This window comes from Suricata suricatta, chromosome 14 (genome assembly GCF_006229205.1).
Source record: "Suricata suricatta isolate VVHF042 chromosome 14, meerkat_22Aug2017_6uvM2_HiC, whole genome shotgun sequence".
NCBI lineage: Eukaryota > Metazoa > Chordata > Mammalia > Carnivora > Herpestidae > Suricata > Suricata suricatta.
The window spans coordinates 51884296-51956384 of record NC_043713.1 but is presented as its reverse complement, the minus strand read 5'-3'; the positions used below and the strand labels follow the sequence as shown (position 1 = coordinate 51956384).

Genomic DNA, 72089 nt, shown 5'->3' with positions numbered 1-72089 from the left:
GCGGCTCCAGGCTCTGAGCTGTCAGCACAGAGCCCAACACAGGGCTCAAACTCAGAGCTGTGAGATCATGACCTGAGCCAAAGTCCGGTGCTTAACTGACTGAGCCACCCAGGTGCCCCATGAACCTTACTTTATACACAAAAATACAGATTTACCCCCCACCCCTGTAAAGGTAAATTAGAATGTTTTATGAAGTGGACTTGAACTTCTCTGAAAATGCCAAAGTCTACACAGTATTTCCTCCCCCATCCCTCTTTATGTAACAAATATGGAAATTAAGCAGCTAAACCACTTTTTCTGGTTTTTGTACATAAGCAAGACCTTTACCAATTACCAAAATTTAACATGATTCTGAAAACTGTTTCAGAAGAGGATCGATCAAGTGGCTCAGCCCCTGTAAGGCTGCAAAGATCTCGTGATCATGCATCTTGGGTTCATGCACGGATTATTCCTGTAGTGGGAACCACAGTTATACTTTTTGCCTTTTACTAAATTAATTCTTATATTTCACTGGGGCTTCTTAAATATTTCGGCCAATCCCAACACAAAGGGAGTTTGATTTTCCATGTAAAAATTAAATTTCAGTGAAGCAAATTTCAATTTCCCATGTTACAGGGTCCACTTCCCGCCGAAAATGTAATTTTGCTTTTTATAGAAATTGAACAAAATTGTTTGCTCTGAACATGAATTTTTTTCTCATATCTTTGAAAGCCACCCCGTGAAAACACAAATCAAGTTTGGTTTAAATAAATGGCATTTAAAAATCATAATGTCTGAATGTGTTCATTCTCAAATGTCAGTGATACTAAAGGGTCTGAAATTTACCTCAAGTTTGCTCAATAGGCTTTTGGACTTTTAGCCACTAAACCAAGATCAGATCAACTCCTTTCGCAAACAGATAATTGGTGACCCTGGCTGAAAACCCTCTCTGGGTCCTAACTCATTCACTGTAAGTTTACAGACTAGGTCTTAAATTCCTCTGTAAGTCACTCATTATCTCCCCTAAGGCTGGGAGAGGAGAAAATAGCACGCCGCCGTGTCCTGGTCCATATGCTTCCTGTGGGCTTACTGCGGGCCTAGGGAGGCATCACCAGACAAGCCCAGGAATGTGTGAAACCCCAAGACCAGTGATTCCTGATTCCTGAGTCTCCACGTAGCCTGCCAATGGCCTATTTCAGTATGTTTCTATGTAAATGAGCACAAGCCTAAATTTATAGAAAATGGCTGAAATCAGGAAAGCGTTCTGATAAACACCAAAAGTCTGTCTCTGCCATGTGGCTCCTGGAACTGTTGCTATTCCTTGCACCAAATATTTTCACTAGTACTTGTGAAGATTGCTGTTCTTTCCTCCTCACACTTATAGTCTTCCTTCTGGGAAGAGGAAGACTACTTGATAAGTAAATCATTGTCATGAGGGGCTTCCATAGAGATCACAAGGAGATTTTTCCATAGAAAAATTCACCTTTTCACTTTGGAAAGAGGGAAAGGGAAGCAAATAGTCTTAGTTTTCTCTTCTGTTACAAAGGGGAAGATGACCTCTCCCTACCGACACTAAAGAAAGTGGTAGACAACTATTACAGGTTTTGTGGTCTTAAATCCTGGTGCGTTCACTGCTTCTGAAGGTCAGTGATCCTGCATAGTTAGCCTTCTGAGATTTGCCCACAAAATCATCAGTTGATGAGTCCTTCCTTCTTCTTAGGGCTTTCAAGTCCAATGTCTGCAAACAATTTTTATTATGAAAAATGAGAAGAAGCATCTAGGAAGTTAGATAATACCATTTGGGGATGGCCCCATAAAGTGGGTTGGAAGAAACATCTCTCCAGATTAAGATACAAACATTTTACTAACTATAAAAGAGGCTCCACTTGAAAGGATTTTGGGTCCTAGGGAATAACCTCTTGCTATCAAAAATGTTTACTCCTGTAAATTAAAAAAAAAGTTTTTTTAAGTAATCTCTACACCCAACATGGGACTCAAACTCACAACCCCAAGATCAAGAGTCTCATGCCCCTCCATCCGAGCCAGCCAGGTGCCCTGTGAATTACGTTTTAAAAATACCAGCTTTATCCCATTGTTTCCTTTCTAGAATAAGTCCTAATGTACTTTGCAACGTTGACCAATACAATGTCTATAATTCCCAAGTGTGAGAAGAAGCAGACCTTAAAGTCGGAAGGTAAACAAAGATAAGCAGGGAGAGGTTAAATAATTGACTCTTAGATTCCTTTCCAGCTTGATTCAGTTTCACACATTGATCAAGAGCCTCCCCTCTCCCCAGCATGCTCAATGAAGGGATTTTCTCTCCCTGCTGAGGGGCCTCTGGGCAGAGCAGTACCTGGGAGGTCTTAGTGAGCCCAGCACGTCCAATGTTGACCTTGTCAAGCATGAAAGAGCAACTCAGGGGCTCCTGAACTGCTTCTTACATTAGTCAAGCAAGGCAATGAGTCTGGAATGATTAAAGGACAACCCTTGCAAAAGACTTGTGTCTTTGTGTCTAAGCTTGAGTTGATACACCAAGGATCCCTTGGCTAGCAGACTGTTCAAAATGAAATCTTACAGAGAATGGAAAAAACTGATCAATAGTATGGAAAATTAGAACAGTAGAGATATGCTAGCACAGGAAAATGGGAGTTTGTCAACTGAGTGTGAGTGAGTGTTAAAGCACTATAAAAATAGAGGTGAAGCGAGGAATCCTTACTCAGATAATTGTGAGTAAATCCAGAGACAAAGAAAACAAATGTGAGCCTAAGATGTTTCAGGTTAGAATATTCAGGATCTGTCATCAGTGGTTGAATTCATCATGTAATTGTTCTCAAGGGCACTTCGTTTTAAGATGGGTTAAGAGAAGGCCAAGCACTAGTCATACTTCCGGCAAAGGCAGCACATTAGAATTGGGTTAAATATTCAACTGAGAGAACTTGGGTTAAGTATTAAGGAAATGCTTACCTGAAGAAGTACGATGTCTTAACTACTCTGAGAAAAGTGGGGTATCTTCCTGTGAGAGATCATTCTGCCAATGGCGTTCGCTGAGTGATCCTCAGGAAACAGGACGAGTGCCCCCATGGTTCTTAGTATTTAGATTTATTAGATAGTAAATGCAGAGAAGAGAGGTCTCTCACCCCCTTCATATCCCATAATCCCTATTGGCTTCAGCCCAAGGTAATAATTTCTGAGCAGGGTTTCTGTCAGTGACTCCAGATTCACAAGCAGAGAGGATCCACCTGGGGTCCCCACACACTCCAGGCAAAAGACCCATGTGACATTTTGATTGTAATATTCTGACTTGGAGCTGGGTAGGAAAACTCTGTCATATGCTTACAAGTATTTCCAGCATTTCTCTTAGAAACTGGACGGACTCTCTCATTCACTTCAAAATTGTGCCAAGAGTGGCCAGTCTGTCCAACAGACATAGGGCCATTCTGCAAGTGGGAAAGAGCTCAGGGTATGGCCAGGTCACCTGTGTTTGCATCCCTTGCTCTACTCTTTACTAGGTGTGTGTTTGGGGGCACGTTATGTAATTTCTCTGCACCTCAGTTTCCCCATCTGTACAATTAGAATGAAACTAGTAGTTACCTCATAAGGTTGTTCTAAGGATTAAATAAATCGACACATGGAAAGCTCTTAATACAACACTTTAAAAATAGTGAGCACTCAGTAAATGTTCACTCTCATTATCACCATCATCACCATTTTTTAAAAATACTTATTTATTTTTGAAAGAGATAGTGAGCAGGGGAGGGACAGACAAAGGATCCCAAGAGGGCTCTGCACTGAGAGCAAAAAGCCCAATGTGGGGCTCAAACTCACAAACCGTGAGATCATGACCTGAGTCGAAGTCAGACACTTAACCAACTGAGCCACCCAGGCGCCCCATCATCATCATTATTATGATGCATTTACATTTACTGGGAAAGTGCTTTGTGTCCTGGCTGTACTATTTTATATGCAGTTGTTACTTAATCTTCATAGTAACCTTATGAGATAGTCGCTACAAGAAAATTAGAGAGATTAGGGAGCATCCCAAGGTCCCTGGTGATAACAAAGTTCATGTCTCAATCCAATGTAAGTCTAGATTCTTTGTGCAAGCAAAGCTGTTCTCTTTCAGTGTTTCACTGGTGGAAAAGGTACACATATAAAAATTTCAACAAAGAGCAAAGGGGTATACATTGAAAATAATTCTACTTTTTGCTCCAGTTCTTTCCTGCAACATTCAACATCTTTGAGCCATTTTTCTATGTATCCTTTTGAAATCTATCTATGCATACTCAAGCCTATCTATTTTTATTTTCCCACAAACATGGAGCACACTATACACATTATTTTATTGTGCATTCTATTTAATGGGTGAACCATGATACACTATCCAGTCCCTCAGATGATGGACATGTAGGCCATGTCCACAGCTCACTATGACAAACAAAATCATCAATGAAAATCGTTTCACAATGCATCTTCCATATGTGTGGATGTGTATCTACAGGTCATATGCCTAGAAAACTGGGCACGTTTTGTTTTTAAATATTGCTAATTGACTTTCCAAAAAGGCTACCTTCATTTTCAGTTCACCAAACATGTGTGAGATTTAGCACCTACCATTGCAAACAAGGAAACAAATCCTTCAAAAAGTAAATTCAGAGGAATGCTTAAAACAACAACAACAACCAAGCAAGAATTTCCAAGGGGCTTTCAACAAGGAAGGAGAAAAAGTCTCTGGAAATGTGGAGGTGGTTCCAGTGCAATCTTTTATGTAACTTGCAGAACAAACTGTGCCAGAACTGAGGGGGAAAGTAAGCATGGCGTCAGCCCTGGGGTATGAACCCATCCGGGAACTGGGTCTATTTGCATACACCTTAGAGAACTGCCTAAGAACCCAACAGCCTCAGGCAGCCTGGTCTAATCTCACAATAGGTCTATGTCTACTCCGAGGCAGAGAACTTAAACGATTAAGTAAGTTTATACCCCAGAATATCAACTACTACCCATGATGTTTTTTCCTCCTTAGTTTTTTTAAAAGTGAAACTCCTCTAAAAAGGCTTTAAGAAGATTTACAGAAACAAAACCTAAAACTCCAAACAATGAAAGAAAGAAAGGAAAATTTGGTAGATGATTTCACCAGGATCCTGAGTAGCCTCAAACGAATACTGAATTTCCTTCGGGGCTTGCTGATAGGCCCAGCAAAGTGGTCAGCATTTTAAAGTTTGTGTTCATTCAGTCTGGAGACTTCAAAACTTTAAAAGCTCCTTCTATGCTCAAAGAGCGACCCAAATGATTTTGCATATGTTGCAATCTAGTGTGTGAACACAAGTGCCTTGCTAATCACTCACGGCCCAGACAAACAGCCCCATAGAAGGAAGTTCAACCACTGTGTCTTTAAAATCAGCCCTCTTTTACTTAACTGGTTTGAGTGACTTCTGGTTCTTGGCAAACAAATAGTCCCATAATAAGACAGAGTCAGTCCTGACATCCTTGTTGAGACCGACATCCTTTAGAGTTCAATCCAAGAATATGTCCTTCCTTCTAGGAAGTAAGCAATATTTCAGTGGGTATTTTTTTTTTTCCTTTCTTTTCTTTCCAAGCAGACCTCCTGACAAATAAGAAGTCCTCTTTTTCCTGTTCAGACGGGCCCATATCAGAACGTGTGACTTTCAGGACCTATTTGTCTGTGAGCAGGATCTCTTCGCTTCCCAAAAGCATCCCTTTGTCTCACTAAAGGTTGCAACCCTTTCTTCCCAGCAGTCTCGGCAGCTGTTGCTGGGCGGAAGTCGCTGATGTCCCTCGGGGCTGTCACCACCTGACACCGGTGGTGTTCACGCTGTGACCTGGGGGGGGGGCAGTTTCAGCTGCATTAAGCTATCAACCCTGTGCCTTTTAACACACATGAGTACAGGGGACTCTTCATCAGTGTGGGAAAGCCACAGAGGACTTCCCAGGTAGCTAGGGTTCTAAGGTCTGGTTAATATTTCAGTCTCCATCCTGGGAAGACTATGCTTTGACACTGAATTTAAACAGTCATTTCTTTAGTAAATGTAACATACTGGGCTGAGCTGTCCCTCCCCTCTGGTAGCACATTCTATCATTTCATTTGGGGGTGGAGGAAGAAGGGAAGAGAAAAAGACACAAACTGCAGATGCAGAACACCTAACAATAGCCTGAAGATAGACCAAAGCCTTCTGCCTTTTGAAAATACAAGTGATTAACTGTAGGGAAGGAGGCAAAGATTTATGGAAGGTGGGGCTTGGCTTGCAGCTTTTTAACAGTCCCCAGAACAATGGTTCTCCAACTTCAATATGCCTAAGAATCACTTAGGGATCACTTAGCCACGCCAACCCTCGAAGCAGATCGTGATGCTGGAGGTCTGCTCTGAGAGCCAGTTCGGCATTTCTAACAAATTCTCCTGTAAGTCTAATGCCAGAGTTCATGCGCCCCCCCCTCGGAGAAACTCTTGTCCAAGTGTGGTCTTCAACCTGGGAAGCTTTAAGAAATCTTCACAGGAGATTAATTACATCAGAATGGGGCAGGGGCCAAGGAAGAACCAAAGCATCCATATCTGGGTGAAGCCAAGGTTGAGAACCCCTACTGCAAAGGCATTTGAAGCAAAAAGAACTGGTTGAGCAAAGGCATGGAGGAGGGTCAGTCAGAGCAGTGAATGTCTAAGGAATCAACCACAGATAATTAGGTATGGCTAGAATGGCAGGTGCATAATGGGGGCCGACTTTTAACTCATATGTCAGGGCAAGGACAAACAAGAACTAGTGTACTTTGCACAAGAGGAAAAAAAATCTATCCTTACCAGAAGCATTACTAGGAATTTTATGACCCGCTTACTAGTGGAACACAATGTCTCCATTTGTATCTGTGGGGAGTTTGTCTGGAGCATAAGGATATCAGTTCAGTGCAAGGCTTTCCACTGAGGTTAAGTATCTTTGCCAGTCTGGCTTTTCAGCACTCATTCTGAGAATTAGAACACAGAGGGCAGGAAGTTCAACATCATATAGCATACTCCCATGAATTGATTTGCTCGCATCAGTTAACTTTCAAAAACATACTTTACAAGAAAATGTGAAGCAATTACTACACATCTGAGACTTTTCTGCATAGTCATGGAGCAGAATCAGTCTTAGAATCACCTAGGGGCTCCTGGTTGGCTTAGTCCATAGAGCATGTGATTCTTGATATCGGGGTTGTAAATGTGAGCCCTCTGTTGGGTGTAGAGTATTAAAAAAATTTTTTTAATCTAAAAAAAACCCCACTAGAATCTTCTAAAAGGATGGTTTTCTCATTTACCATTGTCTTAGCCTATCTAGGCTTCTAGAACAAAATACCATAGAGTATCCACTTTATGGTTTGAGTCAAACAACAAACACTTCTCACAGTTCTGGAGGGTGAAGAGATCAAGATCAAGGCACCACCAGTAGGTTCAGCGTCTGGTGAAAGTCCAGTGTTTCCGTACAAGGCAAAAAGTGTGAAGGAGCTCTCTGGGGTCTGTTTTATTTCTCTTTCAGCCATCTTACCTCCATGGAAAACTGTGGACGAACTTCCCTGCGCCCTCTGTACCCCTTCTCACTATCTATCCTACAACAGACAATCAACAAGATGCGTAAATAAAATACGTCTGCTTTCTTTGTCCCAACTAGAATGTAAACCCCAGGACAATAGAGACTTTTTCTGTCTGTTTTATTCCTTTCTAATATTTCCAATCAGTCAAACAATGCCTGTCATACAGAAGGCACTCAATAAATATAAGTTGAATGGGTGGCATTTGAGGTTATTTCTTGCCTATTCTGTGATAATATATAATACATTACTCTGTAATATTTATTATAAATTATCTTCATCTTTTCTGTAAAAAGTTGTTGCTGTTGTCAGTTGCGTTGTGTTTTCCTGCTAGTTTAGATAAAGAGGAATGAAATTCCAAAGGCATGAGATGACCTGGGATGGGGAGAGGGCACACTATAAGAGGCAGGCATTTTGGCAAAATCAGTAACTCAGAGAAAAGATGACAATGAGTATGTAAACCCCTGGCTCTTCTTTCCTGAAAATCTGAGAAATATCAGCTAGAGCAAATACAAATACCTCCATCAGATGAGATAGGACTATAGTACTTTTTAAAATTATTTTATTTTTATTTTCATTTTCAGTAGGCTCCATGCCCGACATGGGGCTTGAACTCATGACCCTGAGATCAAGAGTCACATGATCTACTGACTGAGCCAGCCAGCAAGTGGTTATAGTACTTTTAAAAAGCATTTTTTGGGGCGCCTGGGTAGCTCAGTCAGTTAAGCGTCCGACTTCGGCTCAGGTCATGATCTCACGGTTCGTGAGTTCGAGCCCCGCATCGGGCTCTGTGCTGACAGCTAGCTTAGAGCCTGGAGCCTGTCTTCAGATTCTGTGTGTGTGTGTCTCTCTCTCTGACCCTCCCCTGTTCATGCTATCTCTCTCTCTCTCACTAAAATAAATAAAAATAGTAAAAAAAATTTTTTTTAAGGGGCGCCTGGTGGCTCAGTCGGTTAAGCCTTTGACTTCAGCTCAGGTCAGTTCTCACGTTCGTGGGTTTGAGCCCGGCGTCAGGATCTGTGCTGACAGCTAGCTCAGAGCCTGGAGCCTGCTTCCTGTTCTGTGTCTCCTTCTCTCTCTGCCCCTCCCCCTCTCATGCTCTGTCTCTCTCTGTATCAAAAATAAATAAAACATTTAAAAAATACATTTTTTTAACCTTTCCTTAAAAAAAAATAAAAATAAAAAGCATTTTTTTTAAAAAAATGGTGACTGGGGTGTCTGGGTGGCTCAGTCAGTTAAGTGTCCGACTTTGGCTCAGGTCATAATCTCATGGTCGGTGGGTTCGAGCCCCACTTAGGGCTCTGTGCTGACAGCTCAGAGCCTGGAGCCTGCTTTGGATTCTGTGTCCACCTCGCTCTCTGCCCCTCCCCCACGTGTGCTCTGCCTTGCTCTATCTCTCAAAAATAAATAAATGTAAAAAAATAAATCAAAAATTAAAAAGGATGACTAAACACAGGAGACAAGATGACTTGCAATTTGAGGTTGTGCAAAAAGGAGGACACACTCCAATAACCCAGAGTACTGAGAATTCACAAGATAATAGAACTATCACAAGCCTGAAAGAAAATTTTCCCACATATCTGAAATGTTACTATGTGCTCCAAGGAGAAATTTGCATAAAATTGAATTTGTGCGGAAGTTTTATAATCCAGTAAAAGCCTATGTATTAATATATATATATATATATATATATATATTTGCTAACACTTTAGAAATTATACAGCATTCCCCCACATGTTGATCTTACTTTTTTAAGATTTCATTTTTACCCAACATGAAGCTCAAACTCACAACCCTGAAGTCAGAGTGAGCCAGGCATTTATTTATAAGGTACATCACAAGCATTGGTTTTACCATTAATCAGTCCCGTCCTAGTTCAGGAGCTGAGGGATTTGCTCCTCTACCACCCCCCGAACCTGCCCTGTTTGGGAGTGCATGAGTTGGGATGTCCACGCAGGGCCCAGTTTGTTTGGAGTTTTATATGCAGGGGAGGCCATGGGCAGGATGGACTGGCACCTGAAGGAATGGCGGTCTTGTGCCTCAATAGCACAGGAGGGTGATTTTCTCCACAACTCAGACCAAGATCAGGTGTCAAATGGTAACTTGCCTGGCCTTGGCTTGGAGATTTCCAACTGCCTGACCCTTTCTCTTCTCCCTCCTTATCAGCACCTTTCCTCACTGGAGCCCACCGACTTCAAGGCCACCGGGCCCTTCTCCCTTCCCCTCCCCACAGCAGCCATGATGACATGTCACCTCACTGCCTCATCTTACCCCACCCACCAGGCTCCTACTGCTCTTCAACTGTTGTTAGGCATAAACCCTACGTCTCCCTGTTCCTCTCTTTCTTTTGATTTTCAAAAGTGTACCTTGGGAGTGAAACCAATAAACAAAAGGTATGTGTTTTTTCTTTGCACTTTGCCCATCACACACCTCATGGTCCTCAAGCCCTGTGGATACTCCAGGCTAAATGCAGAAGAAGCCACACCAAAAAAGTGTGAAAGAAAAAAACACATAAAGTCTTATTCTTTTTTTTTTTACACAGGTAAGTTTTGTTGCCTCCATTTACATATGAATGCACGGATATGCAGAATTGTGACTTATGCAAGATCACAGCCAAATCATTCTGTGCAGTTGAACTAGGAACAGGGCTCCCAACCCTCACACATGTGGGCAGCGAGTTAGTCCTGCAGGTGTCTGCTCTGAAACATGTTAATATATTCCATGTGTATAACCTTAATTTTCCTATCTACTTTATGGCAAAATGTCAATAAGATTGAAGCAGCAGATGATTCAGGACAAAATATTGGTCAAGAGCAGCCGGAGAGGGGCCCCTGCATGGCTCAGTCAGTTGAGCGTCCGATTTCGGCTCAGGTCATGTTCTCATGGTCTGTGGCTTTGAGCCCTTCGTCGGACTCTGTGCTGACAGCTCAGAGCCTGGAGCCTGCTTCAGATTCTGTGTCTTCCTCTCTCTCTGCCCTTCCCCTGCTTGCTTTCAGTCTCTCTCTCAAAATAAAGACATTAAAAAAAAAAAAAAAAGAGCAGCCCAGAAGACCATTCAGCCCAGAATTCAAATCCCAGTTCAGTTACCAACTCCATGATGTTGAGTAGCTCATTTCTTAGCTTCCTAAGCCTCAGTTTCCTTATCTGTCAAAAAGAGATAGTAATCTTATTTATTTATTTAATTTTATTTTGGAAAGAAAGAGCACACATGTAAGTGGCAGAAGGGGAGAGAGAGAATCTTAAGCAGGTTCCTCACTCAGCACAGAGCCCAACATGGAGCTCAATCCCACAACTCCAGGATCATGACCTGAGCCAAAACAAGAGTCGGACACTTAACTGACTGATCCACCCAGGCCCCCAACTAATACCTATTTTAATTATTTCAGAGATTGTTATGAGGCTTTAACTAGATGACATGTTTCATTAAAAAAAAACTTTTAACAGAGCAAGAAACAAGTGTTGGCAAGGATGTAGAGGAAAAAAGAACCTTTGTGCACTGTTGGTGGAAATGCAAAATGGTGCAGCCACTTGGAAAACAGTGTAGAGGTTCCTAAAAAGTTAAAAATAGAATTATTCCACAATCCATTAATTGCACTACTGGGTACGTACCCAAAGAATAAAAGAAACACTAATTTGAAGGGATATATGCACCCCTATATTTATAGCAGCCTTATTTGCAGTAGCTAAATTATGGAGGAAACCCAAGTTGTACATTGGAGATCAGTTCATCCTACTCCCTTTTTTCTACAGATGTGGAAGTTGAGTCAACACATGCACCTCTAGAAATGACATCAGCTTTGCGAGTGGTGACCTCCAAGCAAAACACATAGCCATGTTTTAAGATTTTCTCCATGTCATTTTTTAAAAATTGTCTTTGTTTCTGGGGCACCTAGGTGGCTCAGTCAGTTAAACACCCAACTTTGGCTCAGGTCGTGATCTCACAGTTTGTGGGTTTGAGCCCCACTTCACGCTCTGGAGCCTGCTTCAGATTCTGTCTCCCTCTCTCTGCCCCACCCCTGCTCATGCTCTGTCTCTGTCTCTCTCCAAAATAAATAAACTTTAAGATAAATAAATAATAGTCTTTGTTTTTTTTCTTTTATACATTTTACTTTTTTAGAGCAGTTTTAGGTTTACAACAAAACTGTAAGGAAACTACAGAGATTTCCCATATGCCCCTAGCTCCCATACATGCATAGCCTTCTCTATTATCAATATCACTCACCAGAATGATACATTTTTTTCTTTACCAAGGATAAACCTACATTGACAAATCATAATCACCCAAAGTCCTTAGTGTACCTTAGGGTGGGTTCCTCTTGGTGTTGTGCATTCTGTGGGTTTAGGAAAATGTGTAATGACCTATATCCATTGCTATAATATCATACAGAGTATTCTCACTGGCCTAAAAACTCCCCATGCTCTGCCTCTTCATCTCTCCTACTAACCCTGACCCTGGAAACCACTGATCTTTTTTACTATCTCCATAGCTTTGCCTTTTCAGAATGTCATATAGTTGGAATCACACTAAGTAGACTTTTCAGATTGGCTTCTTTCCCCTACTAATACGCATTTAAGTTTCTTCCATGTCTTTCCATGGCTTGACAGCTCATTTCTTTTTATCGCTGAGTAATATTCTATCCTATGGATGTGCCACAGTTTATTTTCCCATTCACCTTTTGAAGGACATCTTTGCTTCCCAGTTTGGGGAACAATGACTAAAGCTGCTAGAAAATCCATGTGCAGTTGTTTGCATAGACATAAATTTTCAACTCTTAGGTCAATGCCAAGGAGCACAATCACTGGATCATATGGTAAGAGTATGTTTAGTTTTGTAAGGAACTGCCAAACTGCCTTCCAAAGCAGCCGTATCATCTTGCATTTCCACCAACAATGAATAAGAGTTCTGTTGCCCCACGTCCTTGTCAGCACTAGATGATATCACTGGTCCAACTTCTGCCATTCTAACAGGTAGGTAGTGTGATTTCATATTTGTTTTAATTTGCATCATTTGGTTTTTTGAAGTCCATCTTGGATACTTCTAGGTGGTGTCATGGACTGAATTGTGTCTCCCCAAAAACATGTATGTTGAACTCCTGACCTCCAGTGTGATGGTGTTTAAACATGGGACCTTTGGCAGGTAATTGGCATTAGAAGAGGACATTCATGATCAAATCAGTGCCCTTATAAGAAGAGACACGAGAAACTGTGTGGGTTCTCTTTCCCAGCTGAAGACACAGTAAAAAGGTGGCCATCGGCAAGCTGGGAAGAGAGGTCTCACCAGAACTTGACTATGCTGGCCTCCAGATTTTGGACCTCTCAGCCTCCAGAACTGTAAGAAATAAATGTCTTTGATTTAAGACAGTATCTATGCTTTTTTGTTATAGCAGCCTGAGCTAAGACCAATGTATTGTAAATATATTGAAACAATTGGTTCATCTTTTGATTGGCTGTAAACTAATGCCTTGCAGAAAAGACTAATGTAACCTCAGTTGGTTGGAAATACATTAGACAAAAATGATGAATTGAAAAAAATTATAAATGAAAAATTCCATGTTTTTCAAATCATGTATCTGAGAGGTTAATATCCAGTATTATAAATAACTTCCACAACTTAATCACAACCAAAAAAATGAATAACCTAATTAAAAATGAGCAAAGGCCTTGAATAGACATTTGCGTATCTGGCCAATAAGTGCAAATGGCCAATAAGTGCCCAAAAAGGAGCTCATCATCAATAATCGTTGGAAAAAGCAAGTCAAAACCACAAAGAGACACCACTTGTGCCCATTAGGAATCATACTATCAGAAAACAGAAACTAACAAATGCTGATTGGCGGGAAGGGGAGGGGGGGGCAACTGGAACACTTGTGCATTGTAGATGGGAATGTAGAATGCTGTAGCCACTATGGAAAACAGTATGGTAGACCTTCAAAAAAGTTAAAAATAGAATTAGCATATGATACAACAACTTCTCTTTTGGGTATATACCCAAAGAATGGAAAACGGGGTCTCACCCATGTTCAAAGAAGCATTTCTCAGAATAACGAACAGGTAGAAGCAACCCCATGTCCATCAACACACAAATGAATAATCAAAATGTGGCAGATACATACAGTGGAATATCATTCAACCTTTAAAAAAAAAAAGGAAGGAAGTTCTGACACAGGCTACAATGTGAAAGAACCTTGAAGACATTATACTAAGTGAAATAGGTCAGCCACAATACGGTCAGTCCTGTATGATCCCACTTAAATGAGAAACTTAGCATAGTCCAACTTGTGGAGACAGAATGTAGAAATGCTGGTTAACCAGGGCTGGAGGCAGGGGGAATGGAAAGTTATTGCTTAATAGGTACAGAATGTCAGATTTGCAAGATAAGTTCTGGAGATGGATGATGGTGATGGTTAAGCAACAGCATGGAGGTGCTTACTGCCACAGAACTGTACAGGTAAAAATGGTTAAGGTGGTACACTTTATGTTATACGTATCTTACTACAATTCCCAAAAGAATAAAATATTATCACATAATAAGTGAGTACTCTAAGAAAGAATTACTCTTTGGTAAATGTCTACAGGTCTTTTAAAAATGTTCTACCCATAATCTACTGCGTTTGTACAATGTTTATGGTTTAGGAAGCCCATCAGCATTTACTACCTCATTTATCCTTACAAAATCTCTATGAGGCAGTGAAGGTATATGTTATTCTTATCTTAGAAGAAATTGAAGCTCAGATAAGGTTATGGAGTTAGGAAAGTGCACAGTCAGCAATGAGTCTTCTATCTCAAAAACGGAACCCAATCCACTCTTAGAAGCACATGGCTGCTTCTAGAATCTTAGTGGTCAGCCACCCCCCTGGGGCTGGTGGTGTGTCACAGTACAGGTGGTTTTAATTCAGTTGGTTCATAAGCCTCATCAACCGGCCAGTGTCAGAGGCTTCTTTTTCTGTATAGCCTGGTTCACTTTACTGAACCTCATGGTCAAAGACAGTGGGTCTAACTCTGGCCAACAGGATACTCTGTTTTGGGGGCACTGGAGTGGCTCGGTCGGTTAAGTGTCTGACTTCAGCTCAAGTCATGATCTCACAGTTTGTGGGTTCAAGCCCTGTGTCGGGCTCTGTGCTGACAGCTCAGAGCCTGAAGCCTGCTTCAAATTCTGTGTCTCCCTCTCTCTCTGCCCCTCCCCCACTCATGCTCTATTTCTCTCTGTATCAATAATAACCATTTTTTAAAAAAGGATTCTCTCTTCCCCCCCCCCAAGAAACAGACTTTTTAAAGAAATTTATTTATTTTTGAGAGAGAAAGTGCAAGTGAGCAAGAGGCAGAGAGCAAGAGAGTCCCACCCAGGCTCACACTGTCAGCACAGTGGGGCTCGAGCTCACCCAAAGTGGAACTTGAGCTCACCTGATGCGGGGCTCGAACTCACGAACCCATGAGATCATGACCTGACCTGAAGTCATATGCTTAATGGACTGAGCCACCCAGGTGCCCCTCAAGTGGGTACTTTTAGCAACAATTCTATATGGGTGAAAATTTTGGGTAGATACTTCCTTGCTACTACTGGGAACTCCAAGTGCCTGCTGGAGATGCATTAGTGTCAGATGTGCAAGAGAATCTGAGCCTGGGACAATGCAGCCAGTTACAGTTAAGAGGCAAGGTAACTAGACCTGGTTTAAACAATAAAATAATTTCAAAGTTTCCCATAAATGCAAGTTTAAAAACCATATAAGCCCCAGGTTTGGAATTCTCTAGAGGTTTCTGGTAGAATCAGGGCCCCTGACCTCCATTCACTTGCTGGGCCCTCTTTCAAGCATTGGCCACCCCTGCCTGCCATGATGGCTCAGTGGACACAGCCGTGGTCTCACCTCCACACGCACGGTGTCTAAGAGAAGAGACTGGCTTTGTCCCAGCATGCCATGCATGACTTTCATTCTGATCGGACCGGTAAAGTGCCATGCCACAGCCAGTCATTGTGGTCAGGTAACAAGTTCACCAAGAGACTTAGCTCAAGTCCTGTGCTTGCCTCAACAGGCCAGGGATAGTCACTTTTCCACTCATCAGATGAAAATGAAAAATGTACGCCTTTAGAAAGGAGAAAGGGGAAATAGCTCTCGGAGAGGAACCAACAAGTGTCTCCCACAGCAGAGCTTCCCAGGCAGTGTGCTTGGGCCCGGAGAGTGACCATGTAAGGTACACTGAGTGCTCAGCAGGGCTCAGAGCCCCCGGCAAGGCTTGGGGCAGCTGGTGTTCCCAGGTTGGCTCTCCAGCCTCGAGCTGAGCATAGCTGTATATACTACACAATGTGACTGCTTCCTATGTCTGCCATGGTAAGAAAGGATTGAGAAATACTGTGGAGTGTCTGGGTGGCTCAGTGAGTTGAGCATCCAACTTCGGCTCAGGTCATGATTTCACTGTCCCTGAGTTCGAGCCCCATGTTGGGCTATGTGCTGACAGCTGAGAACCTGGAGCCTGCTTCGGATTCTATGTCTCCCTTTGTCCCTGGCCCTCCCTGCCTCTCTCTTTCTCTCTCTCTCTCTCTCTCTCTCTCTCTCAAAAATAAATAAACATAAAAAATAATTTAAGAAATATTGTACTACCAATTCATTTTGATGGTTCTCAAGCCACAAAAGCAATTTATCAACCATGTTAATAGACTTAAGCAAGCTTCTCCTGAAAGTATTATTTTTGTAAACCACAATCTTCCTATCGTCAATTTCCATTTCCAGAAAAGGTTGTGCAAAAACTAGTTTGGATACCACCTAATCTAGATTTGAGTCTGAGGCAAGGTAAAGTAGGGATGCCTGGATGGCTCAGTCCGTTGAGTGTCCGACTTCAGCTCAGGTCATGAGCTCGAGGTTCGGGAGTTTGAGCCACGCATCAGGCTCTAAGCTGTCATCACAGAACTTGCTTTGGATCCTCTGTCTCCCTCTCTCTTTACCTTTCCCTCACTCATGCTCTCTGTCTCTGTCTCTGTCTCAAAAATAAACACTAAGAAAAAAAGAAGTGTGAACATAGGGTAAAATACACATTAGCTTTGATAGCAAGAACCAAGTGTTCTTCACCAACACCCCCCATATGTGGGGTTTAGGATTGATCCAGTTAGATTTGATTGTTAAGTGATAGTGGACCTAAACCAGGATCTCCTATTTTGGGGGGTATTAGGTAAACCCCTGACCTTAGGCTGGCTTCTGTCATGCTCCCTTGACTTCCAAATGCTGAAGGCAAAATGCAGGCTGGGAGGAAGGAGAGGCACACACGGTCTTGTCTCTCACCAGGTCTTAGCATTACAAAATGTTGGCACCCATTTGGGGTTTCTCCAGTGCTGGCCTGTGGCTTAGTTGGGAAAGTAAATCTTGCCATTTAATTGTAACTGGCTGCATTGTCCCAGGCTCAGATTCTCTTGCACAGCTGACACTGATGCATCTCCGACAGTCACTTAGAGTTCCCAGGGCTGAGCCCACTGTCAACATACACTGACAGCGACATGAAGAAGGAAGGGGAAAGAAAGGGCAACCTGGAGTTCCCCTTCCTCTGTCTCTTTAGCAGCGATGATGAAGCCTGGCCCTTTTTCACTTCCCTCACTTGCCTTCATTTCAGAAGCCCTGGCCAAAGAATCCAGGTAATTTACTAGTTAGTAATAAAGTCTAGGGTGGGGAATATGGAAGTCGAGCCCGGGCTATTCATGGGCATGCCATGTGCTGTCACATGCGGCCCCATGCAGGAGGGCCGTGTGCTTGGTTTGATGCTCTTTATAACCGTCTTGAAATTAGGGGCGCCTGGGCGGCTCAGTCGGTTAAGTACGCAGCTTTTGATTTCGGCTCAGGTCTTGCTCCCACGGTTCATGGATTCGAGCCCTGTGTGAGGCTCCTCACTGAGAGCACAGAGCCTGCTTGGGATTATTTCTCTCTTTCTTGCTCTCTGCCTCTCCCTTGCTCATGTGCTCACTCTTTCTCTCAATAAATAAATAAATAACCTTAAAAATTACTTTAACCATCTTAAAATTCTTAATAATTGTATACCTCTGAATTTGTGTTTTGAAAGTCCAGTGGGGCAGCAGCGGCTGTTCGTGAGCAAGGGGCTAGGGGTCACGTGTGTCCCTGCCGGCCCACTCTCATGTGGCCAGCAGTCCGTGTGCCCCGGGAGCACAGGATTCCAGTGACTCACTGGAGACCCCGCTGGAGATAGCAGGAGGTCAGTGAGACTCAAAGTGCGTGCAGGTAAAGGTCTCAGGTTTGCAGCAAAGTAGCTGGAGGGGCTCACGGCCCCAAGGAGCCATGCTTTTCATTCGATTGAGAGAAAGAAAGCAGTGGCATTTGAGGAGGCATGAATGAATATGAAGGCTGTCAGGTTCTTTCCTGCTCTTGAGACTTCCCCGTAGTAGCCAACCTCTTCCTCTGAAGATAGTGACTTGAAAGGAAAGGGAAAGGACTGATGACCCATAGTTCCTTCTCTTTCAGGCCTTCCTTGTTCAGTAAGCCAAAGGTAGAGAATGTTGGGAGGATGTGGGCACATTAAGAAGTGATAAAAAAAAAGAAACAGATAAACAACAGATTAGCTACTTTTACACAGCATTTCCACTCTTCCAGTTACAACAGAACGTATGTGTAAAACTATGACACAAAAACAGCATCATTTGGGTGATCCCATATACATTGTACGCTCTTCTATTTCCACTGATAGCTGGCACTATACCATATAAAGAAGAACAGCACAACTTCATGCTAATAATTTAAAATTGTAGTTTTTCTTTGCTTAAAACAACGTTAAATGGCAAATGGAAAACACCATGACAGGACAACAGAAAGGAAAAGCATTAGATTTCAGTAGATTTAATGGTAGTTTTTTCTTGTTCTTTGAAGGGGCCCCACACGTGTGTTTTGCACTTGGCCCTGTGAGTTACGGCGCTGGTCCTGGCCGGAGCCCAAGAGCTGTATTTGAGAGCCTCCCTCCCACCAGGAGATTCCACTCACAGCCAGACTAGAGAACCTTCGGTCCCTTTCCCCGGCTTGCCAGAGCTCTGTTGCAGCCAGCCCACACCCCCACCCCCGGGCCTCTCCCAACCCCTTGCCCCTCCACCTTTGCCGCATAGAGCCCTGAACGCGAAGTAAACGTTCTCTGTGCACACAACTGTCAGACCTGCATAGCTGAGGTTCCCTTTCCCCCAGGTAACACCTACACTGTGCTTCAAACATCCTTAATGTGGAAGCATACAGTTGGCCCGGCTGCTCTGAAGAGGCAGCTCAGTTTTAAAAGCCCTGCATCCTGGGGCACCTGGGTGGCCGACTTCGGCTCAGGCCATGATCTCACAGTTTGCGAGTTCGAGTCCCATGTCAGGCTCTCTGCGGACAGCTCGGAGCCTGGAGCCTGCTTTGGATTCTGTGTCTTCCCTTCTCTCTACCCGCCCATAATCATGCTGTCTCTTACTGCCATCTCAATGATAAATAATATTTAAAAATATTTAATAAAAAAAAATAAAAGCCCTACATCCTGGGGCGCCTGGGTGGCTCAGTCCCTTAAATGTCCAACTCTTGGTTTCAGATCAGGTTATGATCTCATGGTTTATGAATTCGAGCCCCATATGGGGCTTTATTCTGACAGCATAGAGACTGCTTGGGATTCTGTCTCCCTCTGTCTCTGCCCCTCACCTGCCCATTCTCTACCTCTCTCTCTCAGAAATAAATAACTAAACATTCCTTTTTTTTTTAATATTCTAAAAAATAAAAATAAAACAAAAGCCTTACATCTTAGTTTGCAAGACTTCACCTTTTTATTACCTGGAGCCATAAGGTTCTTTCCTATCTGGTTTTCAAGTGCCCCTCTGGATCCTCAGTAAGTTTATAATTACAGTCATTTTCTTAATCAACTATAGGTTTTCCTGGAGCTCTGTCGTCATCAGGAAAGTCTTGAGATCCTCCCGGCTCTGTCTCCACTAAGAGCGGACATGACCATTGGTCTCTCGCAGGGCAGGCCTGGCACTCTGCACCCCTCTTCTCCCCTCCACCATCCTCGTAGTGCACCCCCTCCTGTGCCCGCCTCCCCTCCCCACCATGCTGCATCACTTCTGCTAAAGCAAAACACTTGGTCTCTCCAGTTTAATAGTTTCACGTAGGCTTTTCTCCTCCCTGGATGGAAACATCATCCCTAAAGTTTACAATCCCTCTCTTGATAGTTTTGCCCAAAGAAAGGAGATGTTTCATCATTTTGAGACCCAACAGTAAACAGTTATTTGTTTATTTATCTTTGCGAGAGAAACAGTGCAAGTAAACAAGGGACAGAGAAAGAGGGGGAGAGAGAGAATCCCACGAGGGGTAGAGAGAGAGAGAAGTGGGGCACAGACTTACGAGATGCGAGCCCTGAACTCACATACCAGTGAGCTCATGATCTGAGCCAAAGTTAGATGCTTAACCAACTGAGCCACCCAGGTGCCTCCCACAAGAGTAAACCTTTTATTTGCCTTCTATCACACAGGAAATCCTTTACTTATGATCAATATCTTGTGGACCCTTTATTGATTTCAAATAAACTACACTGTTATCAGATCTATATGTATTATTGTTTATATCTTTAGAAGGTTAGTGCTTTCAGAGGCTGAGAAGATCCTCTGCATAACGCTACGCTCTGCTTTACTGGTGAGAAAACCAGCTTCGAGAAGCTAGTGTCATGCCGGCCTAGTACCACATAGTTCCTCTGAAGTAAAGCTCAGTACTCTTCCACCGGCATCAGGGGCAGCTTCGGTTATGTGTCAAAGTCACAAAAGGCAAGAAGCCTGCGGGTTGGTAAAGGCACGGAATCCGGTGGGGTGGTGCCTGGCAGGTCCAAGGGGATGGAAACTCCTGGCTCTGGACTCTTTTGGACCTCACTCAATGTACCCCTTCATCTGGCTATTCATCTGTTTCCTTAATATTGTCCTTTATAGTAAGCTGACAAAGGGGCGCCTGGGTGGCTCAGTAGGTTAAGCCTCCAACTTTAGCTCAGATCATGATCTCACAGTTCATGAGTTCAAGCGCCACACTGGGCTCTGTGCTGATAGCTCAGAGCCTGGAGCCTGCTTCAGATTCTGTCTCCTCTCTGCCCCTCCCCCACTCATCCTCTCTCTCTCTCTCTCTCTCTCTCTCTCTCTCTCTCTCTCTCTCTCTCTCTCAAAAATAAATAAACATTAAAAATTTCATAATAAGCTGACAAACAAATTTAAAAGGGGGGATAAAGAAAGAGAAAAGGAGAACAGAGCAAAGCAAGAATGGAAGGAGAGACATTGTCCTCGCGTAACTGGGGAATGAAGCAAAAGCAAGACATCCAAGAATAGACAAATGAGGTTCTATTTGACCAGTTATTGTTTCTGGTAAAAGACCAACTGTTGTATATTAAGAATATTCTCTGGAGGATAAACAAGGAGATGAGGGGCCTCAGTTTTGGAGAAGTCACATAACTTGAGCAGGTTAACAGACTACCCCAGACCACCAGTTTTCTCGTTGACCCCATTACTCTCCTCTTATCTCAATGATCCCAAAAACTCCTTCTAGCTCCAAGAAGACGATGAAAAAGTCTGCCTCTGTTTCTGTCCCACAGTCATCATAATTTTAGCATCGTTCACCAGAACAACAACAAAAATCTTAGAAGGCAAAATGAGATCTCTTTAGAGTACTTCTCTAAGTGAACCTAAGGGAGGAGAAAGCAAACCTCTCTGGATGGTCAGCCCCTTAGTAAGGAAGCACTGGTGTGATTTTGAACTTTTCAGAAATGATGCCTGTTGGTAGAAATTCAAAAGGTTTGTCTGAGAGAGAGAGAGAGAGAGAGAGAGAGAGAATGAATACTTTCTTCAGCAGGGTCACCACTCTCTCTAGCCTAGAACCTGTTTCTGAAGCTTTCACACCACTTTCCTGTAGAACAAGAGAAAAGGAAGGAAGACGGCACTAAGAGTGGGGGAAGGAAACTGAACGGTGGTTATTGTAAGAAAGCAGCCAGGAGATGGGAAGAACAGGAAGGGTGGAGCTGGCCGGCCCAGATCAAAGGCTGCCGCTGGAATCGGCGTTCACCGGCCAGCAGGCAATGAGGAAGCCTGGACTCCTGACTCACTCGGAACCGGCCCAGGTAATGGTGGGTGTGGAGAGGCAGGTTCCTTCTAGCCAACATGCACTGACAACATGCATTTGTAGGTCAATCTGCTTTGCTCTAAAACTTTTAAGGGGTATTTATTTTGACCAGATGTAGAGGTTTTGCGCGATGCCAAGTAACTTGCTTGAGACTTTGTAAGTTTGATTTCTCTTTCACCCACACCCCCACTTGTTCTAAAATACCTCCCTATGCAATGTCAAAAATAGAGCATTTCTTAAAAATCCAAATGCAGGGTCACAAAATCTTGGAGACCACAACTGTATGGGCTTTGAAAGGGAAATGAAGCCCAAGGGTAAGTCTTGTCTTGCTTGGAGTTGAGTGTCAATAAGCAGAGAGATCAGTTTAAAAAAAGACCAGGAGTGCCTGGGTGGCTCAGTCAATCATCTGACTCTTGATTTTGGCTAAAGTCAGGATCTTGCGGGTTCATGGATTTAAGAAACTTCTCGAGGTCATACAGGACAAAATGGCGAAATGCCCAAGCCAGGAAAACTCCCCTCTCCACTTCCCCTCTCTTACTTCCGCATAGAGAGAGTCCCAAGTCACCCTCCCGCAACACATCCTATCAGCATTAAACGCCTCTGCCCAGAAAGGGTGGGCTTCTTTAACTACATAAGCGTACTACAACCTCCGTTCGGGGCTCAGTCTTCTGGAACAATCCCACAGAGCCCGCCGACTGACAAAGCTGTGTTCTCCGTGTTCTCCCCGGTCTCCGCGTGCCGCTTGAGTTTTCTCCTGCCCGGTCTATTTTTTTCGGCAACAGCGTCGGGCTCTGCGCTAGCTGACTGGAGCCTGCTTGGGGTTCTCTCTCCCTGCATCAGCTCTTCCCCACTCGCACTGTCTCTGTCTCTCTCAAAATAAATAAAAAGGTAAAAAAATACGTAGATAAAAATTTAAAAAGAAGACTAGTTGGGGCGCCTGGGTGGCTCAGTTGGTTAGGCCTCTGACTTCAGCTCAGGTCATGATATCACGGCTTACGAGTTCAAGACCCGTGTGGGGCTCTGTGCTGACAGTTCAGAGCCTGGACCCGGCTTGGGGTTCTGTGTCTCCCTCTCTGTCTGCCCCTCCTCTGTTCGCACTCTGTCTTTCTCTCTCAAAAATAAATAATGAAAAATTATTTTTTATTTAAATAAAAGTTAAATAAAATTTTATTTTATTGTTTGTATAATAAAAATAAATAAAAAGAAGACTGGGTGTTATCAGACCATTCACTCTTGAGGTGGTGAGATGCCCTTGACATATAAATATGTCTTGGGATCCCTTGGTAAGAGACATCACCATATTTGTGATTCAAAACCCCCAATCCCCAGTCAGAGGCCCAGTTACTATCCAGACCTACTGTCTGCGTGTCAGCTTCATGGACAGAATCTGTTGCACTTCCTAGCTGCTTTCCTGAGAACAGAGTTCCCCTAAACTGAAGTGTTACTTCCAGCAGCAGGCAGGCCAGCAGGCATTGATTTACATAATCACGTAAGTGTCCTTGCAAATGAGCCCCAGAACCCATTTGAAGAGATTGAGTTACAAAAAGGAGGAACTTCTGTACCTGGATGCGGGTTTAGCAGTAGGGCAGTATAATCGTGGAAAACACCCTTCAAGGAAAACATGCTGTTATGTGAACTCAGTGGGCAGACGTAGAAACAGGAAGGCTGAGATTAGAGTCTGCTTTACAGTTCTTTTGAAGTTTCCGGAGCCAAGCCGGGCAGCCTGAGCGGCTCTCCCGGAGCTGATCAAAGGTATCTCTGCAGGTTCAAGTGAATCCGGGCACCTGCCTGCGAATAGCAACACGTTTCACCAAATAAAGTCAACCTTTTAGTCGAGCTTGGAAGTGGAAGTTCATTGGAAAACTTGCACAGACTAAGTTTTTTCCTGCTGTATCTTAGGTTCTCTGAAAGGGAAATAATGTTCTGCTTTGTTTTCTTTGCCTGGAGGTATTTATTTTAAAGCTGACCTTTGCCCCCTGGTGTGTACCATTTAAGACCTCTGGCTCTAATCAGCTTACATGGCCTGGTTTCAAAAAAAGGTGATGTTTTTGGGTTGCAGGAGAGAAGAGTGGAAAGGCACTGTCATAAATCTTCACTTTCCTTTTAAAAGGAGTGTTTGTTATTTCTTGAAGCCATGACTTCATCCCAGAGAAGTCCCTCATCTCTATTTGAGAAAATACAGCTTAAAAGACTTAATTTTTGTACAGAGGAAATTGAAAGGAGCAGCACAGAGACACTAGGATAAGTCTAAAGTTTCTCTTAGTAAAAAAACAAAAAACAAAAAACAAAAAACAAAAAAACATTAAAAACACCAAACAGACATGTACTGAAAAAAAACTAGTAGCCCTGAGGTTGCAGGCTCAGAAAGCTGATACTTAGAAAGGGAAATGAAATGCACTGAATCAGAGATTAGGTGTTAAGACTTACGCAGAGAAGCTACAAAACAGATTTCTTGGCATTGGAGAGTTCATTATTTCAGGCTCTGGCTAGTCACAGGATTTAGGAAATCAAGAGGATGTGTCAGATCCTGTAAGTCTCACTGAGAAGCTAGAATGCCAACGGATAAAGCAATCCGGGATGGCAGGGAATTTGATAGATAGCAGAAAAAGAAATTGAGGTACTTAAGAAAATAAAACCTGCATGTGATCATCAGCCAAAGCAACCATCCGATCTTTATTAAACAATAGTACGGTGAAAATGGGACAGTTCCAAGTTCTTCCGTTTTAGGCACAGTGTGTGGAAAGAGGGAGAGCTTTGCAGAATCACCTAGTGAGTGTGGGCTTTATTAGCCAGTAACCACAGAGAAATTGAATCGGGAGGGGTCCCAGTTTCCTTAGCTGCACCGTGGGAATAACATCTCCCATCAGGGTTGTAAGGACTAAATGAGATATGCATATAAACTGTCCAATAAGTATTACAATACTAATAAGATAAATAATATAAAGTGTTCAAGAAATACTGTTTCCTTTCTTAATTAATCTCACATTTTTCACTGCAATATATTGAGTTTACAGATGATACATTTATAGAAAACATTACAACTAGAAGGACTGTTGATTAGAGAATTTTAAATAAGTAATGTTCTAGAGTGTACATATAAGTTGGAGGGGAATGTTAACTAATGTAATATACATTGGCTTTTCATGGAGTCACTTGAGTAAATCAAATCTCAAAACAAAAATCATTGTCAAGAAGTTTAAGCAACGAAACATCAATGATCAGAGTAACAAGTCAAAAGGTAGCAAGACAGGTTTTTTTTTTAAAGCATATGTGACAAGTTAAATGACTATCTTTTGCTTATCTATTTATAGTCTGTGCCAGCCCTAGCCTCACATTAAAATTATAAAAATTAATGCATAACACTATATTAAAAATATATGCAATACTTTGAAATAAGGTAGAAAAGCTGAATTTGTCCTTAGACGGTAAAATTGAATGATCCAATCAAATGTGAATATTCAGTTGCAGTAATTTTATTTATAAAGACAATATTTTGAAATACTAAAAAACAGGGGTGCCTGGGTGACTCAGTCAGTTAAGCATCTGGCTTCAGCTCAGGTCATGATCTCATGGTTCGTGGGTTTGAGCCCCGCATCAGGCTCTGTGCTGACAGCTGGCTCAGAGCCTGGAGCCTGCTTCACATTCTGTATCTCCCTCTTTCTCTGACCCTCCCCTGCTTGCGCTGTCTCTCTCTGTCTCTCAAAAATTAAAAACATAAATTAAAAAATAAATTTTAAAAAAAGATATTAAAAAAACAACAATCCCAAGCTGGCAAAACTTTCTAAGGTAACAATTTTCTTCTGAAACCCCTCTATGATTTCATTTTCCTTACCTGTATGCTATTAGTTCAATGTCTGTAAGTAGGTTCCCAGTGCTCAGGGTGCTTTTAGGTGGCTAAGTCAGTTAAATGTCTGACTTTGGCTCAGGTCATGATCTCACAGTCCATTGGGTTCCAGCCCTGCGTTGAGCTCTGTGCTGACAGCTTGGAGCCTGGCGTCTGCTTCAGATTCTGTGTCTCCCTCTCTCCCTGCCCCTCCCCCGCTTACTCGCTGTCTCTCAAAACTGAATTACATTAAAAAAAATTTTTTTGATGAATTTATAAATATGTTCTCACCATGAAGTTTGATTTCTTTTGCAAGTCAACCACACAGTGCTTCAAAGGTGGGATGTTCTATTAATGTCTATAAAACATTTCATTAAGAAACCATTTCCATCACATTTGATAAAATCGTTGTAGTACCTATTGCTGTATTCATCACTTTATCATGCTTCCTTTATGGCTGTTCTTTTGTGACCATCAACCATAAATTACAGCTATTTCTTTGACCACAAAGTATCTGTTGAATATTTTTTCAGTCTCTGAGTCATAAAAATCATCTCAGATGACAGTCTGGTTTTAGTTAGGGGTCAAGATTCAATACACCCTTCTCTTAATGAATTTAATGAGACCTAAAACCTGATTTCTGAACATTGCTTTTTACTCTCTGGCCAATTTTCTAAAGACAAACTTTATTATTTTCATTTGATACAAATGCATGTTTATCTTCCTGCAGTATTAGGATTCTTTGTTAGTGGCTTAATTTTACATGTTGCATGGACTATATGTATACTATAGTATGACCCCAGTGTCAAATACCAAGTTTACATTAAGCTCGGATTGGCCAAATTGACCTAGATGATAATTCTTCATCAAATTACATTTTTTTACAAAAATGGTCTAATATTTCAACAAAAGAAAAAAATAATTCTCTTAAGGTATGAAGAGAGATTGAATTATCAACTCCCTAATGTTCTACTACTTATGTAGAAAAACAATGGCCAATAATCCAAGCCACGGGTTTTTGTTTGTTGGCTTGCTTTTTAAGCTTTCTAGGTGATTCCAATGTGCAGATAAATTTGAGAACTCTTAAAAGTAACTGAAGTACAATTCTAGTTTCTAGTAATAATGGAGTTATTTCTTTTCTTTTCAGATTAACTTCCTTGCAGGTAATGATAACAAAATGTAAACAAAAAATTAAACAGAAAGCTAATGGGAGGCCTGGAGAGTGACCAAAAGCAGGAAAAGTAGAAACTGGAGGGTTGTTTACCCTTACAAGAAGGGAACTTCAAGGGATCAGACATTCAAACTGTGGCTTGCTGCCTCAGGGCTCCCTTCCTCCTTCAAAAGGCTAGAAGGCGGCAGAAAGCTGCAGCCTCAGTGGCCTGAGACATTAAGGACAGAGTTGGGAGTTGGCAGAGCAGATAGAAAGTTAGGAAAGGAATCCTAGAAAAGAGGGAGAAGAAGGAACAAACCTCAAACTCTGAATCTAAACTCTGTCCAAATCCTTGGTCAACTTGTGCAGGGAGATCCCAGTGCACTTACTGAAAGGCATTGGCTGGAAGCTGGAAGAATTGACCAAACATTTGAGCTTCTATTTACTACAGGCAAGACGGATTTTGAAGTTTCAGTCCAGCCAAATGAACTGCCTGCCAGAACAAAAATAACACTCTTCAGAGAAATGTAGCAGAATCCAGATTCCTTATTAATGCATCATCTACAATGTCCAACATACAGTAAAAAGAAAAAACCACCAGACTGGCAAAAAAGTAATGTGACCCTTTCTGAAGCAATGGCCAGTCAAACAGACTCTGATTATGACATGTTAATTAACAAATACTTAAAGCACCTATTATAAATGGTTTATAAGAAAATATACTTGTGGGGCGCCCGGGTGGCTCAGTCGGTTGAACATCTGACTTCAGCTCAGGTCATGATCTCACGGTTTGTGAGTTTGAGCCCCGCATCGGGCTCTGTGCTGACAGCTAGCTCAGAGCCTGGAGCCTGATTCAGATTCTGTGTCTCTCTCTCTCTCTCTCTGTCCCTCCACTGATAATGCTGTCTCTCTCTGTCTCTCAAAAATAAATAAAACATTAAAAAAAAAAAGGAAAATATACTTGTAATTAATAAACTGATAGGGCAATCTCAACAGAGAAATAGAATAAAAAGGAACCAAATGAAAATTATATATGCCAAAAAAATAACTAAATGAAAATTCACTGGAGACAGTAGAGGATTAGTGAATTAAAAATAACTTAATACATGGGACGCCTGTGACAAAAAAGTTGATGAAGTGCTCCACTCTTGATTTCAGTTCAGGTCATGACCTCATGGTTCCTGAGATGGTTTCACCTGCATTAGGCTCTGTGCTTAGTGGGTAGAGCTTCCTTGGTATTCTCTCTCTCTCCCTCTCTCTCTCTGCCCTTCCCCCACTTTCTCCCTCTCCCCCTCTCCAAATAAATAAACATTTTTTAAAAACTTTCAAATTATTCAACTTGAAAAATAAAGAGATAAAGGAATGAAGAAAAAAAGAGCCTGGAGACAGGTAGGGCAATGTTAGGTGATCTAATGTAAATGTACTGACGTTCTAGGGAGAAGAAAGTAGAAAACAAAATTCAAATAATGGCCAAAATTTCTCAAATTTGGTAAAAAAAAAACAAAATGAAACATCAACTTATAGATGCAATGAGTTCAACAAACCCCAAGTAGCACAAATACAAAGGAAACCATACCTGAGCACATCATAATCAAAGTGCTGAAATACAAAGATAAAAGAGCCGGAGAAAGACATTACATACAAGAGAATAATGACACAGTGACAATGGATAGATCATCCCCAACAATGGAAGCCAGAAAACAAACGTCTTTAAAGTGATGGGAAAAAAAAGCAAAAACCATCAACCTAGAATTCTATCTTTAGTGCAACTGTCCTTCAGATGAAAGAAATAAGTCATTTTCAATGAACAAAAACAGATGATTTGTCACCAGCAGGCCTGCACAGTTCTCAAGGAAATTCTTTAAGCTGAAGAGAAGTGATAACATGTCACTTGGATTCACAGGAAGGAATGAAGAGCACCAGAAATGATAAATATTTAACAAACATAAAAGACTACATACATTCTCTTTTCCCTTAATTTTCAAAGAAACGGGCTTATTTAAAGCAAAAATTAGACCATTATACTGTTGGATTAATTCTATACCTAGCAAAGTATGTATATAAAACAAAAGAACTGAATGAACTATATTGTTAAAAGTGCCTATTGTTTGCAAGAGGTTACCTAATATAAACCCTAAATAGATTGTGATAAGTTAAAGATGTATACTGTAATCTCCAGGATAACCATTAAAAAAGAATATAGTTTCTAAACCAATAGAAAACTTAAAAGGAAACACTAGAAATATTCAATTAACCTGAAAGAAGGCAGGAAAAGAGAAACAGAGAGGAAACCCAAATGGTAAACTGAATCCATACCAAAAATTATATTAAATATATGTAACACTGTATGTTACCTAACTGGAATTTAAACAAAAACTTTAAAAAATGGAAACAAAAAATTAAACATAAATCAAGTATACATATACATACCAAGTAAAAGGCAGAGATTGTTACCAGATTTAAAAAAAAGGAAAACCCAAGAGTATCCTATGTAAAAGGGATGAACTTTAAACACAAAAACACAACTAGTTTAAAAGTAAGTAAATGAAAAAAGATCATGTAAATACTAAGCCCAAAATTCATTTCTATTTGGCTTCAACATGAAGTTATATGGTCTTTTACATATGGCATTCCAGTTACATTTACCTGTTTTGGTTTTGTTAATCGTTTATTATCAACAAGGATATATATCAAGCTCAAGAGGGGGGTTAAAATCAAATAAAACAGGGGGCGCCTGGGTGGCTCAGCCGGTTGAGCATCCGGCTTTGGCTCAGGTCTGATCTCACGGTTTGTGGGTTCGAGCTCTGTGTCGGGCTCTGTGCTGACAGCTAGCTCAGAGCCTGGAGTCTGCTTCAGATTCTGTGTCTCCCTCTCTCTGACCCTCCCCTGCTCATGCTGTCTCTCTCTGTCTCTCAAAAATGAATAAAAAACATTAAAAAAAAAATCAAATAAAACAGGCAATTTTGGAGGATGCTTTTTTTTTTTTTTTTGTAAACCTTTGGGCTTCATCTGACCCTTGACATTTTTCTTCTAAATCACTCACATGGTTCCTGGTCTCCTTCCCCTGCTAGTATGATTAATGAAACATCTTAACCAGGGAAGTCTTTCAGGATTTGCTGGTCTCTTATCTGCACTCAAAAGAATTTCAGCCTTTGATCTAGCTGTTAGAGCAGGTAATGACTCTTAGTCATCTTTGTTCATTCCATTTTTATTTTATACTTTCCTTTTATCCACTTCATTATTCTTTTTCTTTCTTTCTCTCTCTTTTTTTTTTTTTTGGTTTAGATCTATTCCTGTGACCTGAGGTGCCTGGCACCAGCCCACTAATGGCTCTTCAAAGGCTAAAGCACCACACCTTCACCTCACTTATTTTTTTTACACCTCTTAGTTTTCCTGATTTATGTTTCCTTTCTACTTACAAGCCTTTGAGTTTAGCTCTTTCTACAGTACGGACTTCCTTAATAGGTTTACAAAATTAGACAAACTTAAATTTGGAAGTTTTTCTACATTCTTCCAACAGTACTGAAGCTCTGACGTGCCTTCAAACTTAGTTCAGAGCTGGAGCAAGGCTGGAAAGAACATGACTAAAATAACAAAGAAACCTCACACTAAGCATGACTCCAGAGAATGGTTTTGTGGCATGTGACAACTCTGGTCAACCATGTAAGTGAAAGGAACACCACCAACGCCCTTCTGGCTATCCTGGCCTTGTAAGTGATTGTCTATCCCAACAAACCCCACTTGTGTACGGCACGAGTTCTTACCAACTGTGACCTTGCAAAACAAACCTCATACACTAACGATCCCATGGAAGACAGAACCCCACTATTTTAATCACTTTAGAAAACGCTTTAAGGTTTTCAAAGTTGAATTCAGTACAAATTAAGGCTATATTTGAATGCAGAGGCTCACCTAACCCACCTAACCGTACCACTTGTTTAAAGGGTAATGTGAAAGGGGAAATACCAAGAGACTCCTTGGGTTGTTGTTTGCATCTGAAAACTTAAGCCATAATCAGGTGCTTCAGAGACCTTGTTTCAACACTGGCCAGATCTTCAAATATGCAGGACAGATCACCATGGGGTTTCGTGGTTAGCTAAGCATTGATGGGATAATTCATTTCAATTTGTCATGCAGTTTTAAGTAAAGATTTAAGGGCCTGCTTATACCTCCTATCAAGAGTAAATATCACACATCCTGTTTATACAGACTGGCTTGTTGTCCACGGTTCTTCAAAGAGCTGGTGACACCCCCTAAGTCACACTCCACCCTACCCCCAACTTCCTGCTCATGGGGTGCTATATTCCTATTCCTTTTTAGGTGCCTCCTCAATAAAATACTCTGCATGACAGTAAACTTTAAAGAAAATATTTTATTACGTCATGAAAAAAGGCATCAATCAACTAGATTCATACTTGTTTGAAAAAAATTGAAAATTTATTAATTAGACAGTATGTGGGCATCTTGTTCCACATGGGAATGAGAAGATGCTATAGGTTCTCTAAGTATTGCACAGTCTGGGAAAAAAAAAACAACAACAAAAAAAAAAGGGAAGGAGAGAGAGAGAAATCACATGATCTTGGGAACCATCTCACATTATGAATAATCTACCAAGAAACATTTAAAAAAGAAAACCCTTTGTTTCTACAGTAGCTTTTGAGTTTATAGTTCTTGGAATGACTGTATTCCATTGAAGACATCTCAGTAACAGGAAGCTTCACTTTAGCAATCCCATGTGCAAATATTAATAAAAAAATATATAAAATAATGCAGTTCATCTCTTGCCATCACCCCGGCAATGATAACAACATTTGTGAAAACCGTTTTGCTTGAAAAAGGGTTAAGCTGTAAGTTTAGCCTGAAGCTCCATCTCTGCTGCCCGCTTGAGTGCAACATCCACTAGAAGCTGAAATCCACTAAAATCCTGGGTGAGGTCCGGTGGGGTAGGGGGAGGGGTGTTGAAAAGACCACTCTGTGTATTTGTACTTGGTCCGGATTTGCACGTGTCCTCAGGGTACATGAAGGAGGTGTCTGTAAAGCTGCTGGCTGCTGGCTGCGGTGTATCTGTGTTTTGTCCCACACCAGCTGGCTGGCAGAGAGAGAAAGGCATGTCTTTCAATGCAGTCACAGTGGTATGACAAATCACTGATGGGCGAGCCAGTATTGATCCTGGGGAGGACGGTTTTGGGGACAGCGGCCTCCCTAGGGCTGGGTTTGGTCCAGCTGAACAGGAATGAAATGGGCTCTCCTCTAGAGCTGGTATGAAGTTTTTGATGCCCATTGCTGACTCCACAGAGCTCGCTTCAGAAATCTTGGCCCCACGGCGGGAAATTGTGAACTGGTTTGGGTCTTTGCCATCTTTCCTCAGCATGTCTGGGAGGAGCCTGCGGCGGGCGTTGATGAACCAGTTACAGACCTGAAATCACACGGGTCGCTTTAACACTCAGCAAACACGTTCTGAGAACCTTCTGCGGATGCCTAATTGATCTTTCTCTGCATTAAAGAAGGCATGAAAAGGCTTAAATCGGAACTTCCAAAGTTACTAAGTTATGTGAGCTCAGCCAAGAGAGCTGCTTCCTGCCATAAGCCTCTTCCTTTTCTAACACAAATTCCCTTTTTCATCTCATCACCCTTAAGCCTTTTCAGGAGGAAGAAAAGGATAAAAATTCTCAAATGTATGAAAATGATTTTGGGGAGGTAAGTTTACCCTTTAACATTCCAGCAGAACTAACCTATTACCTACTGCCCCAGCATTTAAGTTAATCAACTACAGGAAAACTTTTCCTGTATGAAAAGGGCCACTCCTCCCGTTACTGATTTTTCCCAGTTCAAATGACTGTGTCAACAGACATAACATGAATTACCTCACTGAAGTCTGTCCTTGTTTAAATATCAAACCAGTTTCCTGGGCAACAGAGGCAGATTTAACCTCTTCTTTATGTTTGTTGCATAAAAGAAGGCTCTTTTAGGCATTAAAGGAAATGTTATTGGACAGATGACTGTCAAGTGGTGTCTGTTTCTCTAAATAGCCAGTTATTAGCTTTCAGCACTAAAAAGATATTCCTTCTTTGTTTTTTTCTTTTCTTTTTGGGTGGGGAGGCATTTCATGATTTGATATACAGGAATGCTATAAAATGACTTTGGAAAGGAAAAGAGACAACCCACGTGCATACACTTACTCTTCTTTTTTCCTTACCTGTAGTGTAGACAGGTGTGTTTGTTGGGACAGTAATGCTTTTTCTTGCTCGGAGGGATAGGCATTGTATCGGTGCTCATACAGCCAATCGCGGAGAATCTGAACAGACTCTTTGGGTAGGTTTCCCCTGCGCCTTCTCTTGCCCGCACCAGCAGAGGAAGAAAGGTCCAGGGGGATGTCCATGTTGTCGTCATCCTCTGTTTCACTGCCTGAAGCTACCACAACACCTGGTAAAGGACAAAGGCCAGCCATCAACCACTTTTCTTGGGGGAGCACCTACGGCAAAAGCTTATCTCGTAGCATTGAGTGTGTAACCATGTTTTCTCAACTGCCAAGAGCCAAGGGAAGGACCAGAAGGACCAGTGTCTTCCACCTTGAAATATCTGAGCACGTGTCAAAGCCTCAAGAGTAATTTGACTAGTGGCACATTATAGATTATCCACCAATTGTCAGATGCCCTTTCATACCCAGTTTCCTGTAGAATTTAACTTCTCACATTCCTGTGGAATGATGCTCAGAAAAGTCCGGTGCAGCAGAGACAGAGCTGTGCTCAAAGTGAATGGTTTGTCACACGCGAAACAGGAAAGGTGTTAGAGCAGATGGAATGTGTCTAGCCACCTTCTGAGGTCATTGCTAACTTAGGAAAGACAATCCAAGTGTTCTAATCAACATTTTAAATGCTATTCTTCCTCCTTCTTCCACTGAAGGGATGAAATAAAAGGGCAGAGTCATGTATTTTTTTTTTCCATGGATATAAGGAGGGAAAAATCACATACAACCCAGTTGGTATCCTAAAAGCAAAATATATGTCAACATTTTCTGCCAACTCCATGGTCATTTCTTTTTCATTGCTAACCTACATTTCTTCAAAACTTAGGGACCTACTTTTAATGAACAGCATTGGTCAACCTTTTACTAAACACAACTGACCACTGAAGTTTTCAGTTTTGTTACACAAAAATATTTTTCTACTATTAGCACTTGAGTAGGAGGTCAAAAGATGCCTAAGACGGATTACATTTTTAAATTCCTATAAATTTCAACTAGCAATTTAATCATCTAGAATACTACATACCAATAAGTAGAGTTCAGTCTTAAATTATTACATGACAAAGAAAATGGAATAGTAACCCTCAGACCCCAGTAAGTATTTTAATCCTACCAGAAATTTTAAGAATTCACAAGCCATAGAGAATATTTGCATCACATACAATAGACTGGAGTCAAGAAGAATTCAGATCTGGCCCTTCACATTTAAACATAATTTTGAACTTTAGAAAATTTAAATTACAAATTCCATGACCCCCTTTCAAAACTACAATTGGCAACTCTGAATGACTGAGAATTGTTTTGAAGACAATCTAGAATTTTTAAAATCTAAAAGTATATCATGCCGGAAAATACCAGTATTTCTATATAAAGAAAATTAACACGAAATGGAAAAGTATGCACCCTTGACTTTGTAGATGCCACTCAGACTGGTTTGCCTTCATAAAAAATTAGAAGAGAATGTCCCACATAGTGATAAGCCATTTGAGGCATTAAAAATAATTTTTTAACACATCCTTTTGCAGTATTTTAACACTCAAAAGCTACTCATTCAAAGATTTGTTTATGAGCTAGCGTACAGTTGAGTCTGACTTTACTTGGCAACACGTTTTTAGTTTTGGACTGCAGGGGGCAGAAGATGCTGGAGGGAGTGTCCACAGAAAAGGCAGGAACTTTCCAAAGACAAAGTAAAGCAAGTTCTAACAAAAGAGTAGGATGATCTTGCAAATTCATTTTAGCTCAAGGCTTAACAAATGGCTGTCAATAAGCCACACGAGAATCCTAAATTTTAACCAAAGGGAATTTGATGTTTGATGTTCCCGGTCCCAGAAGATTAAACTGCTAAAAAAAAAAAAAAAAAGAAAGTTAAAGTTAAAAAAAAAAAAAGCACATTTAAAACTGAAACTGCTTTCACTGTGGAGATAAGACTTTTAAAACCTTTATTGAAATTTGGGTAAAGAGCTATTAATAAAAAAAAAAAAGAAATTATAAGTGAGTTCCTGTTTTACATTTACTTTGATAAAAAGAATCTAACATTTTATAAATGTGTCAAGTAATTGAATGACTAAGGCAAATTTAAATAAATCAATTTGTTTAAACTCTTCAACGTCAGAAAAGCCAGACACTCTTTTGGAAGCTATAATCTCCCTCCTGCGCTTTTAAACTAGAAAAAGTGTGAAAATTTGCTCATTGAACAGTGAATTCCCAACTGTAAGTTGATAATAACAAAGAGTTTGAGACAAACAAACAAAAAAACCCTGAAGCCTGCCCTTTGATCTGCTTGTTTAGTTTGACAAGAAGCCTGATCCTTCAGAATAGGTTAGTGACACACAAAAGCAGGTTTCAGTTAAGCAATGCTAAACTGCAATGTGACTTTACTCTGTTCTCAGTTCATTTAAATAAATGAATGCCAGGCCTCTGGCCCTTTTAACAAATATTTCCAATATGTGCACAAAAGCTGAAGTAACAGGAAGTTAAGACTTCAGCTCCTTGGCCAGACCAGCTGATATTTCACGGCAGCAAACCACGTTTGCTGCTGTCAGGACTGTTTTCATTAAAACTCTCCCTCCGGATTGTGGCTCAGCTTGGAAAAACAAAAAGACTTTTCCAAGTTACTCATTTCCTATTGTAAAAGAGCTTTTGAAAAGTTTCCCGGTTACCGCCTGTTTCCAAAGGTCCTGCTCTGCTTACACTTTAAAAAATGTGGTGGAGGGGGAGGGGATCACAAGCCTCTTTTACTCCATCCACATACAAGGAAATGTTTAGAAACCCACAAGATGGCCTATGGATCCCACAGCTCTAAAAAATCCATCTTTTCTTATTAGGCACTGGGGGTGGGGGGTGGGCGAGGGAAGGCCAGAGACGTGATTGTGATGTTGGACTTTTAAAAATATCTAGAAGAGGCTAGAGAAGGATCTTGAAATCAGAATAATCGAAGTAAAAGTTCAAGCAAACAACTAGGAAACAGGAAACCTAACCTAACAAGTGTCCTGATTAAAATATCTCAGGAGATGCCGCAGGAATCGTAGTTAACACCCCAGGCACAGACACCCAGGTGATCTCGGCTGGACCCAGCCAGCCCTAAGCAGTTCTAAAGCAAGAATTCCAAATTGTCAGAAACTAGGCACAAAAAGACGTCGGGGACTCTCCTCGCTGAATTGTCTTTGCTCATTTTGAAGCTGTTTGCTGGGTGAGGAGACCTTTTTGGCATCCTCAGCTTTATAATGACGAGATACTATTATCACCAACCAGGACCAAATCCCTGGCTCTGCAATGGAGTTTAAGGTGCTTTTGTTTTCAAGAAAACTTGGAAAAGATTTTCATACCTTTCTAGAACAGACAACAGTCCAACTCCACGAGCCAAGAGGGACAGACCTCTTCCCGGGTCTGCTCCCTGGCAGAGCAGACCCGGAACGTGGGCCCCCTCCGAGGCCGTTTTAGGAAGGGGGCGGGGAGGCCGACGGAGGAGGACCTGAGGAGAGGGAGGGGCCGGGGAGGGAGGACAGCCAGGGAGCTTTTGTTCTTTCGAGTTCCTCACCCCAACCGAAATCGGCCCCTCCAACTGCACAACCAGAGGGCTTCAGGAGTTTCAGATTACAGAAGAAACTAAGAAAGGCGGCAGTGAATCTCAACATTCGGAAGGGTCTGCCCACCCTCATAGGTTTGCCGGGAAAACCTAAAAAGGGAAAGAAACCCGGCAATCTCAGCAGTCTCGGCTCCCCCGCACGAGCTCGGAACCAGTCGCAAAGTTTCCCCTCCAACACGTCACCTTGCATTGTTTCCGTGAGCCGGCGCTCAGGAGCAGGACCCTGCGCGCCCCGGGCCGCTGACCCCTAATATTCCCAGCCAGCAACCGACGAGTTCCAGCCTCATTTCTCTGCTGGGAGACCAGGGGTGGAGGGATGGGGACCGGGAGGCATCCGAGGGAGGCTCCGGAGGTGCGGGGACAAGGAGAGCCGCGGGAGGGCACCCGGGGGGGGGGGCCCTGCCTGGCTGCTCAACACCTTCCCCACCGGAGCCCGAACAAAGGGGGGAGCCCGCCCCTGGCGGACGCCCAGCTTTGGGGTCGGCTCACAAGAACCACTTTTCCAAAACAAAACCCCCAGTGACTCCCATCAGTTCCACCCGGAGAGGGAGAACGCCACCCAGTTAAGGATCTAGACCCGTCAGTCCTAGTCGAGGTGACACAGCCTTCCAGACACCACTTTGAGCGCTCCCCCGCGCGCATTTCTCACCGAGCTCCGTTAAACATCCGAACCTGTAAGCCCCCAGTTCTCACTGTCACCCGGAGAGGGGACGCTGGGAGTCCTACCACCAACCACTCTGAATGCCCCGGGTTTTGACGTTCAATTTTACTCTGGCTGGGAAACCACGGGTTGGGAAGCTCCGCGTCTTTGGAAGCCACCAGCCACCATGAAAGATTACAAAACACCAAGATGAAAACGTGGCCGAGGGCACCCTCTCGGGTTGGAGCCGACCCCACCAACAATACTGGGTTTTCACGGTATGCGCTGGACTTGTCTGAAAGAATGCCGAGTTACAAAAACTCGGGGACGCTCCTGGGCATGCGCAGCAGCGGCCCCCCCCCCCCCCCCCCCCCCCCCCCCCCCCCCCCCCCCCCCCGCCAACCCGCCCCCACTCTGGCTTCCCTGAGCGATTAACTTCTGTTTTGAACCACTCCACATAAATCACAACAGAAAAGCCAACTCTGGCTCACCACGGAACGTTCGGGGTTCCTCCCAGTCAGGGACTCAAAAAAAGTTAACTTCAAAAGGGAGGTAACATTCTTTGACCTTTTGGGACGGTGGGGTTTTTGCTTTCTTTCTTTCTGTGTATTTTGTTTTTAAACCAGATTGACGGCAAGTTTTAGTTGTAACGCTTCCAGGACGCTTCGTGGAAAAAATGACAGACTCATTCTGCGCACTTACAACCAAGCCTGCTTGTCACACTTGGACTCGGTCTGAACACACGCTGCTTTAAGCTGTGTGCCCTCAATCCTAACTCTTCATCTTGCCCCAAATTCATCGTGGGAAACCTTTTAGAGTCTGAGAGTTTTTAAAAGTCGAACTTTCCAGAGCTACCGACACCCGAGAGAGGTTTGGGGGGCAAAGTCACATTCCTTCGATTGTGAAAACACCTCATTCCCAGCGAAGAGAGTGCCGGGACCCAACTGGGAGGGAGTGGGGGCCCGGGAGCCCAACTTTCAGACAAAGGCGCCGTCGCTCGGCGGTCCCGACCGTCCCGGGTCCAGCCTGGGAGAATCGAGGCGGGGGTACCCCCGACGCGGGCCCACACCCCCGACCGCAAGAGTCAACGAGAAGCCACGCGGCGGCTCCGCGGAGCGTGGGGTGGCGGCTGAGACAATGAAACTTGGAGGCGCACAAACAAGGCGCTGAGCGTGTTTCTTGACAACGTGCCAGCAGCGTGGAGAGGCCCGTCTCCCCACAACAGCCCCTCACGTTGTGTCTAGAAGGAAAACAGCAACCTCCGTTTCATACGCAGCCTCAACAAAGACAACGGCCGCGGTTCCGGCCTGAGAGCCCCGGGCTGAAAAGTCCACCAAGTCACTCTCGCCCCAAGCCTGGCGGGGCCCCTCGAGCACGTTTCCTCGGACCCGCGCCCTCGGCGCGCACAGTCCGTGGAGTCTTACCTTTCTTGCTTTTCATTCTGGAGCTCCCCTTCCAGCGCTAGGCGATGCCGGGGTCTCGAGGGGCCAGGAGTGGGGGCGGAGGGGGCAAGCGATTGTCCTCCTTCCCGGCCGACTCTCCCGTAACTTAGAGGACGCGCTCAGCCGTTACTGCTGATCAAGGCGCTCGGATCTCAGGCGCTCGCTCCTTGGGTGGAATTCAAGTGACACTTGGGCTTCCTCCTGCCGGGATCTCCAGGCAGTCGTCCGGGGGCTCTCCCTCGCCCAACTCCCACCCCTCCCCACTCCTCTCCTTTGTTCCCCGCTCCTGCCCGCCGTACCTCGGCGCTGTCAGAGTGAGAGAGGCGAAGAGGGAAGGTACAGGAGGTCCTGCCTCCGCCCCCAGCCGCCCGCCCCGTCCCCCGCCCGCCCAGCCGCTCCTCCGCCCCTCCCCCGCACCTTCCAGGCTGGGAGGCCAGCACCCAGCGTCCGGGCCGCGCTGTCTCACTCCGCGCCTGGCTGGCCGCTGTCACCCGTCCCTCGTGGGGGCGGCTGAGCCCAGAAACCCGATCCTTCCTCCCTGCTGTGCGCACGCCGCCCGCATCCCTCGCTCGGCGGCGGCGGCACCAGCCTAACGCCCGGGTTTCTCCTTTGGGCCTTTCTTCCTTGGGCAGGCGAGGGTGCGTTTGGTTAGGAAATTGCAACAGATGGAAAAAGGCTGCCCCCTCCTCCACCCCAGGAAGAAAAGGCTTCCCTCTCGTTTTTGACAGCTGCCTCAAACTCCACCGTCCCCTCTGTAGCTGCAAGCAGAGGACAGCTGCTTCTGATTCAAGGGGCGGGGCACCGTAGGAAAAGTATTCAAGACAAGAACCAACTTCTTCCAGAATGTGCGGCTGCCATTGACAAGCGGGCGCGGCGCGACGCACCCTGCTCCTCGCGGGGCTCTTCCTTCAACAGAGACGGCGGGGTCGGCGGGGAGGGGGGGCGGTTGGGGGAGGAGAGTGAGACACAGACACCCCAGGCGAATGTCTGTTACCCTAGGCTAAAGCTGCGAGTTCCGGAATGGATTGCAAGGCAGTTTCAAAATCTAACACGTTGCGGCAGACACTTGTCATGCTCACATGCTCTTTAAAAGTCTCAGCCTGGGGACTGCCCGGGCGCGCGCCCGGCCGCCTGCAACTCGGCGTGAAACGCCTACTCTCGGACCCCGGCAAGCTGCAGCCTTTAAGGAAAGGGGGTGGGTGACCACACCGGGGCTGCTCATCTGTTTCGGTAAATAGTCTACTTTTAGGACTTAAACTCTGTTAGGGGACCCTTTCTCCCCTCGGGTATCTCAAACAGAAACTAGCCATTGAGCAAACAAATGTTCCTGTTCGTTTATTTTGGTTGAGAGTTAGGACTCCAACTGGAGTTCCTTGATGAGATAACCCTTTTAAAAAGACCAGATGCTGTTTGGCTGATCTCAAGAAACGCCTGCCCCCTCCCCGCCCTCTCCGCTGGGTCTAGTTTTCGCGTGTGTCCCGTTGTTTTGAAGTAAACGAACTGTCGCTTGCCTCTGAGACTTTCCCCATCACCTAAAAAAAAAAAAAAAAAAAACACCCAAACCGTAAATAAACTAAGTAGAGACGTCAGCGCCCGAGGCTGCCTCCAGTTTCGCCTCTGTGCTGTTTTTGTTTTGTAACCTCGATGGAGAAGCCGGCAGGAAAAGCTCCGTGGAAATAAGGTTAAACCCGAGGAGGACTGAGGCAGCCAAACGATGACTAACTAGACTTTGGAGCCTCTGTTTTAGGATCACACTGAAAATTAAAGCCAGCCTCCCACCCACTCTCCTTCCCAAAAAAAGACACCTCCGCCTCGAGAGTGAATTAAGGCCAGAGTTTACAAAACTTGGGTGGTTTTACCAATTACAGAACTTAAAATGAATAAACAAGGAGAAAAGCGTCATTCTAAGAAGGCAGCAACCTTCTGATTTTTTTTTTTTTCTCTTCTGTGGTTTGCCGACTGCTCGGCACCTATGAGAACACACACCTAAAACGGCAGAGGGGGGAAGCATGGTCCTAGGGGAAACCACCAGCCTGGAAGCTACTCTGCAACTTGCTGGAGCGCAGTTCCTTCCCCGGGCCTGGCTGGAGATGAATCAGCTGCTGCGACCGAGTGCGGGACAGATGTGGGGCGGGGAGCAGGCGAGGCCGCCCGTTAGAGGGCCGCGGCGTCCCAGCATTTGAAGGGTTGTTTGTTGCTGGGATTGGTGGCTCTTTTCCGTTGGGGAACTGGAGCGGAGGGAGGAGAGACGCAGGGAGGAGGAGCCGGGGGCCGGCCGACGCTGCGACTCCGCGGTCTGAGGGGCAGGAGCCTGGTCTGCAACCGGGCGGTTACTGGGGAGACGCTTTGTTTGCTAACTTCGAAAGCTGCTTCGGCTGCCTCGGCCGCTTTCGAAGCCACTCAACAAAACACGCCTTCGGGTAGGCTTAACCCTCCCCCTGCCCGCTTACAGAAGCCCGGGACAAAACTGTTTCCGTCTGCGTGGTGATCCTTGGCCACGCGATGGCTCTCATTAGGCACACAAAGGTATCTTTTTCCTCGTCGAAGTGAACTTAGCTAATAACTGCGATTCTCAGGCAAGCGGATGGAAACCGAGAGTTGAAACGACCTACAGGGGAAGGGGAAGAGACGGGGAGCATTAAAAGCCTCTTTCAAGTTGCGAGGGAAAACAAAGTCGAACTTTAAACTCTATTGCTGGAGGTCCGGCTTGATCCGGCCAGTGCTCGAGCGAATCCCATTAAAGCTGTTAGTGATCTGGAGAGACGCTCCCAAGAGGGACACCAGCACCTTTCCGGGTGATGGCTCTCCAGTAGATTCTCCGACCCTCAACCCCACCCCCACCCCCAAGGCGGATCCCAGACTTGTTTGGAGGTATGGATTGTTATTGCATTCTGGGAGGAAAGAGCCCGGAGTCAGCATAACACAGGGAAGAAAAACAGCCCAAAAGACTGGGCTCGGAAAAACCAGCAATTGCTTAGGATATTTTTTGTTTATTTGCTTTTCTCAAGGTGGAAAAATAAGTTTCAATTCTGGCTCTGTCAGTCCTTTAATGTCCCAGGCAGGGCCACTCAATAAAACCGATCCAGGGACTTTTGAGTTTCTTTTCAGTGCTAAAGGAAATGATATGGATTCGCTTTTGCTGCCTATTGTTTGCTGAATTCTTATGCATGTTAAATTGGAAAATTATGTGAGTAAAAGTGAGAAGGTGCTTCATGCTGGAGAAGTCTGCCGCCAATAAACATTTTTCACCATTATTTATGTTTTCCCTCCAGGCACACATAGTTCCATTTGGTGTCATCTTTTGAAGCTGCTTCAAGGCCAAGAAAAGACAGAGTTGTGTAAGTGATTTTCACAGCCTGCAAACCCTTCAAAGGCAAAAACGCAGAAAGAAACTTAGAAAGGCAAATAAGGCAGTAAAGTGTGTCAATATGTGCAATTATTTTTTTTTTTGTCTATACCAGGTCTATCAAGTGATCAGAGAATGTATTTACTTCATTCATCTACTGGACAACCATTGATAGACCAGGTTTCCCTCCAGCAAGAATGGTGACTCACATTTGCTCCTAGTCTCTGGGGAACAGATACTTTTATAAAGTATGCAGACTGTGGGGCTCCAAATGGCGCATGAGCATTCTATAATCATGGTTTCACATCTCAGGTCAGAGGGTCTTGGGCTGCTTAAGGAGAAGCCGGCCATTGTCTTTTCAAGGGCCTGGGTTACAACCATCTTGTGATTTTATCCATCAGGATTACTCTCCTAGCCTTGGTTACATGCATAATGTAAAACTGGTGCTACTACTTTTGTTTGTAATCACTTTTCTCCTGGCCAGCACTTCCTTTCCCAGTCTTTTCCCCTCTCTAGTCCAGTCCTCACTGCTCACTGCCTACAGGGGGTTTGGAATCAAGGGGACAGAACAAAAAGCATGGATCTCAAAAGCATGGATCTGTATTGTGCTTTCCAGTTTTTTTTTTTAAGTTTATTTTTTTGAGAGAGAGAGTGAGCAGGGGAGGGAGAGAGGGGAGGGGATCTCAAGCAGATGTGAGCAGGAGAGGGAGAGAAAGGGAGACTCTCAAGCCAATGTGAGGCTTGAACTCATGAACCACAAGATCACAACCTGATCTGAGATGAAGAATGAGACACTCAACCGGCTGAGCCACCCGACTTTGGCTCAGGTTATGATCTCACGTTCCTGGGTTCGAGCTCCGTGTCACGCTCTGTGCTGACTGCTAGCTCAAAGCCTGGAGCTCTGTGTCTCCGATTCTGTGTCTCTCTCTCCGTCCCTCCCCTGTTCACGCTCTGTCTCTGTCTCTCAAAAATAAATAAATGTAAAAATAAATTAATTAAAAATAAATAAATAATCTCATTTGATACATGAACTGTAAGTGGGTTATTTTTCCCCCTTAAAGTCAAGTTAAGTAACAGCAAATAGAACTAAAAGGTATAAAAGCAAGTATTGGACATAGATTACTTGGCTTTAAATCAGGTGATCTCTGTCACCTGAACAGGATGGGGGTTGCTCTAAAATCTCCCTCTTCTCTGTAATCTATCTGTAGTTTTATAACAGACAGTCTTCCAAACTTCCTGCTTTTTATACTTTTCTCTCCCTTTCCCTATTTTTAAATTTTAAAAAAAGGTTATTCTCAAAAATTCAATATGAAAGCCATACAGAGAGAAACATGAGAGATCTCTTAATTGTCCTCTTCACTTCCTACAGGCACACGTGTATCATATACACACTGTTGTTACTTGTTGTTTCCAAGTCCCCTCTGCTTGGGCAAGGCCCACACCACTGTGCTGCAAGTCTGGCTGTTTTGCACTGGTCAAAATTTGGCCTAAATATCACCTCAGAGAAGTCTTCTGTGACCGACTGACCTAAATATAAGTGCCCCCTTCCCCCATCTAGTTCAGGGTTTCTCAACCACGGCCCTATTAATATTTGGGGTTGGATAATTCTTTGTTGTGGGGGCTGTCCTGTGCATTGTTAGGCAGCATCCCTGACTGCTAACCAACACTTGCTTGCCTGTAATACCCTCCCCACCAAATTATGATAATAAAAACATCTCTAGACATTGCCAGATGTCCTCCAGAGGGGATGGAAATGGTGTGGAAGAAGGGAGGAGGCAGGGATTACCTCTGGTTGAGAACCACAGGTCTAAGCTCAGCCGTTTCTTCTTCCAGAGCCAGTTTTTAATTATTTTGTTTATTTGACTGTTAACTTGTTTATTTTCTTCTGATCCCCCTACTAAACTGTATGCTCATTATTAAATCTTCATGCACTGAACACAATGCCTCACACATCATAGGTACCCAATAAATATTTATTAAACAAAATAATGCATGAAAATGAGGCTGTAACGGGGTGTACCTGGCTGGCTCAGTCAGTAGAGCATGTGACTCCTGATCTCAGGGTCATGAGTTTGAGCCCCACACTGAGTAGAGAGGAAAGAAAGAAAGAGAAAGAAGGAAAGAAGAAGAAAGAAAGAAAAGAAAGGAAGGAAGAAATTGAGATTGTAAGAATCATTAATAAAAAGAATATAATCATCTATTGTATATAGAATACCAGGGAGTATGCAAACACTTCATCTATTTAGTCTTATTTATTCCTGAAAACAACCTTAAGAAATACTCCTTGTTATTACCCCATCTGACTGAGGAAGTTGTTGGAGTCTGGGGAAATGACATGATTTGTCCTGTCAATCTGACCCCTGGTCAGTGATTCAAACAATAATGATATTCTGCAATGCTTTTTTCATTTATGTAATAATTTGTTTAGAGATGAGTATTGAAATAATTTCTCATTTGTAACTAAGACAAAAAGTCCAATTATATTTGAAATACTGAACAATTGAGAGAACATGTGCACCATCCAATTTGAAGAAACTCCTCCTGATGGTAAATTGTGTGTCTCAGCAGAATGTCAGCCTGTGTACAGATCTTTTGGGGCCTGAGTACCTCTGTAGGAGTCCGGGGGAGGTGGAATGGCTGGGTCAGAGGTATGTGCATTCAGAACATTCACAGATCCTGCCAAACAGCCCTCAAAATCAGCTTACCTATTTAAAATCCCACCAAAGGTGTGTGAGAAAACCTTTCTCTACGCCCTAACACTGCATATTATCAATCAATTTCATGTTTGTCAATTGCCTAGACAAATAAATGGCACCTGATTTTTATAAGGTTTACATTTCTTTGTTTGAGAAGGTGAGCACATTTTTGTGTATTGGCCATTTTTTATGTCTTCTTTTTCCGTATTTATGACTTGTGCCAAATATTGTGTTGTATTGTTGTTTTTATGTTCTTTTTTAAAAGCGTAAGTAAGAAACAGTCTGTTTTGGGATTAGCTTTAAAGTTCCGCTAACAAAGAACTAAAAAGAGTGAGATTGAGAGAAAGGTTAGGTGAAATAATAATGAAGGAAGGCAACATATCTGTTTTTTAAATATGTATATGTTGTTTGGAATAAGTACCATATTTATCCAGTAAGAATAAGACTCTCAGAATATTATACCTGTTAACTTACTCCCTTTCTCCCCTTTCCATCAAAGGGTTAATCCATTCTTGTGTTTCCATTTATCACCATTACCTCTTCCCAACACTGTGGAGGACCCATTTATAATAGCAATAAAATGATGAAATATCTAGGAATAAATTTAACAAGAAATATGTGCAAGTTTTATGAAGAAAACTTTAAAACCCTACTGAGACATAAAGGAAGCCTCAAGTCAAATAAAAGATATAATTTATTCTTTCTAACAAGATTCAATAGTGAAGGCATAAAGATGTTTATTTTCCCCAAATCAATCTTTAAATTTAAAGCAATTTCCATTAAAATACCGACAGGATTTTAAAAAATTGCCACAGTTCATCAAAATTAAACGGCTCACAAAATAGCCAGGGAAATTCTCAAAGAGAAGAGTGGAGAGGGAAATCCCTCCAAATATTATTGTATTTATTTATTTATTTATTTATTTATTTTTAGCGTTTATTTATTTTGAGAGAAATAGAGACAGCATGAGCCGGGGAGGGTCAGTATATGCTTGATGTGGGGCTCAAACTCACAAGCAGTGAGATCATGACCTCAGCCAAAACCAGGAGTTGGACACTTAACCCACTGAACCACCCAGGCGCTCCTACAGTATGTTTAGAAGTTCGTAATAATTAAAATGTGAAAGTTTTGTAGTGAGAATAAAGAAAGAAAATAAAGAACAATGAGACAGATTCTAATATATAGAGATACTTAGATTTTGGCAAAGATGTCTTTTCAGATCAGGGATAAATTGAATGAGGGCAATTAGTCAATTTACTGTCAGTTAAAAATAAAGCTGGATCTTCATCTCACCTTTTTGTTTTAATCAGCTTAACGATAACCCATAACCCTCGGACCAACTCACCTTTTTTTTTTTAATGGTTATTCATTTTTGAGAGACAGAGAGACAGAGCGTGAGCAGGAATAGGGCAGAGAGAGAAGGAGACACAGAATCCGAAGCAGACTCCAGGCTCTGAGTTGTCAGCACAGAGCCCTATGTGGGGCTCAACTCACTCACCAGGAAATTATGACCCCAGCTGTGGTCGGTTGCTCAGGTCGCCTAACCGACTGAGCCACCCAGGCACCCCCATCTCACCTTCTTTAACAAAAATAAAATTCCCCTGAATCAAAGATTAAAATGTTACAGTAATTAAAAAGGCACCCACACGTGTCCTAGAACAGTGGTTCTTCCAGGCGCAGTATGTGTGGCAATATTTCCTCCCAAGGGACATTTGACAATGTCTGGAAACGTTTTTTGGTGAGCACAACTGGAGAGGAGGGGATGCTGCTGGCATCCAGAGACTAGAGGCCAGCGATGCTGCGAGGCAGGCGTCCACGCCCAGGACAGACCCAGCAAACACTCCCCTGCCCACGGTGCCCACAGTGCTCAGGCTGACACAACCTGCTCTAGAAGAAGACATAAATATGACTGTGGAGTGAGGGAGGCCTTTCTAGTCAGGTCATAAGATCAAGAAACAATAAAAGATATATAAACATTTATAAACATAAATAAACTTAAGTTTCAGGAAAAATTCTATACATTTCCCAAAACCTAAGGAAATGTGAAACAATGTTTACAGCTCATGTCAGGCATAAGACCAATTTACCTAATTTATGAAGAACTCATACAAACTATAGGAAAGAAGAAAGTACCCTGTTTTTAAAAAGTTGGGCAATGTTTGTAGATAGGCAGTTCACCAGAAAATGGGATCCAAAAAAAGAAGAAAATTTTATGTGGTAGTCATTACAACAATAGAGTGAATGAGATGGAACTGATATGGAAAGATTATTAATATATATTGATAAGAGTTTTTTTTAAGCAAGATACAAAACAATTATAATTAACCCTTTTGTATAAAATATTTCGTGCCTAAATTTTTTGAAATGAAACTAAAATATTAAGAGAGTATTCACAATGGCTACTTTCAGAGGAGGAAAGGGAAGAGAATATGCATCATAAGGGGACTATTACTTTTTTTCATTGTGTGTTTTTTTGTACAAGAAGAAGAGAGAGAGGCAAGCTGGAGTTAGAGAGCCAAGCACTGTGAGACTGGTAAAGGCCTACATCATTTTATTTCACCTTCACTTACTCCTCCAACGCTCTTCCTTTCTTTGTGGATGTCTGAGTTTCTGACTTGTGTTTTCCTTTTCTCTTAAGAACTTATTTTAACATTTCTTGCAAGGCAGGTCTACCATCATAATTTTTAATGACTGAATAATAGTCCATTGCGACAATGGATATCATTTATGTACCATTCCCCTTTTATTGGACATTTAGGTTTTGTTCTAGTTTGAGTTAGAGGAGATTTTTGAAGATCCTATATAAAAATAAGCAAGGATCTAAAATAGGAGTCTGAAGTTGTATTTGGGGCCTATAAGTCTGGCTCTTTGGTCCAGGAGCCATGGGGGGTTAATCATTAGCAAGTGTGAATAGCCCCCAGGGACACCCCAGGGGCTCATTATTCATCGCCTTTTACAGGACACAATAACAAAGGCTGTCAAACCACTTACATTGTTGAACTGGATGACCAAATCTGCAAAATTAGAAAGGTTAATCTTGATGCAGGTAATTTTTACAGAAAATTTGGCCAAGCATTACAGCATGTAAAAATAGGGCAAGATACTTTTCCACAAAACAAATTAATACATGCTATCAGTGTCCGGATGGAGTCAGCACATCCCCTGAAAGGCATGGAATATTTAAGTAAAGGCTTTCTCTTCTACTGGCACAGTTGTAAAAGGGAACAATCTGTTATCTCCTAAAGTGTTTCAGCAGGCCTCCACAGGATGTCATGAAAAAGCCAAAACAGTTCTTCCACATTCCCTTAAAAGGCAGGAAAACATAGTCACGTCGAAGCTACTTAGATATACTTTATTTTTTAAACTTAGATAGATTTTATTTTGTTTTTCCAACCCATTTTGGAGGCTGTCCTCAGCAACACATTTACAGAGTAGATTAGCAGGACTCCTTCCAGGGTGAAAGACATGTATACATCAGTCCCTAGTATGGGGCGCCTGGGTGGCTCAGCCGTTTGAGCCTCTGACTTCAGCTCAGGTCATGATCTTGTGGGTGAGACTGGGGCGCCTGGGTGGCTCAGTCGGTTAAGTGTCTAACTTTGACTCAGGTCACGATCTCGTGGTTCGTGAGTTCAAGCCCTGCATCAGCTCTGTGCTGACAGCTCAGAGCCTGGAGCCTGTTTCAGATTCTATCTCTCTCTCTCTCTCTCAAAAATAAACATTAAAAAAAAAATCAGTCCCTATTTTTCTCTCCCCCTCGGCTTGTGCTTGGCAACAATCCACACACGTGTCTACGAGTCCTGAATAAAAAATTTTTAAAAGACCTTAAAAATAGCCAGGTGACCTCAGAAACAAAGACTTTGTCATGCCTAGAATGTCTTTCTTTTGCTTTTTTTACGTATGGAAAAATTGAAATATGTCTCCTGTGGAGATCCTGGAGTAAAGAATCCCCACATACCCGTTGCCTAGATGCAACAATTATCAACCCAAGGCCACACTCCTGCTTCATCTGTACCCTCACATACTCCCTTCTCTCCTGTATCATTTTAAAGCAAATATCAGACATCATATCCTTTCTGGATAAGCTCTTACAGTTAATGTTCTGGCTGGCAACTCCTTATTCCCGAATCTAAATGGTTTGTTTACTAATGGGACTAAGAAGTCCCAGAATTATGCCCTATTATATTTTCCTTTCTAGCTATTTCTGTTCCTATGGTTAAACATTCTCTTCTTGCCAGGGAGAACAATTACATTTTATCCGTAGATAGTATTTTAAGGCTTTTAGCTCTACTAGCCTCTTTTAGACCAATAACTGAGGTCAATTTTCTTTTTTGGACAGTCCTACCCTCAAATATTTATTTATATTTCTCCTATTTGAACAGTCAGACTGTGTGCGCTGACTTTTTTGGTTCAGGCAACATGTTCACCAAATCAATATCTCAACTTGAGATCTCTAGAAATACCGTTTTACTGTATTGACCCTAAAGAAATAAGTTACTTTTAAAAATTAATGTCTACAAGTGATTTTAGGGCCAATTATTTCCTCCTTGGGTACTGTGTGTGTGTGTGTGTGTGTGTGTGTGTGTGTGTAAGACAAGAATAGTGACGTGGGGGAGTAAAGTCTAGAAAGCTTTGCTACATCTAATGTGGAGGTGTTTTCAGCCAGGACCGCCAGATGTAACATGAAAACACACACAGGCCTTATTCCACAATGTAGAAACATAACATTCTAACCATTAGAGTTGAAAACAGCAGTATTTCAGATAGCTGAGCGGTTTTTACTTTCTCCCTCCCTCCCTTCTCTCTCTCTCTCTGTCTCTCTCTCTCTCCTCCTCATGATTCTTGGACACATTATCCCTCATTGGAAACCAGAAATCTGTGATTTGTTCTAAATATTTTGTACTTCGCAAGAATCTCATTTAGTTTTAAAAACCAAACAAAGCAACCATTTCAAAAAAGGGTCTGGATTTCTTGAGTTAGGTTCACTTTTCAGCTAATGAAGTCATATGTTCCTCTAGCAGCTTCTTTATGAGAAAGAGTATAGTCACTTGTCACTTCTTATTTGTCTGATTGCAAAGTGCATTCTCCAAACGGATTAATGATTCCATAACCAGAGCGCTTTGCCTTCTGCTGACATTTTGTGGAGCCTCCAAGAATTCCTGAGACAGCCCCCCACACACCCGGACTGAGATACAAGCCCCTCTGTGTAGCTTTGGAAATCCAATTCAGAAAATAAAGCCCCCATGTTTTCAGACTAATGATACTGTTTAGGAAAAGTTTCCTCTCTGACAGAACTTAAACGTTCACTTGCTTTTCCCATTTCTCCCTCATGGACCTCCCAAAATACATATCTTATTTGGTAGACTTCAAGTTGTGTAAAGATTTCACCAAGTTATTGTTAAGGAATCCTCATCTGGTAACAGGTGGTCTTAAGCTAGAACAAAGAAACTCACAAATGCTGGCAGGGGTAGTAGATTAGCGGATTGGCTGTAGGATAGAAGCCTCCTCTCCACCCTCCCACCCTCCTACCCACCCCCCACCCCCCGCCCATTCCCCCCCTCCCCCCCTCCTGCCACCTCCAACCACACAGAGTGGTCTTCCTAGCTATGATTGCTCTTGAAGCATGAAGCCTAGAAGGTTTGGGGGATGTTTAGGAATTTGCACTGTTTCTTCCACGTTAATAAAACTGAAGATTTATTTTCTTTTACCTGGGGGCCTCTAGATATACACTCTGACTGTCCACTCCAGACGTTATCTCAATGGCCAGAGAAACAAAAACAAAAATAAAAGTGTACTTTTTAGATGTCAGCTTCATTTGTTCTATCAAGTCTGTTTGTCACCCTAAATGTAAATAATGCCTATGTCCAGGCTGTGAGATTATGCCCCCCGCCTTTCAGTTTGCTGCAGAGAGCTTATACTGACTGACTTTTATCATCATTAAAACCAGTAGGTGATATTTTTTAAGTCAAAGACTTTGGTATCAGGTTCTAGGTACAGTGAGAGGTTCTGCATGGGAACTGACATAGTGGCATTGATCACTTGGCAAAAAATGGCAAATATTCTTGCGTGCTCACTGTGTGTAAAGTGTTAAGCTGGTTGATATGAAAGCTAAGTGATGAACAGTAGGTAATGCGCTCGGGAACTCAAAGGAGGAGAAAAGAGGAGTAGTTCAGTGAATTTCAAAAGCTGAAGAAAGTACGATTGGCAAGGATTTGAGGGAAAGGAGGCCTTTTGCTCAAAGCTGCTGAGAAAACAGCTCACCAATGTCTGTCTGAAGTCTTGAAAATGGGCACACTCTTTGTGGGATTTATTCTAAGGTTCAGTGGTCTAATTTAGCAGATACAGAAAGCAGGTTCATGGGAGGTAAACTTTGAAAGGTATATTGAGGTCAAGTTCCTAGACTAAAGCAGGGGTGTGGGGCCTTATTCTATGGGAAATGAAGACTATTTGGCAACACTTCTGGGAGACGAAATTCACAGTTTTCTCCAGAATGAATCAGAGGCAGAGAGTCTGGTTATTAGAGGGTTTTTAAAAACCGAAGGCCTGAAATTTCATTGTAGCTGTGAAAAGGGAAATGATTTTTACCCGGCACTTGAAGTTTCTAAAAAGTAAGACAAGATTTTTACTGTGCCTTGATATTTGATGCTGTACAGGCAATTACTAGAAACACTTAAAGCATAGAAGACACTTTACTGTTGTTTATACTATAAAAAGTTAATGAGTAACCTAGATGAGAACATGAGCCTACTTCCGGCCAGGCTAGTGCCAGAATTCAGACTGTGTAAGTCGGCTACTTTACTTTACTTTTCCTGTTCACACTGCAGAGGTCAAAGGGTGCAACAGGGAAAGGCTTGCAAAATGCTTCATTTCTGTATCCTTGGGGTGCCTGCAAACAGGCTGTTGGCTCATTACTGTAGTGATGGAGATTACTTCCTGAGCCAGCTCATGACTATTATTTAAATAGGCTGTTTCTTACTGTAATTGGCAAGATGTTACCGGGTCTCTGGTCCAGAAGAAGGCTGTTCCTTAAATGTTTTGTTGAATGAACCTGCAGTCTGTAATCAGTTCTGGGGAAGGAGTGATGGTGTTGTGGGGTTAAAATATAAATCTGGGGCTCGATCCTCATTCCCGTGTGGCAAAATGCACATAATGGAAAAATGACCATTTTAAGCATTTTTAAGTGTACAATTCAGTAGCATTAAGTACATTCACAGTGTTGTGCAAGTGGCACCAGCACCAGAACATTTTTCTTTTTTTTTTCTTTTTTTTAATGTTTTTTATTTATTTTCGAGAGACAGAGAGAGACAGCGTGAGCAGGGAGGGTCAGAGAGAGAGGGAGATACAGAATCGGAAGCAGGCTCCAGGCTCTGAGCTAGCTGTCAGCACAGAGCCCAACGCAGGGCTTGAACCCACAAACCGTGAGATCCTGACCTGACCCGAAGCTGGATGCTTAACCGACTGAGCCACACAGGTGCCCCCAGAACATTTTTCTTGATCCTAAACTGAAAGACCATATCCAATGAACTCTGACCCCCCCCACCCCCCTTGCCCCCTCTCCAGCCCTAGCAACCTCTATTCTACTTTCTGTCTCTAGGACTTTACTACTCAAGGTCCCTCATATTAAGTCAAATCATACAGTATTTGTACTTTTCAGTTTGGTTTATTCCACTTAGTATAATGTCTTTAAGGTCCACCCATGTTAGAACATGTGTCTGAATTTCATTACTTTCTCATTTACTTTTGTTTGGTGATATTTTATTTTAATATACTTTCAGCTTTATCAAAAAATAAAAGTGGTTAAGAATAGTACAAAGCACTCTCATATCCTCTTCACCACCCAGATTCTTCAGGTCTGGCTCAGGGTTTTACACACACACACACACACACACACACACACACAATCATTTCCCACATACATGTCCCTTTTTTCTTGAATGAACTGAAAATAAGTTGCAGATATGTTACACCTTGAGCCTCAATACTTCAGTGTGTATTTCCTAAGAACAAGGACTTCCTTACATAAGAACAGTTATCACACTAGGAAACTAACATTGATATAATGCTATTGCCCAAAATATGGACCAGATTTATATTTTGTTAGTTGTCAAATAATGTTTTTCATAAGAAAGCAAAAATTTCTAGACTTCAGACCCAATCTAGAATTACACAAAGTATTTAGTCAGTATATTTCTTCAGTCTCCTTTCATCTGGAACAGACTTGTCTTTGTCGTTCACAACCTTGGCATTTTTGAAGAGCAAAAGCCTGTTATTTCCAGCAGCACACTCACTTTGGCATTGTCTCATGTTTCCTCATAATTAGATTGATGCTGGGCATTTAAAAATTTTTATTTCAATCCAAGTTAGTTAACATATAGTGTAATAATGATTTCAGGACTAGAATCTAGTGACTCATCACTTACATGCAACACCCAGTGCTCATCCCAACAAGTGCCCTTCTTAATGCCCCTCACCCATTTAGCCCATCTGCCCCCCCAACACCCCTCCAGCAACCCTCAGTTTGTTCTCTGTATTTAAGAGTCTCTTACCATTTGGCTCCCTCTCTCCTTTTAATCTTATTTTTCCTTCTCTTCCCCCATGTTCATCTGTTGTGTTTCTTAAATTCCACATATGAGTAAAATCATATATTTGTCTTTCTCTGACTGACTTATTTCACTTAGCCTAATACACTCTAGTTCTATCCATGTTGGTGCAAATGGCAAGATTTCATTCTTTTCGACTGCAGTGTAATATTCCATTGTGTATATATACACCACATCTTTTTTATCCATTCATCAGTCAATGTCACAAAAGTGACATTATGCCCTTCTCAGTACATCATATGAGGTGGCACTTGATTTCAATGTTGACTTGTAGTGTTAGCTTTAATTATTTGGTTAAGGTGGTGTCTAATCCATTATGATTCTAGGTTGAATCAGATACTACTATCATATTTATCAATTTCTCACACCATAATTTCTTTTATATTTATTTGTTGGCATTCTAATAAGAGCTTTTCCTTCCCCATTTGTTTGCTTGCTTGTTTATTTCTATCAATATAGATTTGTGGAGTCCTTCTATTCAGTGGTTTATGGCCAATCACTATTATTTATTTTGATGCTCAGATTGTCTCATATTTGGCTCCTCAGATTGACTCCCTTATCCTTTTGGCTTGCTTCTGTCATTTTTTTTTAGGACTTTCTTATTTTCTGGTATGGGAAAATGTTCCAGACTCATATGGATTTTCAGTGACCTGGCCCTGGAATCAATCATTTCTCCAAGAAATGTTAGTTATTTTTAGTAGAGAAGGTATTTAGAAAGCAATACCTAGACTCTATGTGTGTTTAGAACTACTGGAATGTCATTACCATTACGACCTATTGAAGGTGCAGAGATAGAATGTGCACAGTGTGCAGGCACACATCCACACTCACACGCACCCACACACATACACACTCATCTGTATCCAAATTCAGAAAACCATGATTTCTTACTAATACCTCCAATTTTGATCCGACACCACAGGACTCACTTCAATCTTCCTGGTGTTCACAGTTGTAACGCTCTTCTCTGACAGAGAGAGACCTGTGTCCCCTGGATCTCAGGACAATTAGCGTATGCTTAATTCTGGAATATGTCAGCCACACCTCTGTGAAGAACAAACCTCCTATTATTTATTTTTTAAGTTCATTCATCCATTTTGGGAGAGAGAGAGCGCACAAGCAGGGCAGGGGCAGACAGAGAGAGGAGAGAGAGAATCCCATGCAGGCTCTGCACTGTCAGCACAGAGTCTAGTACGGGACTCAAACTCACCAACTGTGAGATCATGACCTGAGCCGAAATCAGGAGCCCAATGCCCAACCAACTGAGCCATCCAGGCACCCTCAAACCTAATATTATAATTCAATATTTTTTTCTTTAGTCTGAGAATATAAGGTGAAAATACTACATTCAGAAGTTAACTACTTTGAGTTCTCTATTCAACCCTCTTTAACATGACTGTTATTCTTTTGAAATACACTTAGGTTTATTCTTGAAATTCATATTCTATTTATGGTTGCCCCATATTCTTCTGATTTTATCATTATTTCTTTTTGTATATAAAACATTAGCCCGGTTCCAAAATCAATACTAAGTGAAAAGTTTATCTAGAGAAGGGTCAATCCTGCAGGCTCCTCCTACCATGTAGGTACCCCTCTAGGTAACCAAAATGATTGCTTTCTAGTCCTTCCTGTGTTTCTTTTTGCAAAAAAGTAATTAGATATATGTATATTTCTTTATTATACAGTACACAGTACCCTATAGGTCATCAATTTTCAAACTTTTTAGTCTCAGGGTCTCCTCACACTATTAAAAATTATTGAAGAAACAAAGAGCTTTTGTTTATGTGGGTGATATCTATTATATTTACTGCATTAGAAATTAAAATTGAGAAACTGTAAAAACATTTACTAATTCAACTAAAATTAACAATAATAATCTCCTAAAATGTAAATGTATCACATTTTTGTGAAAAATGATTCCACTTTTTCAAATAAAAAATAGAAGATTGGGGCACTTGGGTTGCTCACTTGGTTGACTTTGGCTCAGGTCAGGATCTTGTGGTTCCTAAGTTCGAGCCCCGCATCAGGCTGTGTGCTAACAGCTTGGAACCTGAACCCTGCTTCAAATTCTGTGTCTCCCTCTCTCTCTGCCCTTCTCCCACTCACTCTCTGTCTCTGTCTCTCAAAAATAAACATTAAAAAATTTTTTTAATAACGATGGCATTGTTTTATATTTCTGCAAATCTCTTTCATGTCTGGCTTAGTAGAATACAGCTGGATTCTCTGCTTCAAGTGATTTTTTGCAGTACATTGTTTAGGTAGAAGCATATAAAGAAAACCTAGCCTCAAACAGATGTGTTGTTGGAAAAGGGAAGTGTATTTTTAACAGTGTTTTCAGATATTGTGCATGTCCTTTGATATTACTCTAAAACAAAATAGTAATAATTTTAGTTTTTATTTTATTTTTTGCTGTTACTTATTTTTGAAAGAGAGAGCATAAGTGGGGAAGGGCCAGAAAGAGATAGGGACAGAGGATCCAAAGTGGGCTCTGTGCTGACATCAGCAAGCCCAATATGGGGCTCAACTCTTGAAATGCAAGATCATGATGACCTAAGCCGAAGTCAGACATTCAATAATGATAATTTCTTTTTAAAAAAATATTTAAAAAAATAGGTGCCCCAATAATGATAATTTCTTTTTTAAAAAATATTTTTAGGGACACCTGGGTGGCTCAGTCTGTTAAGTGTCCGACTTTGGCTCAGGTCATGATCTTGTGGTTCACAGGTTTGAGCCCCACACTGGGCTCTATGCTGGCAGCTCAGAGCCTGGAGCCTGCTTCAGATTCTGTGTCTCCCTCTCTCTCTGCCCCTCCCTCTCTCACTCTCTGTTTCTGGCTCTCAAAATAAAATAAAGACAGAAAAAATTTTTTTAAATATTTTTATGTATTTCTCTCTCTCTCACACACACACACACACACACACACACACACACACACACACACACACACAGAGTGAGAGTGGGGGAGGGGCAGAAAGGGAGAGACAGAATCTGAAGCAGATTCCAGGCTCTGAGCTGTCAGCACAGAGCCTGATGTGGGGCTCAAACCCACAAATCATGAGATCATGACATCATAACATGAGCCAAAGTCAGTCAACTGACTGAACCACCCAGGCACCCCAACAATGATAATTTCTTACAAGTTAGTTGCAATGTGGAATCCGAAGCCATATCAATGAACTTTTTAAAATTCTATTACATTAAAATCTATGGATCTACCTTATACTTTGATAGCATTTTTAACCATGCATGCTTTTGTATCATCATGCTTTGGTCATTTGAAAAATAATGGTTCAATGATGTATACGTCTCCCAAACGATAGTACACTTCACTGTACAGTGTCAAAAATTACTTGATTTAAAATTATCTCTGACCCTAACAGAAAAGTCTGTAAACTGAATCAGGAAGCTGAAAACCCCATGGTAGTGGATGGGACTTTTCCAAAATTCTAATTTTGACTTGAAATTTTGAATTTTACCATTAGCAACATATACCGGCAGTTGTTTTACTTGAAGCAACAGGCTCATTTCACTGATATTCGAAGGGAAGCCAAACAAACCAAACTGTCAAATACCCATCCATGTCTAACAGTAAGTTGTCCGTCATTTGTTCTAGCCCAGCTTGCAGCTCAAGCAACAGCAGAAATACTTTTTCTTGAGATAGCCCCCATACCCTGTGTGCCTCAGGGGCGCTTCATGCGCACTTCCCCTTCAGTCACGCAGAATATTGAAAAGACATGTACTCTGGATCAAGTTGCAGTAAAATTACCACCTTTTACTGCTTCATCAAGGACATTATTTTTTTTTTAATGTTTATTTATTTTCGAGAGAGAGACAGAGACAGAGTGCAAGCGGGGGAGAGGCTGAGAGAGGGAGACACAGAATCCAAAAGCAGGCTCCAGGCTCTGAGTTGTCAGCGCAGAGCCCGATGTAGGGCTCAAACTCACGGACCGTGAGTTCATGGCCTGAACTGAATTCAGATGCTTAACTGACTGAGTCACCCAGGCGCCCCAGTCATCCATGACATTCGTAAGTGAAATTGTCTTTTTTTCCTCCCTCAAAAGTGTGTTGCAGTAAACTGTACTTGACACAAGCTTGATTAGTGGAGGCTCCCGCAGTTTTATCCCCACTGTTTTGTACCATCAGTGAGATGGGGAAAAAAGGCAAATGATGATTTAGTATGTTAGGAGAATAGTTTTGGTTTGATTTCCTGGAAGGGTCTCAGGGACTCTAGGTTATGGACCACATTTTGAGAAATGCCATAGATACTTTTTTGTACTTTCTTTTTTTCATTTAAGAATATATTCTGGGGGCACTAGGGTGGCTTAGTTGGTTAGGTACCTGACTCACTCAGGTCATGATCTCATGGTTCATGGGATCAAGCCCTACATCAGGCTTTGTGCTGACAGCATGGAGCCTGCTTGGGAGACCCTCTCTCGCTCTCTCTCTTTCTGCCCCTCAGTCACTCACACAAGCTCTTCCTCAAAATAAGTAAATAAACATAAAAAAAGAATATATTCTGGAAATCACTTTATATCAGTTTATAGATAACAGCCTTAATATTTCTTTTTAACAGTTACATTGTATAGGTGTGCCATACTACAATGACTTTCTTATGTTTGGACATTTAGGCCATAATTACAAATAATTTTGCAATGAACAATCTCATGCATATGTGTTTTCATATCTTGAAGACAACTTCCTAGATGCACAATTGCTATGTCAAAAATAAATATATGTGGGGCGCCTGGGTGGCTCAGTCGGTTAAGCGTCCGGCTTCAACTCAGGTCAAGGTCTCACGGTTCGTGGGTTCGAGCCCCGCATCGGGCTCTGTGCTGATGGCTAGCTCAGAGCCTGGAGCCTGCTTCAGATTCTGTGTCTCCCTCTCTCTCTGACCCTCCCCTGCTCGCGCTGTCTCTGTCTCTCAAAAATAAAATAAAAACCATAAAAAAATTTTTTTAAATAAAAATAAATAAATAAATATATGTGTGTTTGGTAGATATTGCCAAATTCCAGTTCACAATGCAAATACCAATTTGCATTTCTACCAGCAATGTTTCTTCATAGCCTCACAACAAAGGATAATACAGAAGACAGACACATAAATTATTCCTATATTAGACCCACAGGTTATCTATAAAGCTGACACCAACCTTTTCTGAGAAATTTCTTCTCTAATACCAGCCTATGAGAGGACTGGAACAATTAGGCCCTACCCAAAGCTAGGCCTGATTTCCCATTCTGGCAACTGTGGAATTAGAACAAGGTCCCATTCTCTGTTAGGAAATGATGTAAAGTTGGGGCCGGTTCAATCATATTGGGTCATATACCAACCACAGCAGGGAAAACTGGTCTGTAGAAGCATACATGACAATAACCTCATTTCCTGATATCTTCTCTGATTCCCGTTTTAGATCCTGCCAGGTCTGGTTGAACTTAGTTGGATTCAAGAAGATTATAGTAGAGATTGGATTATAGTACAGACGTGTCACATGTAATTATCCCCTGATATTAGTATTACTGATTAGCTACTTATCATAAAAAGAACCACAATTAAGGAAAAGAGTTACAATGCAATAAGATATGATACTTTATCATAAGCCTGCATTAATTAGGTTACTTTATTTGCTCTAATAAAAACCCAAATAAACATGAAAGAACTGCATTTCCCTCTATATCAGTTTGAACATAAGCACTCCAGGGCTAATATGGCAGCTCTGAGCTTCTATTTTGTTATTCCACCATGGCTGCCCTCTGGTAATCTACAGTGCCTACTTTAGCTCTTGCTACCTTCAGCCACTGGCAAGAGAGGAACGAACAAGGGAGCCATGCCTATTTCTTTTAATAGCTTAAAAATGTATGACATATATGAATTCTTCTCACATCCCATTAAATGGAACCAAGCCACATGTTCAAACCCAGCTGCTAAGGAGGTTGAGAAATACAGCCTTTGATGGAATGGCCATGTGCTAATCTAAAATTTGATAATTCTATTGCTAGAGGAAGAGGGGAAAGTTCATACAGTTTCAGCCACAACCCACCCACAATCACCCAATTACACATGCTCAGCCTTCTTCCTACATATAAAACACATTTGTCCCCTGTTCAAGTGAAACAATACAAATTTCCATCTGACCACTACATTCAGTTCAAAATCTTGTATCTCTGTGATATTCATTCCCCCATCAGGAGTCTCTGGGACATTTTCATGTGAGCATCTTCTGAATAGCAAATTATCTGTCCTCCTCACCTCCACTCACCAAAAAGAGTGATGAATTAGGAATGGGATCATAAGAATCTTCTTTTGAAAAAACAAAGAAAGGGAGGGAAACAGCGATCATTGACTGGCAATGGTGTAATGCTCGCTAAGGTAAAAGGCTCACCGCACTGGCAGTTAAGTGTGTTTCTCCATTAGACTCCAGTTCTGCCAGACAATCTTGTTCTTTATTGCCCACGATGGTCTTTGACTTTGCTTCTGAAAGGTTCTTCCGTCAATTATGCTTCATTGCCTCATCTGAAGTGGTATTGAAGTGTATGTTCTCGTGTAGGTTCAGTTGTGGGGGCACTGAAGATTGCTTTAGGGGTTGAAGAATTACAAGTTCTTGAGGGCCAGTCTTGTGGATTCTTACTATATTTCTGGCGTAGTTACTTCCATTCAACAACTTGGTCAAGTATCCACAACCACACATCATGTCTGGGAAGCCTGAAGAGTCTCTTCTTTTACTCACATGGCTCATACCCACGCTCAAAATATTATGAAGGATAACCTGATGCCATGTGAAGCAACTGGCTTAGGGTAGGAAGCAACCAAACTTTATTAAGCTGGCTGGCTCCTGTTGACTGGTAAAGAGCACATGAGAAAGGTTTTACCAAACCTCCTTAGTGGAAATGTATTCCATTTCACTCTGCTTTCAAACCTAACTCTTGCCTAGACTCGTCTCTCTCATAGGACTTAGCCAAAGACAGAAAAAGCAGTCAACATACATAAACATTCTGACCTTCCTCAAACACTTCTCTGAGAGCTATAAGCCTGACTGGCATGAGCACTGCTTTCCAAGATACTGCAGGACATAATTTTCTGAAATTAATATAGCCACTGCTGTTTCTTTTGGTTAGTATTAACATGGTATATCTTTCTCAATCTCTTTACTTTTAATCTCTCTTTATATTTAATCTTGTATACAACATACTGTCTTGTTATTTTATCCACTCTGATAGTCTCTGTCTTTTAATTGGCATTTTTAGATCATTCACATTTAAAGTGATTATTTTTTTTAAATAATGTTTTATTTATTTTTGAGAGAAAGAGACAGAGTGTGAGTGGGGAGGGGCAGAGAGAGAGGGAGACACAGAATCTGAAGCAGGCTCAGACTCCAAGCTATCAGCACAGAGCCCAACATAGTGCTTGAACTCACAAACCATGAGTTCATGATCATGACCTGAGCTGAGTCAGACATTTAACCAGCTGAGCCACCCAGGTGCCCCTAAAGTGATCATTGATATAAATGGATTAGTAATATGCCATATTTATAACTGTTTTTCATTCATTGTTCTCTTGTTCTTTGTTTTTGTGTGTGAGGGGGTGGGGGTTGGTTCTTTGTTTTGGTTTGGTTTTTTGGTCTTTCTTTTTGTGCCTTCTCTGGGTGTTGTTTTTTTTTTTTAAGGGAGGAGTAATATTTTGTCTTTTAATTTTTTTAATTTTTTATTTTTGAGGGAGAGACAGTGAGACAGAGTGCAATCAGGAGAGGAACAGAGTGACACAGAATCTGAAGCAGGTTCCAGGCTCTGAGCTGTCAGTACAGAGCCCAATTCGGGGCTCAAACTCACAAACTACAAGTTCAGGACCTGAGCCGAAGTCGGACGCTCAACTGACTGAGCCACCCAGGTGCCCCGGGGAGTAATGTTTCTTAAGTTTATTTATTTATTTATTTTTTAAATTTTTTTTAAAATCTTTATTTATTTTTGAGAAAGAGAGAGAGTGGAAGCAGAGGAAGGACAGAGAGAGAGAGGGAAACACAGAATCTGAAGCAGGCTCAAGGCTCTGAGCTGTCAGCACAGAGCCTGATGTGGGGCTTGAACTCACCAACTGGGAGATCATGATCTGAGCCTAAGTCAGATGCTTAACCAACTGAGCCACCCAGGCACCCCTTAAGTTTATTTATTTTTAAGTAATCTCTACACCCAACATGAGGCTCCAACTCATGACCTTGAGATCAAGAGCCAGCCAGGCATCACAGCCTTCTCTGATTTTAATTCAGCATTTTATATGATTCAATTTTTCTCTCATTTCATAGTGTATCAATTACACTTCTTTAAAAGTTTTTTAGGACCACCTGGGTAGCTCAGTCAGTTAAGCATCTGACTCTTTCCCAGGTCATGATCTCATGGTTTGTGAGTTCTAGCCGTATGTCAGGCTCTGTGCTAACATTTCAGAGCCTGCTTGGGATTCTCTCTCTCTCCCTCTCTCTCTGTCCCTCCCTCAAGCGCTCTCTCTCTCTCTCTCTCTCTCAAAATAAATAACTAAACTTAAAAAAAAGCTTTTAGGGGTGCCTGGGTGGCTCAGTCAGCTAAGCGTCCAGCTTCGGCTCAGTTCATGATCTCACGGTTCGTGGGTTCGAACCCCGCATCGGACTCTATGCTGACAGCTCAGAGCCTGGAGCCTGCTTTGGACTCTGTGTCTCCCTCTCTCTCTGACCCTCCCCTGTTCACACTGTCTCTGTCTCTCAAAAATAAATTAAAAAAAATTTTTTTTAATTTATTTTACGTTTTTTTTAGGGGTTCCTGGCTGGCTCAGTCAGTGGAACATGTGACTCTTGATCTTAGAGTTGTTAGTTCAAGTCCCATGTTCAGTGTAGAGATTACTCAAAAATAAAATCTTAAAATAAAATTTAAAATAAATTAAAAGTTTTTTAGTCGTTGCTCTATAGTTTGTAACATACATTTACAATTAATCTAAGTCCGCTTTTTAATAACATGATACTACTTCATGGGTAGCACTGGTATCATATAATAGGATGTCTCTAATTCTTCCCTCCCGTCCATTATAATACTGTTGTCATACACGTCGCTTATCCGTAAGCTAGAATTATACTATATATCATTGCTATTATTATTTTGAACTGTTATCTATTAGATCAGCTAAAAATAAAATAATAAAATATTTTACCTTCACTTCTCAATGCTTCACTTCTCAAACTCTCTTTCTTTATGTAGATCAGATTTTCTGACCTTTGTCATTCTCCCTCTCTCTAAATAACTTCTTTTAACAATATGTACAAGGCAGGTCTATTAGAGAAAAATTCCCTCAATATTTGCATGTCTGAGGAAGTCTTTATTTTTCCTTCACTTTTGAAAGATAATTTTGTTGGATGTAGAATTCTGGGTTGCTAGCTTTTTCTTTTAATGCTTTAGGTATTTTACTCCACTGGTTTCTGAAGAAAAGGCCAATATAATTCTTATTGCCCCTTCATAAATAAGGTGTGGTATTCTGTGAACTTCCTGAATCTGTGGCTTGGTGTCTCATAAATTTTGGAGAATTCCCAGCAATTATTATTTTAAGTCTTTCTTCTGTTTTCTTCTTCCTTCAGGTATTACAATCACTATATGTTATACCTTTTGTTACTGTCCCACAATTGGATATTCTTTTACATCTTTTTCTTTCTTTTCTTCTCTTTGTTTTTCAGCCTGGGAAGTTTCCATTCACATATCTTCAAGTTCACTGTTTCTTTTTTCATGTGTAGTCTATTGAGGAGCCCATCAAAGGCATTCTTCATTCTTCATTTCTGCTACAGGGGTTTTGATTTCTAACATTTTGTTTTGATTCTTTTTTTTTTTAATTTATTTATTTTTGAGAGACAGAGCATGAGCGGGGGAGAGGCAGAGAGAGAAGGAGATACAGAATCCAAAGCAGGCTCCAGGCTCTGAGCTGTCAGCACAGAGCCCAATGCGGGGCTTGAACCCACAAACTGCAAGATTATGACCTGAGCTGAAGTCAGATGCGTAACTGACTGAGCCACCTAAGCACCCTGATTTTGTTTTGATTCTTTCTTTGAGTTTTCATCTTTCTGTTCTTATCTGTTCTTATGTTGTCCCCTTCTGTATTAGACCTCTTGACATATTATTCATAGTTATTTTAAATTTAAATTAAATTTCAAAATCTCTGTGAAATCTAGTAGCCGCATTTTTAAAAAAGTAACAGTAAAAAGAAACAGGTAAAATTAATTTTAAGAATATATTTTTACTTAACCTAATATATCCAATATTATCATTCAACATATGATCAATATAAAAATCATTAATTATTTAATTTTTTGCACTAGGTCTTTGAACCTCAATGTGGATGATGATGATGATGATTTTAAGAGTTCATTAAAAAAATTTTTTTTAATGTTTTATTTATTTTTGATACAGAGAGAGACAGAGCATAGAGGGGGAGGGGCAGAGAGAGAAGGAGACACAGAACTGGAAGCAGGCTCCAGGCTCTGAGCTAGCTGTCAGCACAGAGCCTGACGCGGGGCTCAAACCCACGAACATGAGATCTGACCTGAGCCGAAGTCGGAGGCTTAACCGACTGAGCCACCCAGGCGCCCCAAGAGTTCATTTTTAAGCCATCTCTATACCCAACATGAGACTTAAAACTCACCACCCCAAGATCAAGAATCACATGCTCCACCAACTAAGCCAGCCTAGAATGTCCCCAATGTGTATTATTAACTTATAGCACATCTCAGTTAGGAATGTTATTTTAAGTGCTCCATGACCACATGTGGCTGGAGGCTACCATATTGAACAGCTCAGTTATAAGAAATCTCTATTACTTTTTTTAATTTTTTAATTTTTTTAATGTTTTTTAAAATTTATTTTTGAAAGAGAGAGGGAGAGACAGAGCATGAGTGGGGGAGGGGCAGAGAGCGGGAGGAAGAGAGAGCATCCCAAGTAGCCTCCCAAGAAAATCCCAAGCACTGCAGAGCATTTTCAGGGTGGAGCCCAACTTGGGGCTCAGATCTCACGAATCCTGAGATCATGACCTGAGCTGAAAAGAGGAGTCAACACTTAACTGACTGAGCCACCCGGGTACCCCAAGATTAAGTTTTTTATTAAAAACTATTTAATGTTTATTTATTTTTGAGAGACAGAATATGAGTGGGGGGGGCAGGCAGAAGGAGAGGGAGACAGAGGATCTGAAGTGGGCTCCACGTTGACAGCAGAGAGCCCAATGTGGGGCTCAAACTCATGAACTGTGAGATCATGGCCTGAGCCAAAGTTGTACACTTAACCAACTGAGCCCCCCAGGTACCCACCCCAAGATTAATTTCTTTTTTAATCATGGTAAAAAACATATAATATAAAAGTTTACTGTCTTAACCCTTTCAAGTGCACACTTCAGTGGTGTTATGTATACTAACATTGTTGGGCAAGCAGTCTCCAGACCTCTTTTCATATTGCAAAACTGAAACTTTATACTCATTAAACAACTCTCCATTTCCCTCTTCTCCCAACCCCTGGTAACCACCATTCTGCTTCCTGTTTCTATGAATCTGTCTACTTTAGATATCTCATATAAATGGAGTCAAAACATATGTGTCTCTCAGAACTGGTACTGCTCGATCATATGGTAGTTATATTTTTATTAATTTTTTGAGGAACAGCCATATTGTTTCCCATAGCAGCTGCATTCCCACTAATAGTGCACAAAGGTTCCGTTTTTCCATATCCTTACCAATACTTTAATTTTCTCTTTTTTTTAATGTTTAATAGTAGCCATCCTATTATCAGTGGGTAGAACATGATATGATGTGGTATCTCACTGTGTGATTTTGATTTCCATTCTCTTTTTTTTTTCTTTTTTAGGTAGGCTCTATGCCCAATGCAAGGCTTGAACTCAGGTCCCTCAGATTAAGAGTCACATGCTCTACCAAATGAGCCAGCCAGGTGCCCCTGCATTCTCTAATGATTTGTGATATTAACCATCTTTTCATATGCTTCTTGGCCATTGGCATATCATCTTTAGAGAAATGTCTATTCAAGTCATTCACCCATTTTTTAATCAAGTTTGTTGTTGTTGAGTAGTGTTGAGACTACTTTTTATATGCAGCACATACAATCAGATGCTTGTTCAGTCTCAGGTGGAAACTGAAAGTCATTATGTGGATTACTAGTTTTATGCATTGTATTTAGCAACACAGAAGATCGACATAGAGAAAAAAAGGATCATAGAAAGGATATAAACAAACGAACAAAAAAACAAAACAGAAAGCAGTCTTCTGATCTAACACAACCATGGCGCTCTACATCTGGTATATGGCAGTTCTGGTTGCCAAAGGTCAGTGAAGAGATAATTAAGCTCAATAAGGCCCAGAGATCTGTGGAATGGGGAACCAACTAAAGCAGAAGTTACAATCTGGTCACCATTGTCATCAATATTTCCCTACAGCACTTTAAGTATTTAAGACATCTGGAATACATTTTGTTATTTAATCTAATTTTGTTGTTTTCCAAATGGTTATCCAGTTCTCAACATCACTGATGGAAGAATTCATTCTGTCAACCATCCTAACTTGAAAAGCTACCTTTTTTATATGCTTAAATCGTATATGAATTTGAGCCCATTTCTGGTTTACCTGGTCTACTCCATTATTTTATTTATTCTTGTACCACAGTATTACAGTATTTCAACTATTAGAACTTTATAATATCTGAGGGAAGCGTCTATTAATTGATTCACACTATTCATTCCTTCTGAGTTTTAGCAATAATTTCTTCACCCTCAATTTTAGTGAAACATGTATCTGTAGCTGGGAGACATAGATCACAGCCTGCCTTGCAGACTGGTCTGGTCTGGTCCATAGTGAATGGAAATGAAGTGTGCAACTTCCAAGTCATCTCCTTAAAGACAAATCTACTTATCCTGGACTCTCTGTGGGCTAGAACAGGGATGTGGAGGTTAGCCAGTTTCTACCAAATGGAAAGGACATAAGCCCAGATAATAGCAGCACGATGGGAGAGAAATCTGTCTCCCTGAATAACTGTGGGATACTGCTCCATCCTAACACTGGCCCATTCACTTTGAGACAGTTTGGAGGGATTTAAAAATCCTTCTATCTTATTTGAGCCCTATAGTTTGTGTCTCTTTGCTTATAACCTAATTAACAAATGGCTTTTAAGATTAACGTTTTTCTCCTATTCCAAATGTAATGTATATCAATTTGAGAAAATTCAGAAACCAGTAAAAAAAATACTGAAAATTAAAATATAAATAAAAAGAAACCAGTGAGCAAAAAGAAGAAATACACATTTCTACTTCTTCATAATTACACAGACACAGTTCTTACAAAATTGAATATTTGGGGGTATACATTTCTATTTCCTGTGGTAATTTCTAAAGTTATATATAAATATATAGACAATAGATATTTATAGTCACATAGTTATAGAGAAGTGAATATATCTATATACAAAAAATGTGGGATTTTACTCCATATGTTGAATTGTGATATACTTTTTGTACCTAACAATGTACATGAACTTCTCCATGTTATGAAATATTCCTCTGAATGTAGTATAATTTATTTAACAAACTATTCATTACTGGACATGTAGATTCTGCAAATTTTTAGCCATCATAAATAATACTGAAATAAAGACTTTTGTAGAAATATACTTGAGTTCATCCATGGGGTAAATTCCAACATGTGAGATTTTTTGGTCAAGGAATATGCAAAATTCTATGATTTAAAATATTGTTTTTCAATATTTATTCATTTTTGAGAGAGAGACAAAGTGAGAGTGGGGGAGGGGCAGAGAGAGGGGGAGACACAGAATTTGAAGCAAGCTCCAGGCTCTGAGCTGTCAGCACAAAGCCTGACATGGGGCTTGAACCCACAAGTCGTGAGATCATGACCTGAGCCGAAGTCAGACACTTACCCGACTGAGCCACCCAGGTGCCCCTATGAGTTTTTTTTTTTTACATGAAGTGTTAAATTGCCCTTTAGAAAGAATGTGGAAGTGTAGTTAGAAGAGTATCACTTCTCTTTGGCCTTTCTGACATTAGATATGGTAAGTTTTTAATTAACAATTCCTCTTTTTTTGTTGTTGTTTTCAAAGATATTTTTTTAATGTTTTTTATTTATTTTTGAGAGACAGAGAGACAGCGTGAGCAGGGGAGGGTCAGAGAGAGAGGAAAACACAGAATCTGAAGACAGGCTCCAGGCTCTGAGATGTCAGCACAGAGCCTGATGTGGGCCTTGAACTCACGAACTGTGAGATCATGACCTGAGTCTAAGCCAGACGCTTAACTGACTGAGCCACCCAGGCACCCCTAAAAGATATTTTATTTCATTTTATTTTATTATGGTTTTTATTTATTTTGGAGAGACAGAGACAGCGCGAGCAGGGGAGGGGCAGACAGAGAGGGAGACACAGAGTCTGAAGCAGGCTCCAGGCTCTGAGCTAGCTGTCAGCACAGAGCCTGACGTGGGGCTCGAACCCACAAACCGTGAGATGTGACCTGAGCTGAAGCCAGACGCTTAACCAACTGAGCCACCCAGGCACCCCTCAAAGATATTTTAAAGGGAAGTTGGAAGAGACTTCAATGGTGTATGTTGGTAAAAGGAATAGTGGACTTAAATAGGATGGGTCCTGAGACCTAAAGAAGACACAGAGATGGGCCACATCTTTATTTAATTTCTTTGTAGAGCCAAGAGACCATTACAAGCAGTGTCACAGGAACAACCAAATAAGATCCAGGGCAAACAGGATCACGAGTCCAACTGGGCCTAGACTTGGAGATGAAGCTTAACTATGAAGCCAGGAAACTTAGGGGAGGTGGTAGAGGAAAAGGTTCGAAGCATAAGCATCATACGAGAGTGGCATGGGATGTGCTAGAACAGGAGAGCGTAGTTCCTGAATTAGTAGTGTGGCTGAGAACATCAGTTCTAGACCCAGACTGTTTAGGTGCACAGTAAACGTGAGGGATTATTATCACTACCGCAGCTGACTAAGCATCATACGCTCATGTCCACCGAAGGTATGAAGGTTCAGAAACATTTAAGAGATGACAACTGTTTAACATTTTACTATATAATTATGACCAATTCAGTTCAGCATGAAACAAAAATAGGAGGCATAACCCTCAGAAAGGAGTAGACAAATTCTCATTTTGTATAAATGATATGATTATGTATCTAGAAAGTCTAAGGGAATTAATAAGTGCTCAGTAATGAACTGTGTGTGACCTTGGGCATGTTACTTCATCTCACTGAACTTCAGTTTTTTTCATTTGTAAATTATGATAACAATGATAAATAACTATAGAGTTACTGTGAAGATTCAACAGGAAAATACATGTAAACACACAGTATACTGCCCGCCATTTGGCAACTGTCCAATACTATTATAATTTTATAACTTATTATTTTTTTATTATGGCATCTATAAAGGACAAATTTTTAGTAGGACAGTAACTTTCTTGTATATCACCTATGAACAGCTAAAATATGATGGAGAGAAAAGTCTCTTTTTATAATATGAAAAAAAACCTTATAAAATTCTTTATATAACACATACTAGACTCCATGAAGAAAACTCCAAAAGATACTCTGAGGAAAATAATAACCTGATTAACTGAGTGAAACTACCATCTTCCTGAATGAGAAGGCTCAGTATATAAAATGTCAGATTTAACAAAATTCCAATCAAATCTCAATTCAAAAGGGGCTGCTGGTGGCAGCATCTGACTGTCGATCTCAGCTCAGGTCTTGATCTCAGGGTTGTGAGTTCAAGCCCCATGCTGGGTTCCATGCTGGGCAGGGAGCTTACTTAAAATAATTCAATTCAAATTTGGGTGCCGAATTTTATGCAAATGATCCTAAACTAATCTCTTTGCTAGAATGAGTGGCAAACAAGATGAGTTTGGGGCAATCATTAGCAAACCCGATTGCATTAAGACCCAGGTTGCAAAGAATAAAAATGTTCACTTGCTACATTATACTCTTTCTCACTATCTCTTTTTTTAAGACTTTTATTTTTAAGTACTTTCTACACCCAACTACCAAGGGTCACAAGCCCTAGAAACTAACTCAGCCAACCAGGCATGCCCACATTTTTCTCTATCAACATGAAAATAGTTATATTGATTCAATGAAAAAAAACTCTTTTTCTTTCTACTCTATTCAAAAATGCCAAAGAGAAAATAAACATTTCCTTTTAGTCACTACCTTCTCACTATCTGGGGGTATTGAAGAATTAAGAATCTTTTATCCCTATACTTCTGAGTTCACCAAGTGACATTCAATGCCATCTCTTTTTCAGACTGGAAGAAACCTTGTGAGGTAGGTTTTCTTTATTTTCAGCTTGACTTTACAGATGGAAAAACAGATACTCACCCAAAAAATCTCGACAATGCCAAAAAGTGAGTTGGAGGCAAAGGCCAGAATTCATCCACTCCATTGACTAAAACATTCTCTGCGAATCTAGTGAGCCACACCCTGGGGCTGGTACTGCAGATGCAGACCTTGAACACTGGGGTCCTTCCTGACCCAGGCTCCTTCTACCTCTGCAGACAAGGACAGGGTGAGCCCCACCCAAGGGCAGCGACCTGAGCGCCCAACTCCCTCTGTGAAGGGCGGTCTCTTCCACCAGGTCCTGGCCTTTCGCTGCAGAGGCAAATCCTTGCTGTCCTAAAGACTTCTTTCCTCCTTGTAACAGATAAAATGTTTTTGAACGATTCTTGGCCTGCATTTCCTTACGATAAGCTGGTTTCTGTTTCCTGAATCCTTTCCCCCCTGGGGCAAGGGTGAGCGCCACCTCCGGAAGAAAGAGGATATGATGAAGGGGAATGTTCTGTCAGGAAGAGGAGGGGCAAAGCCTCTTCTTCCTAGGGTCATGGCAGAGAAGAGAGGAGCAGGATGTATCACAAGCACATGGTTACGTGTGTTCCGATTTTCTCTTTCTGGGCTAAGCCAAGGTCACACACTGTGGTTGGGACAGAGGAGGATGGAGAATGGGTTCCCAGGCTGCTGTTGCTTCTCATGAAGTATCCCCAGGGCCAGACCCTTCCGTAGGCAGGTTCCAACCAGGCAGGCTTGGGAGGGCCCACTGGGCAGGGGCTTATGTATAGGTGCAGAGGATGTCTGACTGTAAGAGAGAGAGCCCCTGGGTACTTGACTGCCAGCCGACTTCACCAAACATGCATGTGACATTGCCTCTGAGGTCATAGGAGGCCTGGCTGGAGGCTGTACCATCCAAGCACCTTTTATCTGGAAGACATCAAGGAAATATGTAAGTCCTGCCGGTTTCCTCAGAAGAAGAGAATGTGGATGAGACTACATTTAAGAGATAAGAGTATTCTAGGGGCGCCTGAGTGGCTGGGTTGGTTAGGCATGGGATTCCAGATTTCTGCTCAGGTCATGATCTCACGTTGCTCGTGGGTTTGGTCAGCCTGGAGCCTGCTTCAGGTTCTCTCTTCCTTTCTCTCTGCCCTTCTCCCCTCTCTAAATAAATAAATAAACTTTAAAAAGAGAGAGAGAGAGAGTATTTTATCTGAAGACATTTACTCAATCAGATAAAGATTTATATCAGCCCTAATGGGAAGCTGAACTTTGAATGGACCAATTGTTTACACTGAAACAAACCTGCATAATTGGGAAGAAATGGAAATATTGTAAAGGAATAAAATCAAACTTTCCTCTTGATACCTGAGAAGTGAAGAGAGCAGAATGGGAGAGGGAAGTCATTTCGCCAGTGAGCAATCAAAGGGAAAACAAACTTGGAATTGTTTTTGCACATCCGAGTTGTATAATTTTACGATCTTGCCGCATTCTGTTTCCTCCACGTTGTAGGACCTGAAAGGCTGCATTTAAAATACATTGGGCCTTTGGGAGCTGGGAGCACACACACAGTTTGTGGATTTGAGGATGATTATCACTATCTCTAGAGAAATTAATTACTGCAAAATAGCAGCTACCACATTGGTTACTTACAGGTTTCTTCTGTGTGTGCAATTTATTGCAAATGGGAGGCAGGGTGGAGAGTGTTCAAAAGGAAAAAAATAAAGCTACTGCCTCATGATAATTGGCCACAGCTTTCCTGGCCAATCTATAAAAAATATGTCTGTGTAATCATCCATCAATAGTTAACCAAGTTAAATGAACTCTTCTTAGACTATATTCTTCTCTCTTTTAGGTAATAAGCCTTTGTGTTTTTATAATCTAGAATTTATCTATTCTATCTTGATTCAAAAAGTTAATCTCACGACTTAGGGGGAAAGGTACCATTATCTCCATTTTACAAGTCAGGAAACCATCGAAGAAATCATGGCTGTAGAACCATCACGTAGATGAGAAAAATAATATGCAAACCCAGACCTTCTGAGTGCTAGGCCAGTGTTCAGCACCAATGATTTCCAGGGAGTTATTTCTGGAAACTTCTTCCTCCCAAAACATCAGACAGCATTGGATCAGCTACTCGATTCAAGTGGGAATGAGGTGGACTCTGGGGTCCTGGCTACTCCCTCCCGCTCCCTGAGCGCCTCCATGGAGATGTCCCTGCAGCACCCTAGGACTCCACTGAAAGCAATCTGAAAACCAGTGCCCTGCACCATGCTTCTCCCAAACCACTTCAACCTTCCCCATTTCCAACTATAATTACGTGGTGTTGAGAACACAGAGCCCAACATCAACTTGTGAGACGAGTAATTTAGGGCACAGAGTAAATCATAAAAATAACAGCATGGTGAGAAGAAACACGCCAGCTGCATTTAAAGACATAGACATGGTTACATTGCCCCTCATACAGAGCACGCACAGCGCAAGCGTCTGGGGCAGTTGATTGTTGAAACTGTGACTTTCCATGATGTAAGCATTCAGCTGCCCAGTCAAAGCTGAGACCAATGACAAGTCTCCTGGTGCAAACATCTGTTGCCCATTAAGGCTG

General features: G+C 41.8%; 1 protein-coding gene, 1 long non-coding RNA gene and 1 pseudogene across 4 annotated transcripts; 1 reads left to right on the top strand and 2 right to left on the bottom strand.

The window, feature by feature from the left end:
- Positions 1 to 30957: 30957 nt before the first annotated feature.
- On the bottom strand, positions 30958 to 39346 carry TGIF1 (TGFB induced factor homeobox 1). 3 transcript variants are annotated; one of them, XM_029922124.1, is made up of 4 exons: positions 38941 to 39346; positions 38506 to 38689; positions 32808 to 33034; positions 30958 to 32027 (listed from the first exon to the last, which is right to left on the bottom strand). In XM_029922124.1, exons 2-4 carry the CDS (start codon positions 38519 to 38521, stop codon positions 31452 to 31454), a joined length of 819 nt encoding a protein of 272 aa, XP_029777984.1. In that variant the 5' UTR covers positions 38522 to 38689; positions 38941 to 39346; the 3' UTR covers positions 30958 to 31451. The 3 variants fall into 3 exon arrangements, with proteins under 3 accessions (XP_029777984.1, XP_029777983.1, XP_029777985.1); XM_029922123.1 differs by lacking the exon at positions 38941 to 39346 and having other exon boundaries at positions 38506 to 38820; XM_029922125.1 differs by lacking the exons at positions 38506 to 38689; positions 38941 to 39346 and adding an exon at positions 36182 to 36510.
- A 486-nt stretch (positions 39347 to 39832) lies between these two features.
- Positions 39833 to 41044, bottom strand: LOC115277762. The gene is made up of 2 exons (XR_003902506.1): positions 40510 to 41044; positions 39833 to 40055 (listed from the first exon to the last, which is right to left on the bottom strand). It is a non-coding gene; the product is annotated as an uncharacterized LOC115277762 (long non-coding RNA).
- A 24394-nt stretch (positions 41045 to 65438) lies between these two features.
- The window catches only part of LOC115277438, a 14104-nt pseudogene continuing 7453 nt past the window's right edge, over positions 65439 to 72089 (top strand).

Excerpts from the sequence above, each read along its gene's own strand:
- TGIF1 (XM_029922124.1), bottom strand. Across the intron at positions 32,028-32,807 it reads CACACCTGTCTACACTACAG|GTCTGTAACTGGTTCATCAA; the intron begins GTAAGGAAAAAA and ends GTGTGATTTCAG.